This window comes from Salvelinus namaycush, chromosome 4 (assembly GCF_016432855.1).
Source record: "Salvelinus namaycush isolate Seneca chromosome 4, SaNama_1.0, whole genome shotgun sequence".
NCBI classification, from domain to species: domain Eukaryota; kingdom Metazoa; phylum Chordata; class Actinopteri; order Salmoniformes; family Salmonidae; genus Salvelinus; species Salvelinus namaycush.
Window position 1 is genome coordinate 22,545,068 of NC_052310.1, and position 64,228 is coordinate 22,609,295.

General features: G+C 44.0%; 1 protein-coding gene across 1 annotated transcript; it reads right to left on the reverse strand.

Annotated features, from left to right (window-relative positions):
• Window positions 1-4,459: 4,459 nt before the first annotated feature.
• Window positions 4,460-43,293, reverse strand: LOC120045535 (phospholipid phosphatase-related protein type 5-like). Its single transcript, XM_038990438.1, has 6 exons — window positions 43,090-43,293; window positions 16,806-16,926; window positions 11,078-11,328; window positions 10,751-10,927; window positions 5,353-5,480; window positions 4,460-4,568 (listed from the first exon to the last, which is right to left on the reverse strand). Exons 1-6 carry the CDS (start codon window positions 43,291-43,293, stop codon window positions 4,460-4,462), a joined length of 990 nt encoding a protein of 329 aa, XP_038846366.1.
• Window positions 43,294-64,228: the final 20,935 nt, after the last annotated feature.

The window sequence follows — 64,228 nt, forward strand, 5'->3', positions numbered from 1 at the left end:
ACCGTTAGGCTAAGAACATAAAATACAGTGTTTCCTTGTTCAGTAACTTGCATGTCTGCTAGTTTTTAGACATTACTGGGAGTAATTAACAACATTGTACTGAGGTAATAAGGACATTTTAAAACGTCTTAGGGCTAAGCCCCTTTTTTCTCAATTTCTGCCTGAATGACGTGCCCAAAGTAAACTTCCTGTAGCTCAGGCCCTGAAGCCAGGACATGCATAGGATTTATACAATTGGAAAGAAAACACTTTGAAGTTTGTAGAAATGTTAAAATAATGTAGGACAATATAACACAATAGATATGGTAGGAGAATACCCAAAGAAAAACCAACCAGAATTTGTTTGGGAGAGAGGCCATGAACATAGAAATGGAAGAGAAAGGTCATATTGTAAAATAGCTCCCTGGATGCGATTCCTATGGCTTCCACAGGGCGTCAGCAGTCTATGTTCAAGATTTCAGGCTCACGAATAAGAAATAGCAGTTTTTGTAAGAGGACAGTCTTGGAAATCTGTGTTTTTGCGCTCCATGACGAAGTTGCGCACCTGCTAAAATTGGTTTCCTATTGAACATACTTCTTTCCTAAATAAATATTATAGTTTGATTACATTTTAGGGTGTCTGAGGAGTAAATAGAAACGTATTTTGACTTGTTGAAACAAAGTTTAGGGGTAGATTTTCAGATTTCTTTCTCTGCAAGTTGAATGAGTGGATTACTTAAATCGATGGCGTCAACTAAACAGACTTTTTGGGATATAAAAAATTATTTTATCTAACAAAACGACACTACATGTTATAGCTGGGACCCTTTGGATGACAAATCAGAGGAAGATTTTCAAAAGGTAAGTGAATATTTAATCTTCCAAAACAACTTGTATATTCACAGAGGTTAGAGAGTTATCAGCTCAGACTTTGCAGCTCTGCATTGACTAATAAAATAAATTATTTACATGTAATGCGTATCTCTCACCAGCAGGCGGCAGTAACCCTACTATTATGTTCTTCTCAAACCTTTAGAGATTGTTGCTAAGGCAGAAGTGCATATTATGTCCAATAGAGAAAATAAAAAGAGAACATTGATTAAAAAGTATAAGACATTCCTATTGGCTATGATCCACACCCTGGGCCACGTTTGAGCAACAATCAGCACTGTGATTGGTCAAAGGATAAAATCAATGACAGTAAAACAGAATGTGTCCTGCCCTCATAAAAGGCAAGAGCAAACACTCAACATCCTTTTTATTGCAATATCCATTTATTGTTCTCATCAGACAAATCTTTACAAAACAGAAGGTACGTTGTAACAAGATGAAATGAAGTGTTAAAACTCAGAACACTTTCCTTTGTTCCTGCATTATTTATCGTCTTATTTTTTTTAAAAATAGAACTAAATCAAACTGCAGATGTATTGTATGTGCACCAAGGAACACACAATCTGACCCAAACATAATCAAGCCATCTGTGTAGTATTTTGTAGCTGCTGTCAGTTTTGGCCTAGCAGTTAAGAGCGCTGGGCCAGTAACTGAAAGGTCACTGGTTCGAATCCCCGAGATGACAAGGTGCCCTTGAGCAAGGCACTTAATCATAATTGCTTCTGTAAGTCGCTCTGGATAAAAGCGTCAGCTAAATTACTTAAATGTAAAAGCAACAGACCCCTCAAGATTGTGATAGTAGTATACAGTGCACTTTGTCCTAACTCACTGACTTTGGTGTATAGGGAAAGGGGGATACATAGTCAGCTGTACTGCTGAATGCATTCACAGGGGGATACCTAGTCAGCTGTACAACTGAATGCATTCAACCCAACCCCTCTGAATCAGAGAGGCACGGGGGGCTGCCTTAATCGATGTCATCGTTGCCCGGGGAAGAGTGGGTTAACTGCCTTGCTCAGGGGCAGAACCACAGATTTTTACTTTGTCAGCTCGGGGATTCGATTCAGCAACCTTTTGGTTACTGGCCCAATATGGGCTGGCAGGTGAACTATTACAAGAGAAACTAAACCATGAGGGGATTCTATTGTTAGCATAAAACCACGAGTCATCTTTGGTTGACTCCAACCTTGGTCCGGGAGGGCACCTGGTTTGATGCAGAATGGCTGCCAGTTTGGGACAAGGAGAGGTCCAATCCAGGCCTGATTTAGAGTGGACCAGGACCTTTACATACACTCTTGTCTTCAGTAATAAAGTTGATACAATTAATGTTCCCATTTCTCCATAACAACTTAATGTAAGGAGAGCAGTGGGGTGTCTGTGTAAAAATCACATTCTCATTACAAAAAATAACTATTTACAAAACCATACGAATAGGTTTAAGTGTAAGAAAGTGGAAAAGAGGGGAGGTATAGGCTAGAGATTAGGAGAGGTATGTGAGTGTGTGTGTTTGTTTGTTTCGTTGGGTGAGTATGTGTATGTACATCCAAAAGTGTGTGTATTTTGGTAAGTTTGTCAATATTAAATGTATGTTTTCTTATGAGCGTTTTTGTGTGTGTGTGTTGTCCAGCAGAGGGAAACATTACACAGCACAGTGACGGTATAGTCAGGATACAACACAAAGAAGAAAAAAAAAACATTTGCCAGTGGGAGGGAGTGGAGGGTGAGATATGAGCACACTTGAGTAAAAGTAAAGATACCTTAATAGAAAATGACTCAAGTAAAAGTGAAAGTCACCCAGTAAAATACTACTTGAGTAAAAGTCTAAAAGTATTTGGTTTTAAATATACTTAAGTATCAAAAGTAAATGTAATTGCTAAAATATACTTAGTTAAACGTAAAAGTATAAATCATTTCAAATTTCTTATATTAAGCAAATCTTTTTAATTTACGGATAGCCAGGGGCACACTACAACACTCACATAATTTACAAACAAAGCATTTGTGTCTCGTGACTCCTCCAGATCAGAGGCAGTAGGGATGACCTGGGATGTTCTCTTGATTAGTGCATGAATTGGACCATTTTCCTGTCCTGCTAAGCATAAAAAATGATTTGGGTGTCAGGGAAAAAGTATGGAGTAAAAAGTACATCATTTTCTTCAGAAATGCAGTCAAGTAAAAGTAAAAGTTGGCAAAAATATAATTAGTAAAGTACAGTACAGATACCCCAAAAAACGACTTAAGTAGTACTTTAAAGTATTTTTACTTAAGTACTTTACACCACTGGATATGAGTGAGGGCTGTGCAAATCAAAATTAAACTGTTTGTGGCAACCACACCATATATACACATCAACTAAATACATCTATGATTAATCTCCTCATAAATAAATCACATTATCACATGAATAGGCAAAGTCCAATAATATCTCTCTACAGCCCAGAGACAGGGAATCTTGGTTTTCCAGTGTGGCGTTCCGTTCCATGCCGATGTGATCCGTTCCATTCCAGGCAAAAGGGATGTGTAAGTAAACAAGTATTTTAGTGACATCACAATGACAAAGCTTTGGTAACCAAGGTTCCCTGTCCAGATACATTGAGAGTAAAATAAAATGTTTTGTACTGTACAAAGCTCATGTCCTGTCACTTGTGATGTATTTCAAAATGTGTCTCATCCAGTCTTACCAAATCTGTATCTATTTCATGCTGACTTGCGGCAGCTGCAACCAATCGAAAGCGGAGAAAAATAAACCGTCTGCAGTTTCATCCTGTTTGTTCTTGTATTGTCTTCTCCTCAGTGATATGAACAGAATCCTTTGATCTGGGTAAAGTCATGCAGAGCTGAAGAGAGGTCTGATCTATGTGTGTTGTCTCTATGCTGTATTTGGAAGATACAGTAATTAAGTACCAAAGTTGCTACAGAAAGTGATTGGTCCGTAAACATTTGAGTTTGTTGACTCTTGCAGATATTTGATGATTGGCTCATTCTAGGATACTGAAAATGAGCCCTAAAGCCAGCAGAGAGCGTTCATTGAGCGGTTGTTTGGATTCATCTTAAAATTGCACAGAGACACAAATGACTGACGGGTTTCAGGATGACTGGCTGCACTGCCTGTGAGGACATCTCCAACAGACAGTTGAAAACACAAAAAAACACAGTTCTCAAATTGATTCTGACAGTTTCTCCTTACAAGCACGTAGAAGATGAAACATCACCTGGTGAAATGTGTACTTCACACAATGAAGCACATTCATAAAAAGTCTGCAAAACAAAAAAGAAGCCTCTGAAAACAACTAAATGAAAGAGGCATACCTGTACCTGACACTGTACTGAATGTTCAGCTGGACAGCTGTTAAGTCTTTGTGAGTCTCACTTTATGAGCTCACCTCTCGGTTCCCCCAGGGGTTTGGGCTTGGACAAGGTTAGGGGGAGGTTTGTAGAGGTCTGAGTATGCTGTGTGTGTTGTGTTTGTGTGCGTGTGTTTTGAAAGTCTAGACCTGCGTGGAGTAGGATCTGTAGAGGGTGGAGTAGCGGCCTGCCGGGTGGGCTGCGCAGTGGTGTTCGTGTGAGTGTTCATGTTCGTGTGGCTGGTCTAGACTTCGCTGGAAATGGAGCGAGACGGAATGAGGACATCTGGGGTGGCGGGGAACCGATACGGCTGATGGTCATGTGATCTCTGTGAAAGGAGATCCCCTCGGAGTCTGCAGGAGAGAGAGAGGAGTGAAAAAGAGAGAGGGAGGGACAGGAGAAGAGATGGAGGAAGAAGGAGAGAGAGAGGGGATGAAAGAGACAGAGAGAGAAAGATTGGGTGGAAAGAGTGATGAACAAAATAAAAACGAGTGAGGAGCAAGAGAAAAAGATCCAAAGTTGGTCAGAATGGGTGGTGAACGTAGGGATGGTAGGGAGGGCAGGAGGAGGAGAGTGCAGGATGCTGGTGACATAGATAGAAGGATAGAGATCAAGTGAGGGATAAGGGAAAAGAGCAAGGTGGGAGACAGGGGAGAGGAGGTCAGGTGAGGGTTAGTGTAGGTGACAGACAAGAGGAGACACAAGCAATCTCAAAGCTGCTCCCTTGAATCACACTTCCAACAGGTTGTCCTTTCCCAGTGCCTTCTGCTCTCCCTTATCTAAAGAGCTCACAGTGCACTTCTCATTCACTTCAAAGTTCTAAGAGGTCTTCAAAGCTTCAACCACCGAGGGATGGTGAATGAATGCTGAGGAAGAGACTACTGCAAACGGCTCCCTCTAAAGAGCCACACATTTTCAGAGTAAAGGGCTACTGGCTCAAAGACAAGGTTTGGTGTTCTTGTGCTTTGGTCGGGGTTGAGGGTTAGGGGGTGGTGCTGGGGCATGCGCTGTGAGGGGACATCTACTTTTGGGATTGGGGGTACGACAGAAGGGGAGAGAAGGGGTGCATGTCTACCCCCCTGTGTGTGCAGCCCTGCCGTTCACCCACCCCCACCCCTTACCTGAGTTCCACTTAACTTTTCGAGTGGACTCTCCACACAGGGCAGAGCCACCATGGGCATGCCTAGCACCGACTCAGGGCGCTGGGGCCGCGGGGGAAGGGGAGGGGGCCTCGTCTGCTGGAAGTTGTTGATCACACACGTCACCTGGAGAGAGAGGAGTGAGAAAGAGAGAGAGAACGGAAGAGAGAGAGAGAGAGAGAGAGAGAGAGAGAGAGAGAGAGAGAGAGAGAGAGAGAGAGAGAGCGAGAGAGCGAGAGAGAGCGAGAGAGAGCGAGAGAGCGAGAGAGCGAGAGAGAGCGAGAGAGAGAGAGAGAGAGAGAGAGAGAACGGGAGAGAGAGAGAGAGAACGGGAGAGAGAGAGAGAGAGAGAGAGAGAGAGAGAGAGAGAGAGAGAGAGAACGGAAGAGAGAGAGAGAGAGAGAGAGAGAGAGAGAGAGAGAGAGAGAGAGAGAACGGAAGAGAGAGAGAGAGAGAGAGAGAGAGAGAGAGAGAGAGAGAGAGAACAGAAGAGAGAGAGAGAGAGAGAGAGAGAGAGAGAGAGAACAGAAGAGAGAGAGAGAGAGAGAGAGAGAGAGAACAGAAGAGAGAGAGAGAGAGAGAGAGAGAGAGAGAGAGAGAGAGAACGGAAGAGAGAGAGAGAGAGAGAGAGACAGGGAAAAACTGAGTTAATAAGAAAATAAAAGGTAATGCCAAAAGTATTGGGACAGTGATAATTATGTTGTTTTTTGGCTCTGTACCCCAGAACTTTGGATTTGAAATGATACAATGACTATGAGTGTAGACTGTCAGCTTTAATTTGAGGGTATTTTCAACAATACTGGATGAACCATTTGTAAATTACAGAACTTATTGTATATAGTCCCACCATTTTAGGGGACCAAATGTATTGGGACAAATTCAAATTCAAATTCACTTATCAAATTGTATTGGTCACATGTGCCGAATACAACAGGTGTAGACTTTACAGTGAAATGCTTACTTACGAGCCCATTCCCAACATTGCAGAGCTAAATAGTAAGACAATAAAAACAATAACATGGATACATACAGTTGAAGTCGGAAGTTTACATACGCCTTAGCCAAATACATTTAAACTCAGCTTTTCACAATTCCTGACATTTAATCCTAGTAAAAATTCCTTGTCTTAGTTCAGTTCGGATCACCACTTTATTTTAAGAATGTGAAATGTCAGAATAATAGTAGAGAGAATGATTTATTTCAGCTTTTATTTCTTTCATCACATTCCCAGTGGGTCAGAAGTTTACATACACTCAATTAGATTTTTGGTAGAATTGCCTTTTAAATGGTTTAACATGGGTCAAACGTTTCAGGCAGCCTTCCACAAGCTTCCCACAATAAGTTGGGTGAATTGTGGCCCATTCCTCTTCACAGAGCTGGTGTAACTGAGTCGTGTTTGTAGGCCTCCTTGATCGCACACGCTTTTTCAGTTCTGCCCACAAATGTTCTATAGGCTTGAGGTCAGGGCTTTGTGATGGCCAATCCAATTCCTTGACTTTGTTGTCCTTAAGCCATTTTGCCACAACTTTGGAAGTATGCTTGGGGTAATTGTCAATTTGAAAGACCCATTTGCGACCAAGCTTGAACTTCCTGACTGATGTCTTGAGATGTTGCTTCAATATATCCACATAATTTTCCTTCCTCATGAAGCCATCTATTTTCTGAAGTGTACCAGTCCCTCCTGAAGTGCACCAGTCCCTCCATCATGCTGCCACCCCCGTGCTTCACGGTTGGGATGGTGTTTTTTGGCTTGCAAGCCTCCCCCTTTTTCCTGCAAACATAACGATGGTCATTATGGCCAAACAGTTCTATTTTTGTTTCATCAGACCAGAGGACATTTCTCCAAAAAGTACGATCTTTGTCCCCGTGTGCAGTTGCAAACCGTAGTTTGGCTTTTTTATGGCTGTTTTGGAGCAGTGGCTTCTTCCTTGCTGAGCGGCCTTTCAGGTTATGTCAATATAGGACTCGTTTTACTGTGGATATAGATACTTTTATACCGGCTTCCTCCAGCATCTTCACAAGGTCCTTTGCTGTTGTTCTGGGATTGATTTGCACTTTTCACACCAAAGTACGTTCATCTCTAGGAGACGTGTCTCCTTCCTGAGCGGTATGACAGCTGCGTGGTTCCATGGTGTTTATACTTGCGTACTATTGTTTGTTACAGATGAACGTGGTACCTTCAGGCGTTTGGAAATTGCTCCCAAAACGGAACCAGACTTGTGGAGATCTACAATGTTTTTTCTAAGGTCTTGGCTGATTTCTTTTGATTTTCCCATGATGTCAAGCAAAGAGGCACTGAGTTTGAAGGTAGGCCTTGAAATACATCCACAGGTACACCTCCAATTGACTCAAATTATGTCAATTAGCCTGTCAAGCTTCTAAAGCTATGACATAATTTTCTGGAATTTTACAAGCTGTTTAAAGGCACAGTCAACTTAGTGTATGTTAACTTATGACCCCTTGGAATTGTAATACAGTGAATTATAAGTGAAATAATCTGTCTGTAAACAATTGTTGGAAAAATTACTGGTGTCATGCACAAAGTAGATGTCCTAACCGACTTGCCAAAACTATAGTTTGTTAACAAGAAATGTGTGGAGTGGTTGAAAAACAGGTTTTAATGACTCCAACCTAAGTGTATGTAAACTTCCGACTTCAACTGTATGTATACAAGGAGTACCAGTACTGAGTCAATGTGCAGGGGTACGAGGTAGTTGGGGTAATTGGTTTAGACATTTTTGCTAAAAAATAAAAACCTGAAATAACACATTTACATACAGTTGAAGTCGGAAGTTATTAAAACTTGTTTTTCAACCACTCCATAAATTGCTCAGTTTGGTCCCAGACTTGGCACTCCCGTATGACTTGCAGTGCGGTAGCAGAGAGGACAGTCTATGACTTGGGTGACTGGAGTCTTTGACAGTTTTTAAGGCCTTCCTCTGATACCGCCTGGTGTATTAACCTCTTTGGGCTGCAGGGGCAGTATTGAGTAGCCTGGATAAAAGGTGGCCATTTCAAACGGCCTCGTACTCAATTCTTGCTCGTACAATATGCATATTATTGTTACTATTGGATAGAAAACACTCTCTAGTTTCTAAAACCGTTTGAATTATATCTGTGAGTAAAACAGAACTCATTTTGCAGCAAACTTCCTGACAGGAAGTGGAAAATCTGAAATCGATGCTCTGTTCTAGGGCCTGCCTATAAATGTCCTTGATATTTATTAGTATACATGCACTTCATACGTCTTCCACTAGATGTCGACAGGCAGTGAGAGAAGAAATGGAGTGTAACATGATCTGAGGTCGAATAAAAGCTCTTGGCATGACGTGACCCCAATTTCCTGTTTTCTGGAACGCGCGAGAAGTGACCTGGTATTGCCTTCTGTAAAGCTGTCGTTATAGACGACTAATATCTCCGGCTTTGATTTTATTTGATACATGTGACAATATCATCGTAAAGTATGTTTTTTCAATATAGTTTTATTAGATTATTGAAATTTTTCGGGACGTTAGGCGTGTTGCTTTGTCTGCGTATGTTCAGGAAAGGGAAGCTTCGCGCCACTTTGCTAGCGTTCCGTGCTAATTGACTGGAGAAGAGGACATTCTAAATCCAAACAACGATTGTTCTGGACAAAGGACCCCTTGTACAACATTCTGATGGAAGATCATCAAAAGTAGGACCCATTTTATGATGCTATTTCATATATCTGTCGAACATGTGAACTAGTAGTTTGCGCCCAGATTTTGGGCACGCTCTCGCCATAACGTAAACTGCATATCGTAATGAAGTTATTTTTAGAATTCTAACACGGCGATTGCATTAAGAACTAGTGTATCTATCATTTCATATACAACATGTATTTTTTAGTAATGTTTATGAATAGTTATTTGGTCAGAATATGTGAGTGTCAGAAAAATATCCGGACGTTGTGGGAAAAAGATGCTACGTTAGCACAATGTATAACCACTGATTTCAGCTCTAAATATGCACATTTTCGAACAAAACATAAGTGTATGTATAACCTGATGTTATAGGACTGTCATCTGATGAAGCTTATCAAGGTTAGTCAAAAATTATATATCTTTTGCTGGTTTGTTACGATCGCTAACTTTTGCTGCTGGTAAATGGCTTGTGTTTCTGGCTATTGTGGTAAGCTAATATAATGCTATATTGTGTTTTCGCTGTAAAACACTTAAGAAATCGGAAATATTGGCTGGAATCACAAGATGCCTGTCTTTCATTTGCTGTACACCATGTATTTTTCAGAAATGTTTTATGATGAGTATTTAGGTATTTGACGTTGGTGTCTGTAATTACTCTGGCTGCTTCGGTGCTATTTCTGACGGTAGCTGTGATGGTAGCTGCAATGTAAAACTGATTTATAGCTCAAATATGCACATTTTTCGAACAAAACATAGATTTATTGAATAACATGTTATAAGACTGTCATCTGATGAAGTTGTTTCTTGGTTAGTTTGGTTGGTTCTTGGTTAGTTTAGTTAGTTTTGTGCATGCTACCTGTGCTGTGAAAAATGTCTGTCCTTTTTTGTATTTGGTGGTGAGCTAACATAAATATACGTGGTGTTTTTCGCTGTAAAACATTTTAAAAATCGGACATGTTGGCTGGATTCACAAGATGTTTATCTTTCAAATGCTGTATTGGACTTGTTAATGTGTGAAAGTTAAATATTTCTAAAAAATATATTTTGAATTTCGCGCCCTGCACTTGAGCTGGCTGTTGTCATAAGTGTACCGACGTCGGGCTTGCAGCCCAAAGAAGTTAAAGTAGTCAAAAGTTTAGTATTTGGTCCCATATTCCTAACACACAATGATTACGTCAAGCTTGTGACTCTACAAACTTGTTGGATGCATTTACTGTTTGTTTTGCCTGTGTTTTAGATTATTTTGTGTCCTGTAGAAACAAATGGTAAATAATGTATTGTGTCATTTTGGAGTCAGTATTATTGTAAATAAGAATAGAATATGTTCTAAACACGTCTACATTAATGTGGATGCTACCATGATTAAAGATAGTCAAGAATGAATCATGAATAACCTCTTACCACTACAATAACAGGGAAGGTTAGCATTTTGTTTGGGGGGGGGGGTATGAAATTCCGGCCTCTACATTTCTCACTCCTCATTATTATACTTTTGGAGCTCACTGTAAGTGAAATGAGAGTGACATTTCTCATCCCATGGTGAGAAGTACCAGGATTAACAGCCCCTGTGTTTATGAACTTAGATATCAACGTAAAATGTCATCAATATACATCACTGTTACATTCTATCACCCTCATCTCATCTCCCGGAATAATGACTTCCCTAACCACCCTCTTCTGCCTCACCATTCCCTCAGCAGCTCCCTCCCTCCATCCTCCCCTCCCTCTCACCAGAAACACAGCAATGGCTCCTCCAGTGAAGAAGCCGGCCAGGACGTCGGCCCAGTGGTTGCGGTATTCTGCCACCTTGACCACTCCCACCAGCATGGCCAGGCATAGCAGGGTCAGGCTGACCGTAGGCTTGGTCAGCCGAGTGCCTTTGGTCCGGAATACCAGCGTCACATACATCTGAGACAGACAGAGGTAGGGGGAGGAGACCAGGAGGACTGTCAGGAATTGTAATACTGTAGGCTGGGTATCAACTCTATACTGTAGGGTGGTATACCATAACATGTGTATCAAACTGTCCAAACTCCTACTCCCCAGACCAGAACCTACCACCGTGTAGACTGCAGAGTAGACACTGAGCGCTGCGTCCTTGGAGGGGAAGGATTTGCGTGCAGACGCCACTACCAGGGGGTTTCCAGTGCAGGCACGGGGCTGGGTGATGTACTGCATGTTGGATGTGCACCCCAGGGCCGTGTAGTTAGGCCGGCAGGCAGACAGGAAGTGAGGCGTCTGGTTTCCTGTCACCACCTGACCCGCGTTGGCAAAGATGGTGGTGGTGAACAGGCCGAAGGAGAACACCCCTGAGGGAGAGAAAGAGAGAGCAATGACAGCCAACTAAAATAGGAGGAGTTTAGTTATCCCCAGCCTCCCTCAGATCCGCTGTTATCAGCTGAGGTGTGAAATTGCAAAAGCCTTCATGATCACCTGAAGTGATGAACATGCAAATCTGTCTGAAATTCTTCACACCAGTTTTAGCCATCATCATCACAAATTTCTGAGGCATGTCTCTTCCTGTTTCATTGTTGTGTTACTTGCATTCTCGTGTTTCTTCAAATGTAGCATGTTCAATCAGGAAGGCTGGTCTGAATGCTTGTTTATCTTCATCAAGCCGCAAAACCTAATTCACTCTGTTTCCTATTATACAGGCATAGTGGGAATGAATACAAACTTTCATCACCATAGCGTCTAGTTCTTATCCTCTATCCTATTAGTCATGTGCAGAATGTCATTCACCTATTTACCTTTAGCCTATAAGCACGGCACAATAATGCACATTCTGCAGGCTTACTGTTTAACCTATCACTTTCCTCTCTTTCAACCAATGGGTGTCAACCTTAGAATGTATACATCCTATGTCAACTTACCCATGTTCTCTCACTTGCTGTTTTTCAGCAGCAGTTTTCGACAACCATCGACCTTCCCACAACCAGCAGCTATAATAACCTTAAGGCCTGTCATTGGAACTCCGCTCCGCTAGCCGGGGGGGTTGATGCCAGCTGTCCAGCAAAGGGCTACCTGTCTGGCTCCGAGGAACATTCCTCGGAGGGGAGGCCATACTCCAAATTATTTAATACAATTTCACATTGCACATTTCACTCTGTTCATTCAGTTACGCCTCTACTCAAACTTATATCGTACTTCTTGTGTTTTTTAAATTCTATTTTCTATTATGACCTATATTATTATTTATTTGATCTGTATTATGATTATTATTATCAATATTATGATTATTATTATTTATATTATTAATATCTATATTATTATTATTTTCTATATTATTATTATCAACAGTATTATTATCTATATTATTATTTTCAATATTATTAGTTATATAATTATTATCATCATCTATATTATTATTATCTTTATTATTTATATTACTATTATTATCTATATTATGATTAATATTTATATCTATATTATTATCTTCAATATTATTTATATTATTATTTTCTATATTATTATTATCTACATTATTATTATCTATATTATTATTATTATTATTATTATTTATATTATTATTTATATTATTATTATCTACATTATTATTATCTATATTATTATTTATATTATTATTATTATTTTCTATATTATTATTATCTATATTATTATTATTTATAGCTATATTATTTTTTATTATCTATCTATATTATTATTATTATACATATTATTAATATTATTGTCACGTTCTGACCTTAGTTCTTTTGTATTTTCTTTGTTTTAGTATGGTCAGGGCGTGAGTTGGGTGGGTTATCTATGTTTGAGTTTCTATGTTGGGTTTTTCGTTTGGCCTGATATAGTTCTCAATCAGAGGCAGGTGTTAGTCATTGTCTCTGATTGGGAACCATATTTAGGTAGCCTGGTTTCTGTTGTGTTTTGTGGGTGGTTGTCTTCCGTGTCTGTGTGTTCCACACGGAACTGTTTCGGTTTTCAGTAGTTCACTTTATTGTTTTGTATCTCAGTGTTCAGTTTGTTCTATTAAAAGATTAATCATGAACACTTACCACGCTGCGCTTTGGTCCTCCTCTCTTTCTCCCAACGAAGATCGTTACAGAACAACCCACCACCAAAGGACCAAGCAGCGTGGTATCGGGCAGCAGCGAGATCTGGACTATACAACTTGGGACGAAATAGAAAGGTGGTCGGTCGACCCAGGGAGAGTGCCGGAGCCCACCTGGGATTCTCTGAAGCAGTGCGAGGAGGGTTACAGGAGAATGGAGTTGGCGGCACGCACACGGCAGCGCAACAGGCACGAGAGGCAGCCCCAAAAATGTATTGGGGGTGGCACACGGGGAGTGTAGCTAAGTCAGGTAGGAGACCTGAGCCAGCTCCCCGTGCTTACCGTGGAGAGCGAGCGTACGGGCAGACACCGTGTTACGCGGAAGAGCGCATGGTGTCTCCAGTACGTGTGCATAGCCCGGTGCGGTACATAGCAGCGCCTCGTATCGGCCGGGCTAGAGTGGGCATCGAGCCAGGTGCCATGAAGCCGGCTCTACGCATCTGGTCTCCAGTGCGTCTCCTCGGGTCGGGGTACATGGCACCAGCCCTACGCATGGTGTCTCCTGTACGTGTGCATAGCCCAGTGCGGCCTATTCCACCTCGCCGCACTGGCATGGCTACGGTGAGCATTCAGCCAGGTAGGGTTGGGCAGGCTCGGTGCTCAAGACCTGTAGTGCGCCTCCACGGTCCGGTCTATCCGGTGCCTTCTCCACGCACCAGCCCTCCAGTGGCAGCCCCACGCACCAGCCCTCCGGTGCCGGCACCACGTACCAGGCCTCCAGTTCCTGTTCCCCGCACTCGCCCTGATGTGCGTGTTCCCAGCCCGGTACCACCAGTTCCGGCACCACGCACCAGGCCTACTGTGCGCCTCCCGGGTCCAGTATGCCCTGTTCCTGCTCCCTGCACTCGCCCTGAGGTGCGTGTTCCCAGCCCGGTACCACCAGTTCCGGCACCACGCACCAGGCCTATTGTGCGCCTCGGCAGGCCTGAGTCTCCCTCCTGTCCAGCGCCGCCTGAGCCGCCCGTCTGTCCAGAGCCGTCAGAGCCGCCCGTCAGTCCTGAGCCGCCAGAGCCGTCCGTCAGTCAGGAGCCGCCAGAGCCGCCCGTCAGTCAGGAGCCGCCAGAGCCGCCCGTCAGTCAGGAGCCGCCCGTCTGTCCAGCGCCGTCTGAGCCGCCCGTCTGTCCAGAGCCGTCAGAGCCGCCCGTCTGCCCAGAGCCGTCAGAGCCGCCCGTCTGTCCAGAGCCGTCAGAGCCGTCCGTCAGTCAGGAGCCGTCAGGAGCCGCCCGTCAGTCAGGAGCCGCCCGTCAGTCAGGAGCCGCCCGCCAATCAGGAGCCGCCAGAGCCGCCCGCCAGTCAGGAGCCGCCAGAGCCGCCCGCCAGTCAGGAGCCGCCCGTCAGTCAGGAGCCGCCAGAGCCGCCCGCCAGTCAGGAGCCGCCAGAGCCGCCCGCCAGTCAGGAGCCGCCAGAGCCGCCCGCCAGTCAGGAGCCGCCAGAGCCGCCCGTCAGTCAGGAGCCGCCAGAGCCGCCCGGCCAGTCAGGAGCCGCCAGAGCCGCCCGCCAGGAGCCGCCAGAGCCGCCCGTCAGTCAGGAGCCGCCAGAGCCGCCCACCAGTCAGGAGCCGCCAGAGCCGCCCGTCAGTCAGGAGCCGCCAGAGCCGCCCGTCAGTCAGGAGCCGCCCGTCAGTCAGGAGCCGCCAGAGCCGCCCATCAGTCAGGAGCCGCCAGATTCGCCCATCAGTCAGGAGCCGCCAGAGCCGCCCGCCAGTCAGGAGCCGCCAGAGCCGCCCGCCAGTCAGGAGCCGCCAGAGCCGCCCGTCAGTCAGGAGCCGCCAGAGCCGCCCGTCAGTCAGGAGCCGCCAGAGCCGCCCGTCAGTCAGGAGCCGCCCGCCAGTCAGGAGCCGCCAGAGCCGCCCGCCAGTCAGGAGCCGCCAGAGCCGCCCGCCAGTCAGGAGCCGCCAGAGCCGCCAGTCAGGAGCTGCCAGAGCCGTCCTTCAGTCCGGAGCTGCCCTTCAGTCCGGAGCTGCCCCTCAGTTCGGAGCTGCCCCTCAGTCCGGAGCTGCCCCTCAGTCCGGAGCTGCCCCTCAGTCCAGTGGGGCCCTTTATTAGGGTTGCCAGTCCTAGGTCGGCGGCGAGGGTCGCCGCTCTAAAGACGCTACTGAAGCTGACTAAGACTATGGTGGAGTGGGGTCCACGTCCAGCGCCAGAGCCGCCACCGCGGACAGATGCCCACCCAGACCCTCCCCTATAGGTTCAGGTTTTGCGGCCGGAGTCCGCACCTTGGGGGGGGGGGGGGGGGGGGGGGGGGGTACTGTCACGTTCTGACCTTAGTTCTTTTGTATTTTCTCTGTTTTAGTATGGTCAGGGCGTGAGTTGGGTGGGTTATCTATGTTTGTGTTTCTATGTTGGGTTTTTCGTTTGGCCTGATATGGTTCTCAATCAGAGGCAGGTGTTAGTCATTGTCTCTGATTGGGAACCATATTTAGGTAGCCTGGTTTCTGTTGTGTTTTGTGGGTGGTTGTCTTCCGTGTCTGTGTGTTCCACACGGAACTGTTTCGGTTTTCAGTAGTTCACTTTATTGTTTTGTATCTCAGGGTTCAGTTTGTTCTATTAAAGATTCATCATGAACACTTACCAGGCTGCGCTTTGGTCCTCCTCTCTTTCTCCCAACGAAGATCGTTACAATTATTATCTATATTATTATTTATATCTATACTATTATGATTATTATTTATATCTATATTATTATTATCTACAATATTATTTATATCAAAAATTATTATTATTATCATCATTATTATCGATATTATTTATATTATTATCATCTATATTATTATTAATATTATTGTAACGGCTGTCTTCGGGTGAAAGAGAGGAGGACCAAACTGCAGCGTGATGATAATCCATATTTTAATAGGCTACTTAACAACGAACAAAAACAACAAACTGACAGAAAGAACCGAAGACGCTACAGTCCCGAACTAGTGAACACAGACCAAATGAACACACGAACAGGAACAATCACCCACAAAACACACTACAAAACAGGCTACCTAAATATGGTTCCCAATCAGAGACAATGACTAACACCTGCCTCTGATTGAGAACCATATCAGGCCAAACAAGAAACCCCACATAGAAACAGACAACATAGATAATACCCACCCAGCTCACGTCCTGACCAACTAAATAAAGACTAAACAAAGGAAATAAGGTCAGAAACGTGACAATTATGATTATTCATATTATTATCTGTACTATTATTATTATTATTATTATCATCTATATTATTATTATCTGTACTATTATTATTATTATTTATACTATTATTATTATCATCTATATTATTATTATCTGTACTATTCTTATTCTTATTTATACTATTATTATTCTTATTTATACTATTATTATCTATATTATTATTATTCTTATTTATACTATTATTATTATTATTTATACTATTATTATTATTATCATCATCTATATTATTATTATCTGTACTATTCTTATTTATACTATAATTCTTCTTATTATTATTACTGCATTGTTGCGAAAGAGCTCTCACTGTACTGTTTTATACCAGTTATATCCTGTGCACAGTGACAAATCCAATCAACATGTACATTTTCCTTTAAAAAGACATAAAATTCAGGTACCCTTTTGTAGATATTTCCAATTCCAGGTGTGTTTATATCATCTTGTTAGACACACTAATCATTCAAGACTAGTTCAGGCAGGGCTGGGTGGTGTTGATCTAAACTCTAGAGGCTGTAGTGGTTACCTAGGAAGCGGACGATGCGTCGCAGCAGAGGGTTGAAGTAGCAGCAGTCTGCTGTCACTATGGTCTTCTCTTGCGTCCCCTCAGCCTTCAGGAAGAACGCCACCAACTCCCCCACCAAGATCTGTAGAGAGAGAGAGAAAGAGAGAGACAAAGAGAGAGAGAGACAGACAAAGAGAGACAGAGAGAGAGAGAGAGAGAGACAGACAGAGAGAGAGAGAGAGACAGACAGAGACAGAGAGACAGACAAAGAGACACAGAGAGAGAGAGAGAGACACAGAGAGACACAGAGAGAGAGAGACAGACACAGAGAGACACAGAGAGAGAGACACAGAGAGAGAGAGAGACAGAGAGAGAGAGACAGACAAAGAGAGAGACAGAGAGAGACAAAGAGAGACAGAGAGAGACAAAGAGAGACAGAGAGAGATCCAGTTAGCTTTATTGAGGGCCCTGAACTGAGCGAGAGAGCACGTCTTGAAAACGACAAGGTATTTGATTCAATTTAGGCTATGCACAAGTTCTCAGAAAGCCACTTGCCCACACAGACCTCAACTCTCTCACACAACACGTGGCCTAATGTCAGCGCGTGGCTAGTGATCCCCATGTTCACACCCGCACAGTTTCATTTGAAACCCTCATCATCAACATCACATTCGCAGGAGTCCAGCCATTCATTTTTGTTACAAAAAATACCCACCATTGGAGCGAGGAACGTGCCAGGCTCGTGACAGCCGCAGACACCAGATAACTGTAGCTACATTTTACACCCACTGAGTGCATGTGCTGACATGATTGCTTTATTGAGGGCCCTGAACTGTGAAACTCACTCTTTTATGCACGGTACTCAGACAACATCAACTATTTCCCGTTTCCAAAGCGACTTGCCTCAACAAAACATTTGCTTGTTCTTCTGTAGAAAACCATGTTGTTTATTATTCCAACAGCAAGGACTTAAGCTAATAGCCACCCTAACACTAAAGCATAACTGAATCCAAGTTATGTTCTCATGAAATATAAATGTAAAATGCACTCGGGATCCACAATACAGCGCAATAGCAGAGAATAACGTTACCTTCCCTTATTTATAGAAATGAGAGAGAAAGAAAAGTCTCAGGTCTAAGAAAAATTAAGACTGGAGAGTTTGAATGAGCTAACAGCCTCTGAAGCAGAGGCTCTGTGTTTCTATGTGCGTGCCCAATAGCACTCCCCCTCCATTAGGGAAACATACATCATAGCGACTAATGGTTCAATAGCAACATTAAACTAACTCTAATATGAACCATGACATCAAATTGGAAGGAGATGATCAACATAAACTAGAGGTTGCCGAGGGCACCGCTGACCATATGTCCACACAGTAAATCTGTTAGCATGTGTTAGGGAAGTGAGGTAATGGGCTTCATCCCATCCAACTCCTGCATGAATCAGTACCCTGAAACACTGATTCTCAGTCTGCTAAAAGCTGTTCAGCAGTAGGGTGGTGATCCTGTTCGGAAGCATATCACATAGTCAACACTGTACAACCATCCCTCTTTCACCTGTTAATAGCTACATCCTCCAGAATTGGAGCAGATGAAAACACTTTGGAGATACAATCAGTACAGAGGGAGATAGAAGCGCGTGTCGAGATGGAGAGGGAGCGAGTGAAGGGAGAGGGACACAGAAAGAGAGGAACGAGGAAAAGAGAGAGAGCAAACTGTAGCAATGAATTATTCACGGATGCGCCTGGACCCTGTCTGCATGGTGAATCATGTTGCACATTATTTCAACCGACGTCTTTTAAATTATCCCCCTCCATCATGCTGGATCTCGCTCTGCTGCGTGTCTCTATTCTTACTGCTCTCTTAAGGAGTCAAGGTAACATTGCTGGAGTGTTTGTGTTGTAGACAGGACATTGGCTGCTGTACTTAACTTCCTTGACATTAAACACAATCACGTAACATTTCTGTTTCCACACAGCACCAGCTGACTGATGTGAAGCAGGGTACTCTACAGTAAGTGTTTGTTCCCAGTGCTATTAGACCCACTCCACCACACCTCTGAGGAGGAAAGGAGAGAGAGTGGAAAACACACAGGAGGGTTGGGGTCAATTACATTTCAATCCCAGTCAATTCAGGAAGTAAAACAAATTCTAATTCCAATTCCAAACTTCCCTCATTGAAAAGCATTGAATTGAAATTGAAATGTGTATTTCAGTATACCTCCTGAATTGACTGGAATTAAACTAAATGTTTTACCCCAACCTTGGCAGACAGGCATTAGCCCCTCAACAGACTAAGAATAGTATCTGACCAATCACGTGCCTGGGCTGTGACATCAGTCTAATATCCGTTGCGTGGAAACACCGAGCGGACAGGAGAAGAGAAAAGAGAACATGTCCTGCACTTCACCCTCGTCTGCCGCTGAATCAGAGAAAAGAGAACATGTCCTGCACTTCACCCTCGTCTGCCGCTGAATCAGAGAAAAGAGAACATGTCCTGCACTTCACCCTCGTCTGCCGCTGAATCAGAGAAAAGAGAACATGTCCTGCACTTCACCCTCGTCTGCCGCTGAATCAGAGAAAAGAGAACATGTCCTGCACTTCACCCTCGTCTGCCGCTGAATCAGAGAAAAGAGAACATGTCCTGCACTTCACCCTCGTCTGCCGCTGAATCAGAGAAAAGAGAACATGTCCTGCACTTCACCCTCGTCTGCCGCTGAATCAGAGAAAAGCTCTGACAAGTGGGATGAACTGGACCCTGACACTGACCCTGTTGGGGTGTGTGTGTGTGTGTATGTGTATTTTAATGTGTGCATGTGTCTGTGTGTGTAAACATTCCTGCCAGAGTGAGAGCAAGTTGGAGGAGTCAGTTTGTGTTTGTGTGTAAGCAACTGGGTAAATGTCTTTACTGTGCATATCAAAATATGTGTCTTCTCCAAAACAAGTTGGGAATCAGTTCTAATCACGTGGGAAGGAGATATGAAGACAGGGAGAAGAGGTAGAAAGAAGATAAGGAGGAGAAGAAGCAGGAAGATAACAGCCCTAGGTAATCATCTGGGGCTAATTCCAAGAGGCCTGTTAGATCCCAGATAAACACAGACAATAAAACTGAGAGTGACAAGAACAGCAGCAGCCTCCTGACAACAACACAGCACAGGACCATTGTTCCTCAGATAGGGCTTATTAACACACACACACACACACACACACACACACACACACACACACACACACACACACACACACACACACACACACACACACACACACACACAGGGCTACAGATGCTCAGCGAACCGACACACACCGCTCTGGTCCAACAGCTGACTCTGTTAAGATGAGTGTGTGGGGAAATGGCAGGCTGATGATTCCAATCCCATAAACAGATGCATTATGGTACATGGTATACCACCTCTACTGCAATTGTGTTTGTTTGTTTGCTTGTATCTGTCATCACCTACAGTGGAATCTGACCTGAATCACCTCAACATACACTGGGCTTTAGATAGGTCTACCATGTAGGGTACATGTCACAGTGGATTGAGTTGATTATCCTCTGGTGCTGAGAGAATAAGCTACAGCCTACAACACTATGAATGGTACATAAAGGAAGTGTTAAGGGCCTTGGCGACTTGGAGTTAGAGCCCATCTAGTACATACAGTAGTGGCTGGGATTGTATAGTGTATACAGTATCATGTTAATATGAAGAGGATCCAGGCTGTACCACATCTCCACGGAGGGTTGGAACAGCTGGCCAGGCTGGGGATTATTAAAACCATTTGTTCAACATGAACCGTTACAAGAGGGAACAAGCACTATCGCGGTTGAATGAAATCTGTAAACGCGTGTGCACGCACGAACACACACACACACGCCAATTAACTAATGTGCGAATACACTTCATGGACATTGATAGCTATAGCTCTCTGATTTTAAGGGAAAATAACTGTTTTCAATGCACTTATTTCAGTGTAAACAGCTAAACATTTGCTGTTTCTATGGTTGACACGTATGGTTAAATCATTCTGTCTGTTTTCGGTTTACTATGTTCTAATGCTGTGATTTCTATAGTCTTACCAACCATAACCCTTAAGTCTTGTGTTACATCACTCTTGTCTTACCCACTCCTTCCTCCCTCGTGTCTTTTTCTATGTCAGTCAACCTTTATAGATTTTTCCTCCCAGTCCCCAACAGGGAAAGTAGGTTAGGATTTCTCTCTCCCTTTCTCCCTTTGTCCTTCCCCTCCATTCTTGAACTCTTTCATTTCAAGCTCTCTTTTCCCAAAATCTCCTCTGTTAAATCCCTCTAAATTCCCTGTCGCCAGCCAAACAGCTAAGCCACAGCTGCAGATGAGGAACAGAGTCTGTCTTTAGTGTGAAAAGCACAGAGATGCAGGAAGAGAGGCAAAAGAGAGGAGCGAAATGAAGAGGGAGGAATCGAGAAAAGGAGAGCAGAAGCTGAAGAGAGTGAGAATGAGTGAGTAAAACAGAATTGGATGATGCTGGTAACTGGTCTCTGGGGTGTTGAGTGAAGCATGTCCCTCTGCCAGGACCACTGAGGTGTCTCTGCTTTCTGCCTGAGCGTAAAGGGATCAGTCATCCGTGCTGTGGAGCTGTGACTAACAAGTTCACTCTAATCACATTGCACAAGCGGGTGTATGTCTTCAGCTGTCACATACAGTACAACTAGATACTGGAACATAATCTGCTTATATCATACACATACGTACATTATACACACATACAGTATTACTTTACATGCAGGTATATGTAGGCTCTATCCATGGCCAATCAGGTCAGTAAAGAAACCTTCTCAGGAGAACCAGGCTAATGCTAAATGGAGCTGATAGAGGCAAAGCTCTGCCATAAACTATACATAAAATATACCATAAGCTATACAATAAGCGATACCATAAACTATACAATAATCTATACCATAAACTATACATAAACTATACCATAAACTAAGTTATAGCATAAACTATACAATAAACTAAACTATACCGTGAACTAAGCTATACCATAAACTATACCATAAACTAAACTATACCATAAACCATACCATGAACTAAGCTATACCATAAACTATACCATAAACTACACCATAAACTAAGCTATACCATAAACTAAGTTATACCATAAACCATACCATGAACTAAGCTACACCATAAACTATACCATAAACCATACCATGAACTAAGCTATACCATAAACTATACCATAAACTAAACTATACCATAAACCATACCATGAACTAAGCTATACCATAAACTATACCATAAACTATACCATAAAACATACCATGAGCTAAGCTATACCATAAACTATACAATAAACTAAACTATACCATAAACTATACTTAAACAATAAACTATACATAAACTAAACCATAACCTATACTATAACTATACCATAAACTATATATAAACTATAACTATACCATAAACTATATATAAACTATACCATAAACTATAACATAACATAAACTATATATAAACTATACCATAAACTATACTTAAACAATAAACTATACATAAACTAAACCATAACCTATACTATAACTATACCATAAACTATAACTATACCATATACTATACCATATACTATACCATATACTATACCATATACTATACCATATACTATACCATATACTATACCATATACTATACCATATACTATACCATATACTATACCATAAACTATACCATATACTATACCATATACTATAACATAAGCTATACCCTAAACTATAACATAAACTATAACATAAACTATACCATAAACTACACCATAAACTACACCATAAACTATAACATAAACTACACCATAAACTATACCATAAACTACACCATAAACTATACCATAAACTAGAACATAAACTACACCATAAACTAGAACATACACTATAACATAAACTAAGCTATAGCATAAACTATACATAAACTATACCATAAACTATACCATAAGCGATACCATAAACTATACCGTAAACTATACCATAAACTATCCAAACTATACATAAACTAAGCTATACCATAAACTATATATAAACTATACATAAGATATACCATAAACTATATCATAAACTAAACCATAACCTATATCATAAACTAAGCTATACCATAAACTATATCATAAACTAAGCTATACCATAAACTATACATAAACTAAACCATAACCTATACTATAACATAAACTAAATATAAACTAGAACTATACCATAAACTATACATAAACTATACTATAAACTATACCTGTAAGGGTTGCGTGCTGGTGGCAGGGAAGTCAGGCGCAGGAGAACGAACTTGGTATAAACGGAGTTGTTTAATAAATGCTGACAACTCCAAAAACCGAATTGTACAAAATAACAAAAGTGGGTACAAAACCCGTCGCACACCAACACAATACATGCACATCACATACAATCATACAATCTCCGACAAGGACATGAGGGGAAACAGAGGGTTAAATACACAACATGTAATTGACGGGATTGGAACCAGGTGTGAAGGAAGACAAGACAAAACCAATGGAAAATGAAAAATGGATCAGTGATGGTGTCATGACTTCCGCCGAAGTAGGTCCCTCTCCTTGTTCGGGCGGTGTTCGGCGGTCGACGTCACCGACCTTCTAGCCATCATTGATCTATTTTTCATTTTCCATTGGTTTTGTCTAGTCTTCCTACACACCTGGTTCCAATCCCATCAATTACATGTTGTGTATTTAACCCTCTGTTTCCCCTCATGTCCTTGTCGGAGATTGTTTGTTGTATGTAGGTGTTTATTGTTATTTCTGGTGTGCGACGGGTTTTGCACCCTCTATTTGTTATTTTGTATACTTTGGTTTTTGGAGGTTTTGGTGTTTATTAAACAGAGGGTACACCGGCCATTGAGGTGGAGGAGCGCGTCCAGGAGCATGCAGTTATGCTTCACCATCTTGGCGTTGCCATTGATCGCGTTGTCCAGACGATGGACCGCTGGGAGAGACAGGGAGTTGTTCCAGCGCCTCCATCCGCACAAACGGGGTCTCTCTTGAGCGCCTCTTTCCCGCCTGAACCCAGTGGGATTCGTCTCTCCTTGCCCCAGGAGTATGACGGGAGGGCTTCGAACTGCCAGGGGTTTTTACTGCAATTAAACCGTTATTTGGCCACCATCCACCCGGCTCCATCGGATCGTGAGAGGGTGTCCGCCCTCGTCTCGTGTCTCACCGGGAGAGCCCTGGAGTGGGCCAACGCCGTATGGAGAGAGGGAGATGCGGCGTTGGACAAGTTTGAGGAGTTCACCCGCCGTTTCCGGGCAGTCTTCGACCACCCGCCCGAGGGTAGAGCGGCGGGTGAGCGCCTCTACCATCTGAGGCAGGAGACAAGGAGCGCCCAGGAGTTCGCCCTGGAGTTTAGGACTCTGGCTGCCGGTGCGGGATGGAGCGACAGGGCCCTGATCGACCATTATCGTTGCAGTCTGCGCAAGGACGTCCGTCGGGAGCTGCCCTGCAGAGACACCAACCTCACGTTCGACCAGCTGGTGGACCTGTCTATCCGGCTGGACAACCTGCTGGCTACTCGTGGACGTCCAGATCAGGGTCTGGTGGTTCGATCCTCCCGCACCCCCTCTCCAATACCTATGGAGCTGGGAGGGGCGGTGCGCAGGGAGACCGGAGGGGGTTCCCGCTCATGCACCATCTGTGGCCGCAGAGGTCACACTGCCGGTCGGTGCCGGTTTGGTTCCTCTGGGAATCGAGGCAGCAGACAGGTCGCTCTAGCGTCACCCCAGGTGAGCCGGCACCATTCTCTCCCAGAGGCCTCTGTTGCACATATGTAGGTGTCTGTCACTTTTCCTGAGTTTTCTCTGTATTCCTAGCATAAGGCGCTCGACGATTCAGGCGCGGCTGGGAATTTCATTGATAGAGCGTTAGCTCATAGTTTAGGGACCCCCATTTTTTCCCGTGGATGTGCTCTTCCCCGTTCACGCCATAGATAGTCGACCATTAGGGTCAGGGATAATTAGGGAGGTCACCGCGCTGTTGGGTATGGTGATGCAGGGGGTCATACGGAGAGAATTAGTCTCTTCCTCATTGACTCTCCTGCGTTTCCCGTGGTGCTGGGACTACCCTGGTTAGCTTTTCATAACCCCACTGTTTCTTGGCCACAGATGGCTCTCACGGGGTGGTCGCGAGAGTGCTCAGGTAGGTGTTTAGGGGTTTCCGTTGGTGCTACAACGGTGGAGAGTCCAGACCAGGTCTCGCATTCCTCCTGAATATGCCGATTTGGCTCTCGCCTTCTCTAAAAAAGAAGGCGACTCAATTACCACCTCATCAACGGGGCTATTGTGCGATAGACCTCCTGGTAGATGCTGCACTTCCCAGGAGTCACGTGTATCCCCTCTCACAGGCGGAGACGGAGGCTATGGAATAATGTGTCTCCGAATCCCTGCGTCAGGGGTACATTCGGTCCTCCACTTCACCCGCCTCCGCGAGTTTCTTTTTTGTGAAGAAGAAGGATGGGGGTCTGCGCCTGTGTATTGACTATCGGGGTCTGAATCAGATCACGGTGAGGTATAGTTACCCGCTACCGCTCATAGCTACAGCGATAGAGTCAATGCACGGGGCACGCTTCTTCACCAAACTAGATCTCAGGAGCGCTTACAACCTGGTGCGTATCCGAGAGAGAGACGAGTGGAAGACGGCTTTCAGTACCACCTCTGGGCACTATGAGTACCTCATCATGCCGTACAGGTTGATGAATGCGCCCTCAGTCTTCCAAGCCTTTGTAGATGAGATTTTCAGGGACCTGCACGGGCATGGTGTAGTGGTGGATACTGATGACATTTTGATATACTCCGCTACACGCGCTGATCATGTGTCCCTGGTGCGCAGAGTGCTTGGTCGCCTGTTGGAGCATGACCTGTACGTCAAGGCTGAGAAATGCCTGTTCTTCCAACAGTCCGTCTCCTTCCTAGGGTATCGCATTTCCACGTCAAGGGTGGAGATGGAGAGTGACCGCATTGCATTCGTGCGTAATTGGCCGACTCCCACCACGGTAAAGGAGGTGCAGCGGTTCTTAGGGTTTGCCAACTACTACCGGAAGTTTATCCGGGGTTTTGGTCAGGTGGCAGCTCCCATTACCTCACTGCTGAAAGGGGGCCCGGTGCGCTTGCAGTGGTCAGCTGAGGCGGACAGGGCTTTTAGTCACCTGAGGGCTCTGTTTACCTTGGCTCCCGTGCTGGCCCATCCGGATCCCTCTTTGGCATTCATAGTGGAGGTGGACGCGTCCAAGGCTGGGATAGGAGCGGTGCTCGCTCAGCGCTCGGGTACGCCACCGAAGCTCCGCCCCTGTGCCTTCTTCCCGAAGAAGCTCAGCCCGGCGGAGGGAACTATGATGTGGGGGACCGGGAGCTATTGGCTGTCGTCAAGGCCTTGAAGGTGTGGAGACATTGGCTTGAGGGGGCTAAACACCCTTTTCTCATCTGGACTGACCACCGTAATCTGGAGTACATCCGGGCAGCGAAGAGACTGAACCCTCGCCAGGCAAGGTGGGCCATGTTTTTCACCCGTTTTGTATTTACCCTTCCATACAGACCAGGCTCTCAGAACGCTAAGGCAGACACATTGTCCCGGCTGTATGATACAGAAGAGCGGCCCGTGGATCCCACTCCCATACTCCCGGCCACTTGCCTGGTGGCACCGGTAGTGTGGGAGCTGGACGCGGACATTGAGCAGGCGTTGCGTACAGAGCCCGCTCCCCTTCAATGTCCGGCTGGGCGTCTGTACGTTCCGTATGCTGTCCGCGACCTGCTAATCTATTGGGCCCATACGTCACCCTCCTCTGGTCACCCTGGTATCGGTCGGACGGTGGGCTGTCTTAGTGAGAAGTACTGGTGGCCCACTTTAGCTTAGGACGTGAGGGTTTATGTTACCCCCTGCTCGGTGTGCGCCCAGTGCAAGGCTCCTAGACACCTGCCCAGAGGTAATACAACCCTTACCCGTTTCACAACGGCCATGGTTGCACCTGTCAGTGGATTTCCTGACTGATCTTCCTCCTTCACAGGGAAACACCACTATCCTGGTCGTTGTGGATCGTTTCTCTAAGTCCTGCCGTCTCCTTCCTCTGCCCGGTCTCCCTACGGCCCTACAGACTGCGGAGGCCTTGTTTACACACATCTTCCGGCACTACGGGGTGCCTGAGGATATAGTGTCTGATCGAGGTCCCCAGTTCACTTCAAGGGTCTGGAAGGCGTTCATGGAACGTCTGGGGATCTCGGTTAGCCTTACCTCAGGTTTTCACCCCGAGAGTAACGGGCAGGTGGAGAGAGTAAACCAGGATGTAGGTATGTTTCTGTAGTCTTATTGCCAGGACCGGCCGGGGGAGTGGGCAGCGTTCGTGCCCTGGGCAGAGATGGCCCAGAACTCGCTCCGCCACTCCTCCACAAACCTCACCCTCTTCCAGTGTGTATTGGGGTATCAGCCGGTTCTGGCTCCTTGGCATCAGAGTCATACCGAGGCTCCTGCGGTGGACGACTGGTTCCAGCGCGCGGAGGAGACATGGGACGCCACCCATGTCCACCTTCAGCGCACCGTGCTGCCCCAGAAAGTGGGCGCAGACCGTCACCGCAGTGAGGCCCCGGTGTTCGCACCAGGGGATCGGGTCTGGCTCTCGACCCAAAACCTGCCCCTTCGCCTGCCTTGCCGGAAGCTGGGTCCGCGGTTTGTGGGGCCATTTAAAGTCCTGAGGAGAGTGAACGAGGTATGTTATAGGTTACAACTTCCCCCTGATTACCATATGAACCCCTCGTTCCATGTGTCTCTCCTCAGGCCGGTGGTGACCCACTCCAGGAGTCTGGCCCACTCCAGGAGTCTGAGGTGCGGGAGGTTCCTCCGCCCCCCCTGGACATCGAGGGGGCCCCGGCGTACTCCGTTCGTTCCATACTGGATTCAAGACGTCGGACGAGGAGCCTTCAGTACCTCGTGGACTGGGAGGGGTATGGTCCGGAGGAGAGATGCTGGGTTCCGGTGGAGGACGTGTTGGATCCTTCTATGCTGCGAGATTTCCATAGTCTCCATCCGGATCGCCCTGCGCCTCGCCCTCAGGGTCGTCCCCGAGGTCGGTGCCGACGCGCTGCTGGAGCCGTGCGTCGAGGGGGAGTACTGTCACGACTTCCGCCGAAGTCGGTCCCTCTCCTTGTTCGGGTGGTGTTCGGCGGTAGACGTCACCGACCTTCGAGCCATCATTGATCCATTTGTCATTTTCCATTGCTTTTGTCTTGTCTTCCTACACACCTGGTTCCAATCCCATCAATTACATGTTGTGTATTTATCCCTCTGTTTCCCCTCATGTCCTTGTCAGAGATTGTTTGTCGTATGTAGGTGTTTATTGTTATTTCTGGTGTGCAACGGGTTTTGCACCCTCTATTTGTTATTTTGTATACTTTGGTTTTTGGAGGTTTTGATGTTTATTAAACAGCTCCGTTTTTACCATGTTCAATCTCCTGTGCCTGACTTCCCTGCCACCAGCACGCACCATATTACAGATGGCTAGAAGGCCGGTGACATCAACCGCCGAACACCGCCCGAACAAGGAGAGGGACCGACTTCGGCAGAAGTCGTGACAATACCATAAACTATACCATAAACTATACCTATACATAAACTATATATAAACTATACATAAGCTATATACAAACTATACCATAAACTATACCATAAATTAAACCCTAAACTATACCACAAACTACACCCACTCTCAGACAGAAAGTAATGCAAATAAAAAGAGCAAGAGCAAAAGAGAGAGAAACAGAGATATGAGAAAGCAAGAGAACCAGATCAGAAAAGAGATAGAAAGAAGCGATAAAGGGATAGAGTGAATCGTTTGATGGTGCGATCAGTGTATCGGCTCTGATCGAGCTCAGTAAAGTGATTATCATTGCGGTCAGTCAGATAATCGTTGTGATTGTGTTGAGGCTGAGCGGGACTGTGAAGCTGCCTGTAAATTGGCCTGCTGCACGAATACCAAACATATATAGCACCACTCTGAAAGCTGGGTATTACCATGGTAACCACTTCACAGTGGTTAAACTAGACACTGTCATTCTCCTTACAATAATAGGCGACAACCTCTCTTTTTCTTAATGGTGTGTACTATGTACCTTCACTTCAACCCCTCTCTACTAGATCTATTGTGTTTTTCTCGTAGGGAGGTAAAGGAAACTCCTACTCTCCCATCATCTCTTTCTGTGCCTCCACACTCAATCTTTCTCTATCCACTCCCTGTATTTCATCATCTGATACTCTTCTCACCTTTATCAATTTGTCATTTTACCCTTGGCACTCCTCCTTTACCCCCTCCCCCTCTGCACCCCTCCCTTACCTCCTCCTCCTCTGCACCCCTCCCTTACCCCCTCTTCCTCCTCTGCACCCCTCCCTTACCTTCTCCTCCTCTGCACCCCTCCCTTACCTTCTCCTCCTCTGCACCCCTCCCTTACCTTCTCCTCCTCTGCACCCCTCCCTTACCTTCTCCTCCTCTGCACCCCTCCCTTAACCCCTCCTCCCCATCGGCACCCCTCCTTCACCCTGTCCTTCCCTGAAGAGGTCCACAGCGGCCCAGCGACAACAGTGACTCTTTCTAGACACATATGGTCCCATGGCAGAGAAGAGACACAGCCAACACGGCCCCCTGGAGCCCACCCTGCCATCTGCATCTGTGTGTGTGTGTGTGTGTGTGTGCGTGCGCTCATTTGCACTCCAGATGTCCTTCATTTGATCCTTCCTTCCATCTTACCTTCTGGACCCAAAATTCAAATTTCAGTATGTATCCCTATGATTAAAAAGGTAGTCAAATAATTCTTATAGAATTACTCTTATAGACTTTCCACGTTGGTGAGGATATTGGACATTTTATTTACATTTTATTGGATAACACCTTGTTTTTAACCAGTACATAATAATTTATAACTTACTTTTTCTGACATAATATAGGCACAGCAGATCCCCTTATTGTATGTGATACTTTTAAATGTGCATTTAGAGGTCATGTAATTCAATACTTATCTTTAAAACAAAAGCAATTTAGGTCAAAATAACTCATTATCAAAGGAAATAGAGGGACAAACAGTACAGATAGCAATAAAAACTGTACCATAGAGGCACAGAATATGTTAGAGGAAAAACTAAAAGAAACGGAGGAACTTATTCAAGAAAGATCAAGTGTAATATATGACAAACAATAAAGTGAACTGGATGGAATATGGGGAAAAATGCACCACATTATTTTTTCATCTTCAACATAGAAATGCAACCAAAAATAATTTATTGAAACTTACAAATGACGGAGTCACCCATGATTCACCAAACAAGATTTTGGAAGAGGGAGCAAAGTTGTCATGCCTGCTCCTGCTCTCTCTCTCTGGCGCTCAAGGGCATCAGGCTGCACACACCTTCATTACGCACACCTGTCACCATCATTACGCGCATCAGCGCTCATTGGACTCACCTGGACTCCTTCACTTTGTTGATTGCCTTCCCTATTTTTGTCTGCTCCCTCATTTGTTCCTTCTGTCAGCATTATTGTCATGTGTTCATGTCCAGATGCTGTCCTGTCCTGTTCCATGTCCGTTGATATTAAATGTTCACTCCCTGTACCTGCTTCTCGTCTCTACCAGCGTCGATCCTTACAAAAATACTCGTTTCAGTCTCCTCCATCCAACTTCTTGATGCAATTAAAGCCTTTAAGTCCGGGAAAAATCAGGGCTGGATGGCATAACAGTTGAGGTATACCAAACCTTTTTTGATGTACTTTGAGGACCGTTATTTGCATGTTTTAACCACTCCTATAAAAATGGTAGATTATCAGATACTCAACAAGAAGGTCTGATTTCATTATTACTTAAACAGGACCCACGTGGTAAATATAAAAATCCAGTCCAGTAAAAAAATTGGAGGCCCCTTACACTTCAGTGTTGTGATGTAAAGATTCTAGAAAAATTCATGGTGCATAGGATTATGAAGTTGAGCCCCCCTGGTGGCGCAGTGGCCTAAGGCAGTGCTAGCTGTGCCACCAGAGACTCTGGGTTCGAGCCCAGGCTCTGTCGCAGCCGGCCGAGACCGGGAGGCCCATGGGGCGGCGCACAATTGGCCCAGCGTCGTCTGGGTTGGGGAGGGTTTGGCCGGCAGGGATATCCTTGTCTCATCGCGCACTAGCGACTCCTGTGGCGGGCCGGGTGCAGTGCACGTTGACCAGGTCGCCAGGTGTACGGTGTTTCCTCTGACGCATTGGTGCGGCTGGCTTCCCGGTTGGATGTGCATTGTGTCAAGAAGCAGTGCGGCTTGGTTGGGTTGTGTTTCGGAGGACACATGGCTCTCGACCTTCCGAGCCCGTACGGGAGTTTCAGCGAAGAGACAAGACTGTAACTACTACCAATTGGATACCACGAAATTGGGGAGAAAAAAAGGGGTAAAAAACTATTTTTTTAAAAGAATTCTGAAGTTGTTGTTGGATATTATTCATCCTAATCAGACAGGTTTTTTACATGGACCATACATTGGAGATAATATAAGACAAGTACTGGAAACAATAGAACACCATGAAAAATCTGGGAAACCAGGCCTGGTATTCATAGCTGACTTTGAAAAGTATTTTGATAAAGTACGACTGGAATTTATATATAAATGCCTGGAATATTTACATTTTGTAAAATCTCTTATACAATGGGTTCAAGTTATGTATAGTAAGTCTCGGTGTAAAATAGTAAATAATGGCTACTTTTCAGAAAGTAAACTGTCAAGAGTAAAACAAGGTTGCACACTATTGGCATATCTATTTATTATGGCCATCGAAATGTTATCTATTAAAATCGGATCCAACAATAATATCAAGGGGCTAGAAATCCAGGGATTAAAAAGCCACCCCCTATACCCGGACTTTGAACTACCCCCCTCTGGGCGCAGGTATAGGGCACCCCTCAGCAGGAAAAACAGAACTAGACAATAATTTGTGCCAGGTGTGATATCCCTCCTAAATAGCTCAGGCTAATGTTCCTATTGACTCAGTAAGGCCAGCAGGCTAATCTTTTTCAAAAACATTTTTTATTTGTATGTAACGGTTATGAAAGTTGTATTGTCAATTTTGTTTTGTATTTAAACGCCACTTTAAACGTGTACATGACATTGCAACAAAATTTCCCCATGGGGACAATAAAGTCAGTAAGTATTGTACGCTGAGGATTCATGTTCTTTTAAATCCACTATTTGGATCCCTCCACAGCCTCATAGATGATCTAGATCAGTGGTCACCAGCCTTTTCTGAGTCAAGATCACTTTCGCAGTCAAAAAGCAAGCTGAGATCTACTGCTCAGATGATTATTATTTTTTTACATTAACCTCACACAAACAGTTTTGTAGGAATGAGGTTTGGGCAGTAGGCCTAATACATTATCACAGCATATTGGCTATATGATTGGCCTGCCAATATTGTTAATCAGACCATATTATATTTCAAAACTCGAGCTTTGATAACAAAATAGATCAGTTGGTTTAGCACTTGTGAGGCACTGTGGAGCATGAATTGAAATAATTAGCTTTTTTATTTTACTGGACTGATGGTACCTGCATCTGATGGTCAACGAGGTCAAATCACCACGTCAGTGGTCTTCAGGTCGAAAAGTCGGAGCTCTTGAAAGATGCGGAGTTTCCGACTTGGAATTCCGAGTTGACCGTTCAAAACGATCCTTCCTTTCCTCCGGTGAGACTGACCAGAGAGAGGGGACACCGTCTTCCACCAAATGGCGAAACTCGAGTCGCAACGCATCTGCCTCATGCACAAATTCATTTTGTTCCTATGACCAGAGAAAGTTAAATATTCCTTAATATTAAAATCGACACGACGAGCTGCTAATAATAAAATGCAGGGCTATCGATAATTGGCTACTCATTCATTGCAGCCGCAGCCCGAGCGGAAGTACGGAGAAGCACGTTTTGTAATAGTGTTGAATATAAACTTAAACATGAACTCACTCATAAAAACTGCAGATCTTTGCTGTATTCGTTGACAGTATTTCTATGGTCATGGTTTTAAATGTTATTAAATCTTACGTAGGTTAGTAGACTTTAAATTTGGCTGTGGCCAGGGTCATGGAAGCTCTGTAACCACGGTGATTTGAGCTATCCGATTGGGCAGCACAGTAGATGCACTCGATTTAGTCACAGATTCGCCGGGTAGGCGGAGTTTGTCTCACGGGAACATTTTGCTTACCCGTTGCGCAGGACTTTTGAATCAAGTGCACCTACCGGCAACAGCTCAACACAATTTTTTTTTAAAGGAGCGCAAGCCTTCATCTTTCGTTGGCTTTTCTACAGAAATATTTGGTGATCGACTAGGAATGTCTTGAAGATCGACCGGTTGGCGACCACTGATATAGATAATTTTTCTAACCTCTCTGGATTAAAACCAAATTATGATAAATATACCATATTACGTAGCTCTGCAAATTTTGCTGCGAAGAGACAGAATTATTAGATAAATTGTTTTGGTACTGTCCATTTGTAGCTTGTTTTTGGTTGCAGGTTCAGAAATGGCTGATGAATTGCAATATTTACCTGGAGCCAACTCTGCAAATAGTGCTGCTGGGTGATTTAAAAGTCATAGTCAATCGATCAATATAGTAATTCTCTCAGCAAAAATGTGTATCTTTAATTTACTATCTGTAGAAACTATGAGATTAGAAAGGTTCAGAACTTTTGTGAAACAGCCAGTGGAAAAATATGTGGCAAATAGTTGTTTGTTTTTAGTCCCATCCTTCCGCTATCCCTCCATCTATCTCTGAAAACAGTTCTGTATGGTGTTCAGAGATAGATGGAGGGATAGCTGAAGGATGGGACTAAAAACAAACAAAAGACAACTATTGTAAAATATACTGTCTGTAAAATGCATATACAGTGCCTTCGGAAAGTTTTCTGACCCCTTCACTTTTCCACATTTTGTTACGTACCAGCTTTATTCTAAAATGGATCAAATTGCTTGATACCCCATTATTCCAAAGCAAAAGCAGGTTTAGACATTTTTGTTAATGTATGATTAAGTTTTTTACAACTACTTACACACGTTTTCAAAACTGTCTCCTTTTTTCAAAACTCTACACACAATTCCAAAAACTGCACACACATTTGCATCAAATGGCAAACACTGCTTTCATAATATTACATTTTTGGATATACCATGTAAACACTGTTCTAAATCTAAAGCTCTTTGGTCTTTCATAGGCTTATATCTACATTTCAATACAATGTTCTACAGTGAAAGTAATCTGCTGAGAGGTGTAACAAGTACACTGTAAACACCAATGCAATGTAGAAACAGAAAATATTTATTAGGCCAATATTACTGTTGTATACAGTAGCATACAACAAAACCATAAACATATGTAAACCAAAAGTATATTCTTTAGAATACAGTAAAGAACACAATTGTGTGTGTGGGGTCCCGGGGGGGGGGGGGGGGGGGCAGTCACCAGTGCTAAGCTACGCTTCATCTCTTCTCCGGCCTGGGTCTGGCCACAATACTTCGTCCACATCACAAGATACGTTTTCTCTTGCCAAACATCGAGGGAAGTATCTCCTAGCATGGCGTATCCAACCTTGGACAGAGGCAACCTCTATGTCCCCACATGCGTCCTCCATTGCCTGGAGAAGCGGCATGCGGGCATAGGGTTGGCGATCATACACTTTCCAGCGCCAGGCTGAGAAGAATTCCTCTATGGGATTTAGAAAAGGTGAATATGGGGGTAGGTACAAAACTACAAATTGTGGATGGGTGGCAAACCAGTTTTGGACCAGAACAGCCCGGTGAAAACTAACACTGTCCCATAAAACCACAAATCTAGCAGGCTCCTGATCTGGATTAGGGACAAGCATTGTGTAAATTGCATCCAGAAAAGTGAGCATATGGCCGGTGTTGTACGGCCCCAGTGTGGCATTGTGATGGAGGACCCCATTTTGAGTGATGGCAGCACAGATAGTTATATTACCCCCACGTTGTCCAGGGACATTGGTAATTGCCCTCTGTCCTATTACATTTCTTCCGCGGCGCCTGGTTTTGGTGAGGTTGAAGCCAACCTCATCCACATAAATTCATGGCGAATTACATGGGCATCCAGCTCCAATACTCTCTGTAACAGACAAAAGGATATACAGATGAGTAAATATGGTATGTCTGAAGTACTGGAAGTAGGGTTGCATACATACCTCTACAAAGTCATGTCGCATATTCTTGACTGTCAGAGTTTCTCTCAAATGGCACCTTGTAAAGTTGTTTCATCGTCACTCGGTGCCGTTGGAGGATGCGTTGTATGGTCGACAGGCTTACAGCATTGATGTTGTTAAATATGGTGTCATTATTCAAGATATGCTCTCTTATCTCTCGAATCCTAATTGCATTGTTGGCCAAAACCATATTTATAATTGCAGTCTCTTGTACATCTGTAAACAAGCGTCATCGTCCTCCATGATGTCTTTGCCTTTCCACTCTGTACAGAATTCAAACACAGTATGTGTTCAGCATAGGAACTGTAAACAGATGTACAAAAAAAGGTAGTACAGCATGATAACCAACCTCATTCATTCAATGCAGTGCAGTAAATGGATGGCTTAGAGTTACAAATGTTTATGCAATACTATGCAGTCATACGTATTTTACAGTACATTACTGTAATGCTAAAATAGTCATTAGATAGTTGCATACCTGTTCTCATTTCTGAAGGTTCGAATTATGGACGCCACTGTAAATCGACTCAAGTTGGGCTGGACTCTTAGTCCTTAGTCCAGCCTCTCTCATGGCCAAACCGTGGTGGATCACATGATCAACAAGTGTTGCCCTAATCTCATCAGAGATCGCTCTCCTTCCTTCTCTTCTTTGCCCTCGTCCTCTTCTTCCTCTTCCTCTCCCTCCTACTCCTCTTGCTCTCTGTCCATTGTTGGCATCCATTGTTCAAAACAGGTAATCTGACCTTTGACCTATTTATAGGCCTATACTACAGTAAAGCAGTGATTGGTTAGTGATCAGTTAAGCTATTAGTGTTTGCACATGTGAGGAGTGTGTGTGACCTGGTGAATAAGTGTAGCATTTTGATTGGTTGTGTTTGGAAAAGGAAAGCAAGTCACTTCCTGTTAGATTTCTGTGTTTTAGGTAGAGAATTGTGTGTAGTGTTTTGAAAAAAGTGTTTTATGCAATTGACAACTGAGTCAAAGGCTGAGAAATAGCTTATGGTTTTGGATATTTGGTGTGTAGTTTTGCACTTTGAGTGAGAGGTTTCAAAAAACGTGTGACATGAAAAGATTTTGTGTGTAAGCAGTTGGAAAAAACTGTAAGACCTTTTACTCAGTACTTTGTTGAAACACCTTTGGCAGTGATTACAGCATCGAGTCTTCTATGGTGTGACTCTACAAGCTTAGCACACCTGTATGTGGGGAGTTTCTCCCATTCTTCTCTGCAGATCCTCTCAAGCTCTGTCAGGTTGGATGGGGAGAGTTGCTTCACAGCTATTTTCAGGACTCTCCAGAGATGTTCGATCGGGTTCAAGTCCGGGCTCTAGCTGGGCCACTCAAGGACATTCAGAGACTTGTCCCGAAGCCACTCCTGTGTTGTCTTGGCTGTGTGCTTAGGATCTTTGTCCTGTTGGAAGGTGAACCTTCATCCCCAGTCTGAGGTCCTGAGTGCTCTGGAACAGGTTTTCATCAAGGATCTCTCTGTACTTTACTCTGTTCATCTTTGCCTCGATCCTGACTAGTCTCCCAGTTCCTGCCGTTGAAAAACATCCCCACAGCATGATGCTGTAACCACCATGCTTCACCGTATGGATGGTGCTAGGTTTCCTCCAGACGTGACGCTTGGCATTTAGGCCAAAGATACTTGTTCCTCATGTTCTGAGAGTCTTTAAGTGCCTGTTGGCAAACAAGCGGGCTGTCATGTGTATTTTACTGAGGAGTGGCTTCCGTCTGGCCACTCTACCATAAAGGCCTAATTGGTGGAGTGCTGCAGAGATGGTTGTCCTTCTGGAAGGTTCTCCCATCTCCACAAAGGGACACTAGAGCTCTGTCAGATTGACCATCAGGTTCTTGGTCACCTCCCTGACCAAGGCCCTTCTCCCCCGATTGCTCAGTTTGGCCGGGCAGCCAGCTCTAGGAAGAGTTGGTGGTTCCAAATTTCTTCCATTTAAGAATGATGGAGGCCACTGTGTTCTTGGGGACCTTCAATGCTGCAGACATTTTTTTGGTATCCTTCCCTAGATCTGTACTTCGACACAATCCTGTCTCGGCGCTCTACGGACAATACCTTCGACCTCGGGGCTTGGTTTTGGCTCTGACATGAACTGTCAACTGTGGGACCTTATATAGACAGGTGTGTGCCTTTCCAAATCATGCCCAATCAATTGAATTTACCACAGGTGGACTCCAATCAAGTTGTAGAAATATCTCAAGGATGATCAATGCAAACAGGATGCACCTGAGCTCTGAGCTCAATTTCGAGTCTCATAGCAAAGGGTCTGAATAAGGTATTTCTGTTTTTTGCTTTTAATATATTTGGAAAATTTTCTAAAAATCAAATTTGTCATTATGGGGTATTGTGTGTAGATTGCTGAGGATTTTTTTTTATTTAATCCATTTTAGAATAAGGCTATAACGTAACACAATGTGGAAAAACACCAGTCTCAACGTCAACAGCGAAGAGGCGACTCCGGGATGCTGGCCTTCTAGGCAGAGTTCCTCTGTCCAGTGTCTGTGTTCTTTTGCCCATCTTAATATTTTATTTTTATTGGCCAGTCTGAGATATGGCTTTTTCTTTGCAACTCTGCCTAGAAGGCCAGCATCCCGGAGTCGCCTCTTCATTGTTGACATTGAGACTGGTGTTTTGCGGCTACTATTTAATGAAGCTGCCAGTTGAGGACTTGTGAGGCAGCTGTTTCTCAAACTAGACACTCTAATGTACTTGTCCTTTTGCTCAGTTGTACATCGGGGCCTCCCACTCCTCTTTCTATTCTGGTTAGAGCCAGTTTGCGCTGTTCTGTGAAGGGAGTAGTACACAGCATTGTACGAGATCTTCAGTCTCTTGGCAATTTCTCGCATGGAATAGCCTTCATTTCTTAGAACAAGAATAGACTGAAGAGTTTCAGAAGAAAGTTATTTGTTTCTGGCCATTTTGAGCCTGTAATCGAACCCTCAAATGCTGATGCTTCAGATACTCAACAAGTCTAAAGAAGGCCAGTATTATTGCTTCTTTAATCAGCACAACAGGTTTCAGCTGTGCTAACATAATTGCAAAAGGGTTTTCTAATGAACAATTAGCCTTTTAAAATGATAAATTTGGATTAGCTAACACAACATGCCATTGGAACACAGGAGTGATTGTTGCTGATAATGGGCCTCTGTACACCTATGTAGATATTACATAATAAAATCAGCCGTTTCCAGCTACAATAGTCATTTACAACATTAACAATGTCTACACTGTTATTCTGATCAATTTGATGTTATTTTAATGGACAAAAAATATGTGCTTTTCTTTCAAAAACAAGGACATTTCTAAGTGACCCCAAACTTTTAAACAGTAGTGTATATATTTACAAAAAATATATATGGGGGATTGGAAATGATGCAGACAATTACATTGATGGAAGCCACAATCTTTCTGCAATATTAAAGCTGATCTAACCCCCCCCCCCCCCCCCCCCCAGCCTCTGAGCAGCAGCGAGACACAGGAGAGAGAACATCTTCTCTGGGTTAAATTGCCATCCTCTGCGTGGTAATTAGAATGCTCGCTTACGAGCAAAGACTCCCGTCAGCTCCGAGACGAAAGGTGTTAATTGGGAGGCGAGACATGGAGGGTGAGGAGGGGTGAGGAAGGGTGAGGAGAGCAAAGTCAGCTGACAGGGTATGAGACACCTAAAACGTTTCTGTCTGCCAGTTGGATTATGTGCATGAGATCTCACTTCGACTTGGCCTGATGGAACTGTACTGAACAAGCAGTTCTAGAGCTCACCCATAGAGCTAGCATCTAACCCCATTTCTAAAGGCTAACTGTTAAGAGACCCTAATCTTAGATGACATCTTACTTACACGATCCCTTATTACTTTGATGTCACTAAAGTAAGGGTATAGATAAGAAATGACATGGTAATGGTAACTGGTAACTCTTATCCAGGTTTCCCCAACTAGCAAGCCTGTGCGAAAAAAAGTATGTTTTTTAAAATTAAATTTGTATTATTTTAATTTTCGTTGTTGGACATATAATACTGTACAAACACTAGGAAATCAGCTCCAAGTGATTTTAATTTCAGAAATCTCTTCCAAGTATTCCCAAGCATAACAGAGAGGCACGTGATCATATACAAATGTAAGTAAGGTTTGAAATTATGTTTTAGTCAAATATTAATTCTGTTTGTGCTTCTTGCAGTTAATTTGCAGTCTACAAATTATTTGTTATTATGTCCCGATCCCACGACCGTCCACTCAAAAAAAAAACATTGCCCATGGCTGAATCTAGTTGACGATCCCTGCTCTAGTCTATTTTAAACACAGACGGAGGAGTCCCAAAACTCATGTTTCTCTTCCATTAGGGCTACCTGTCATCCCCATTACCCTTTCCTGATATGAAGTGACTGGATGGGCAGACGTGCAATGGTATGAGCCTATTTGCTAGCAAAACCAAGGACTGCTAGTGTGAATTCCTCAGGTTCCTGTTAGATTCAGCCTCTCCTCAATGAGACACACATAATGGGCACTAACCAGATCGTTTCCATCTGTTCTGTCCTCTCAGATAACTGTTGGAGTAGAAGAGGATGATTTGCCACGGTAGAGTATTGGGATTCACCCCAGATGCAGTATTTCTCTCATAGGCCTACAATACAGTAAATGCCGGAAAAGTATTCTCTGGTAAGCAGGTTTGATAGGCCAAATGGTAGTCCATTTAAGACTGAAGTGAGAGGGCAGGTTAAGCAGAGGATCCACCCGCTTTATATAGGCAGAGATCTTGATGGGGGGAATTAATAAAGGACTCTTGGGGATGATGCGTCAGATCTCACTACATCTCTGCATGACAATGTAGACACACACTCATCAACTGTCAGATAGAATCTACTATAAGACATGTTCTCTCAGGTCAGCCCGCTCGTCCGCACACGCCACTGGCTTCCAGTCGAAGCTCGCATCCCCTACAAGACCATGGTGCTTACCTACGGTCTAGCACGAGGAACTGCCCCTCCCTACCTTCAGGCTATGCTCAAACCCTACACCCCAACACAAGCACTTCTGCCACCTCAGGTTTCTTGGCCCTCCCACCCCTACGGGAGGCAGCTCCCGCTCAGCCCAGTCCAAGCTCTTCTCTGTTCTGGCACCCCAATGGTGGAACCAGCTTCCCCATGAAGCTAGGACAGCAGAGTCCCTGCCCATCTATCAAAAACATTCGAAACCCTACCTCTTCAAACATTATCTTAAATAATCATCCTCCTCACCTCGACCCCGCACCCCCCCAAAATTAAATACATTTAAAAGAAAACATAACCAGCACTTGACCCCGCCTTTCTAGCTCTGACTCTACTGATAGCTACGTTATGGAGGAAAGTGTTTATTTTTATGCCTGAGATATGTGATTGTCCCACCTATCTATCTTAAGATGAATGCACTAACTGTAAGTTGCTAAATGACTAAAATGTGAAATGTAAAATGTAATTAAGCCTCAGACCTACTTCTAAGATGCCCTACAAATGAACCAAACTCAAGTGTGTGTGCATGCGCTTGCTTGCATGTGTGTGATGATCTGCGTGTGGAGCAGGGGCCACAGTAACTGCAAATGCAGCAACAGCCTTGGGGTAAAAGCCCACAGTATCCTACTGGATGGAATGCATTAATATATAAATAAATGCAGCTGTCTTTTTAAAGTTCACTTGTTTTTCTGGAATAATTCAGTTGACGTGCACACACACACACACACACACACACACACACACACACACACACACACACACACACACACACACACACACACACACACACACACACACACACACACACACACACACACAAGCAGTGTTTTTGAGATAACATTGAATCAAAAGCCAGCATCAGAATGACATCACTCCAGCTGAATGTAAACTCCATGGGGTCTGGCTCCCTGCAGGGTTTCAGCTCTGCTTCTGTGTAAAGCAGAGTTTCCCAACCCTGGTCCTCCGGTACCCCCAACAGTACACATTTATATTGTAACCCTGGACAAGCATACCTGATTCAACTTGTCAACTAATCATCAAGCCCTAGATGAATTGAATGAGATGTGTTTGTCCAAGGGCTACAGCAAAAGGGTGTACTGTTGGAGTTGGAAAACACTGCTGTAGAGGATACTGTCATCTTGAGTGGCGCAGTGGTCTAAGGCACTGCACCTCAGTGCTAGAGGTGTCACTACAGACCCTGGTTCGATCCCGGGCTGTATCACAACTGGCTGTCATCGGGAATCCCATAGAGCGGCGCGCAATTGGCCCAGTGTCGTCCGGGTTAGGGGAAGGTTTGGCCAGGATAGGCTGTCATTGTAAAATAAGAATTTGTTCTTAACTGACTTGCCTAGTTAAATCAAATAAAAATGACCTCAGCGTGATAACACTGGGGTAGAGGATCCTGTCGTTACCTCAGCGTGATAACACTGGTGTAGAGGATCCTGTCGTTACCTCAGTGTGATATCACCTGCTGCCCATTCATCATCCACCCTCACAATTCTTTTTTAACCCTTTTTTCTAGATCACTCACAACACCTTTCTAGTAGAGCCCACTGGATACTGACACTACATCATCACGATGTCATTTCTACAAATACTAGGTCTATCCACTGGACTGGTGACCACCACAGACACTCGGGACAACGTTCCAGCATGGTGTCACAGGGCCATCATACAGTAGTACTTCATACATAATGCAGCATTCTGAGAAATGTCAATTATCAACAAGCACCCACTGAAAATCACAGACGAGGCGTGAAAGTGGCCAAACAAAGTTCCCTCTTTGGTTTGTGTGGATACTGTTGGCCTCTAAGCAGGGGAATGGCAGCTAATGAAGAGCTGAGACGTCAAAGGATGACTGACTACTTTAATTAGGAAAGAGGGGACCCTGGGAAGATGAGTGAGGAGGATAGTGCCAACTACTAGCCCTGGAGGACTGGCACTGACCCAAATACACTGGCCAACAAGCAAAGGTAAAGGACTGACTGGTGTACTGTACTGTAGCTGTTGGGAAAAGGGATCAAATGCCTCTAGACTAGAGTCAACAACAAAATGACAGAGGTACTATAGGCAGGAGGTGTCATGAATATGCCTGCCCACTGGTTACGTGTTTGGCCCCTGTCAGTTAAGGTTAGGTCAGGTTTTGGCTGTGCTCTGATGCAGTGAAATGAGGCTTGACCCAGGTCAAATCTTGGTTAATGTACTTTAAAGCTGTTGTGCTCTTTTATTGTGTAGACTGAGGTGGTTTTCAGCTAAGGCCGGAATGGTTTGTTGTCTGAAACAAGGAAGCAGGTTTGGCCTGTGTTGTTCAGTGCCAGGTGCTCCATGTTTTACGCCCACTGAATCTCTCACACTGACAGCTCCACAACATTGGTACCCTTCCATCCACATTACCATCTCTTTTCTATCCACCATCTCTGTGGTTCTTTGTCTCTCTTTATTGTCTCTCATCTTCATTCAATTGGCCTTTCTGTCTATTTCAAATAAAACCCACTGACCTTATCACCCTCACAGCCTCTAAAACGTTGCTGTTTCCATGTTCTGTTTTCTCACTCTCTCGCCAATCGTTTCTCCGACTCTGTTTGTTTCCATTACATCTTTACGTGGTGTGACTACCTTCACTCAATCTCTATTTATGTCTGTCCATACACAGCTTTCTCCACAAGCCTGAGCTCTCCTCCCGGGCTGACCACACACACACACACACACACACACACACACACACACACACACACACACACACACACACACACACACACACACACACACACACACACACACACACACACACACACACACACACACACACACACACACACACACACACACACACACACACACACACACACACACACACCTTTCTGTGACAGGCTCTGAAATGGACGGAGGGGGCTCCACGTGGCTCACCAATCTGTTCATCATGTCTGTCATAAAGCAGAGACGCATTGGAGATGCTTTGACTCACCAAATGACAGACAGGATCCAAAATTCAGACAAATTATGAATGGTAATATACAGAACCAGAGCCCCCCCCCCACACACACACACAGGATTAACCACATGGTCTTACCGTGAAGCAGGGGATGCCTGTAACCAGTGAGTAGACCAGCAGTGGGGGTATCTTGCTGGTTTCATCCGGGCCGGGGTAGGGCTTGGAGAAAGTCTTGTCGTAGCAGAAGAAGCCCTGGATGTGCACGGGGAACGTGTCTGTGTACTCAAAGTAGTACGCCAGGAGAACCGTCCCTGCCATGATCACCAGCTGGAAATAGAACATGATCCCCGCGTTAGGCAAGAAGAGGAGGAGGAGGTGGCGGAGGAGAGGAAGGAGGGAGAGTCAAGTCCCGGTTCCCCTCATCCACGGAGAGAGGCATAAGAGTGATGGGAGCGAGAGAGAGGTCCGGTGAAGAGATCAATAGAGGGAGAGAGCACCTACTGTAAGCCTGACCAGGGCAGCGGGAGACAGAGAGGAGTGCGAGAGAGAGAGAGAGAGAAAGCTGGAGGAAGAGAGAGCGAGAGAAGGGAGCATCTACAGGGGAGAGGAGGAAGATGGAATAAAGACAGGAAAAATAGAATTCTACTGCAACATGAAGAGAGAAAACAAAGAATATCAGAGAGCGAAAGAGAGACTGGGAGTGAGGAGGGTCAAAAGAGTGTGAGATAGAGGGAGAGGGAACTGCTTGCATTGGTATCGATGCCTGCGCGCCTGAGTCTACTACGGAGGAGCAGTGAGTGTATTTTTGGATGCTGTGTGTGAAGAGTAGTGTGAATGTGATCATAACCATCCTCCCAACCAGTTATATGAGCTGACATCCCCTGTGACATGTCTGATTCCAGGGTTTTTCTTATATAGGCAGATCCATGGATATCAGAGATAATAATACACTACTGAGATATCAACTCAATTGCAAGTCGTCCTACAGTTAAAAAAATATATATGAAAATGGTGTCTACATGTAATATTTCCCCCCATCTTGAATAGACCAAAATATACTTTTCCATTACTTTTTGTATCTCATGGAATGTACACTGTACAGTAGTATGGTGGAATGGAGCTGCATCTGACTTTTTAACTCATATACACAAAACAAATCCTAGCTGTATGGCCTGGTTTATCATGGAAGTGAAGGGATAGTAATAGCCCCCTTCCTTCCACTTAGCTAGGAACATGGTGCTGGGTGAGGGGACATGTTTCAGCTTCACACTCCCTTAGGATATTATCTGTGCTCCATTGTCCTCTGACCATAGACACTGCAGACATCTGCAACACACACACACACACACACACACACACACACACACACACACACACACACACACACACACACCAGGGTACTCAGATATTTATATATTTTTTGATTTGTTCAGAATCGTCTTCACTCTCTCTACCCTCCCTTGAGAGAGAGACATGTTATGCCATGTGCGGTTGTCATGGTGAAGAATATAACGGTAGAGATGAGTTCACAATATTGTGTAATTTAATTTCCTCTCAGCATGATTTATGATTGCATAAAGTGTGGAGGTATAGTATATTTAGGTTAGCGTGATCTTGTCCTCATTCAGAATGATTCAAGGGAGAACATTGTAAGAGTAATGAAGACCAGGAGCATCACTGAAAGATACATAAGAGCTAAACATAACCTCATATACTTTATAATTGGTGTTATATTAAATTATACTGTTTATTAACTGTATTTTCTATCCTAACAATTAGTATGCGGAGTAGGTTTATGTTTAAGTAACACATCTGCAATAGTGTAGCCTATTCCAGATACAACATTATCTTATCAACAATGATACCCAAAGCCCCTGATTTATCACATCCCAAGCCAATGTTATTCTCTCATTGTGTATCTTTATCCCCAACAGCCTGGAGAGAAACAGAGATATTTTGAAGTAGGAGTGAGTCATATCATTTTCCCGTACCATTATTTTACATATGATCTGGGAGGGATCTGGGTTGGATTTTAATCATTTCATTCTGAGAACTGTCCATCTCACAGTAATACATTTTAAAGACATATGAGAAAATGTATGGCATTGTGTCATTAGCAGTACATACAGTAGATCAATAAGACCCAGTAACAGTAGTGAGGACATTATGCCCATTCAGGTGCCCTCTTGTCCAAATCCAGTTGTGGGTTTGTTGTTTTTTGTGCCAGTCTCACTTTCATCTGACTTGTTGGACCGGTGATGTTCAGACACATTATTTACACCCTGACACCTCCTCAACCTCCCTCTGCTGCTCTCTCTCTGTCTCTCTCTTCCTCCCTCTCTCACACTCAATCACTGTCTACAGTATCTCTCTCTCTCTCTCACACACACCAATCTGCTTGTATCTGACTGGTCCAGCTGTGCTGCTGTCAGAACTCATGTCAACCAATCCCTGGTCAGTCATAATTCGTAACCTGTGATTGGATGGTCACAATGGGAAACATGGTAGTACTGTTTACAATGTGGGCCGGTCCCATTTAATATCAGCCAGTATGAAAAAAATCCTTTAAAAGGGGCAGAATTGTTAAAAAATATCAATTTTCTTACACTCTATGAGGTCAAAATAACACTCTGAAATTGTGAAAATGATAATGCACTTACTGTGTAAGAGCTGTTGAAAACAAAATCATGGAATTTCAGCCTGTTCAGTTGGGATGGTGTTTTTTTGTTTTTTTTCAGGAAATGATGGTTCCTGGAGGAAGATCTTGCCCACTGCAGAGTGACAGGCACCTCTTCTCCTCTATTCTAAGATCATTACGTGTTAATTGACATGGACCTAACTGAGGACCACCCGCAGAGCGCTGCGCCCAACTAGAAAGCTCTTCCTTTATTCTTAGTCACACACTTCTGGGTCGTGGCCAGGGACTATCTAATGTGATGATGAATGTTAAAACAGTTTGTCCTCTTCATTTTCTTCAAGGTAATTGAAGTTATTAAGCATGTTTCATAAGACTGAATAGTTTAACAGATCTACATTTGGAACTATTCTGTTTCCGAGCCTAAGCAAGTGGACATTCGCTCAGGTATCCTGACTGTGGTTATACAGTTATACAACTATGTTCTCCTGATCGGGTGTTTTACAGGGAGCTATTGTGCTAGCTAGTCCCACTTTAGTGTTGTTCTTGTTCTGTTATGTGTTGTTTGTGGTGTAATCGTTTCAAAAGGACCTGCATCCCTTGCAGAGAGATTATTTTCTTGCTTGGGGTCTTTTATTGTTAGCACTCAAACACAGGGGGACATAATTGTCATTACCTTCAATGACCACAGTTTGAGTAGCAGTCATGACACCCACACTGCTGAACACAGTTACCCTGCCGTTCCCCTTTGCAACAAAGGCTGGCATGTCATACACATCCTCACAGCACCAGTATTCAAAATGACACAGACAGGAAGCAATTTAGCCTTTTTCTGAAAATACTGTTCCACCTCCTTGCTTAAGTATGAAGTTAGGAATTTCATATTGTGTGTATATATTTTCCTTTCAACATGTCCAATTTTATGTCCTGTCTTTCTTCATCTGCCTCAAATCTTAACCTTTACTTTCCCCTCTCTCAGCCCCCTGATTCACCTCCTAAAACACTTTCTCCCCTCAGTCTCCCCTCAGGGTTTACTGTTCTCCACGTCTCCTCCACTCGTATTTTCCCAGCTGTTCTCTAACATAGAATGCTTTAACTCTGGTAAATATTTCATAGCTGTACATCTGTGTTCAGGACACAGAAAGACATAAAGTTCTTGAAGACACCATTTAGACTACGCCACTAAACTCAGGTAATACTCCATCACTCTCACCCCAAGCTTCCAGATAAAACATTTATCATTATCCTAACTCCACATCCTAATCCTAATCCTTGGGTGTAATCCTAAATCTTTTATTTTGTCCTTTTCATTAAAAAATGATTGTAATCCATGTTCCCTATAATACTGATACAAGAACTCAGATCTCAGATCAAGACTGGGTTGGTAAGGGCACGCTGTTGACACTGGATGTAAAAAACATTAGTAACACCTTACGAATACTGAGTCGCACCTCCTTTAGCCCTCAGAAAGCCTTGATTCGTTGCGGCATGGACTCTACAAGGTGTCGAAAGGGTTCCACAGGGATACTGGCCCATTTTGACACCAAGTTGTGCTTCCCACAGTTGTGTCAAGTTGGCTGGATGTTATTTGGGTGGTGGACCATTCTGGTACCCACAAGAAACAGTGAAGCGTGAAAAACCCAGCAGCACTGCAGTTCTTGACACACTCAAACCAGTGCGCCTGTCACCTACTACCATACCCAGTTCAAAGCCACTTAAATATTTTGTCTTGCCCATTCACCCTCTGAATGGCACACATACACAATCCATGTCTCAAGGCTTAAAAATCCTTCTTTAGCCTGTCTCCTCCCCTTCATCTACACTGATTTAAAGTGGGTTTAACAAGTGGCATCGATAACGGATCATAGCTTTCACCTGGATTCACCTGGTCAGTCTGCAGTATGTCATGGAAAGAGCAGGTGTTCCTAATGTTTTGTACACTCAGTGTATCTCCCTAAAGAGTACATAATATACTATTCCTGACCTGTGTGCCTGCCATTCATGTGTAAGCAGGCCTGTAAACAACCTATGTCATGTATGTTATATGATGTTTTATGAATGTTATGGGGGATTACAGATGTAGGATCTTAATTTGAGCCAGTTTTCTGCAGCAGGAAAATAATCCTGCAGCAACAGAACATTTGAATCCTTTTTGTAGGGGTTGATACATTTTTCATTAGAGAAAATCAATTCTGACATTTTTAAGTGGAAATGACAAACTTTAGAAGCCTTTTTAAGACTCAAATACACTTTGCAAGTTTGTATTTCCTGCAGGGCAGAAAAATTCTCAGCATCAAAAGAATGAGGAAATTAAGATCCTGCATCTGTAGAGATGCAGTTTGCTTTTCAAAGTGCTTTTCTCTGCCTCCATGTATGATGCATTCTCTCCCTCCGTCTTACAGTACACGGTCTAACCTTACTCCATCACCCCAAGTTCTACTGACAGACCTCACCCCCCACTGAGAGGACAACTTTGCAGATGGACTCCCATGCTGAGTGGACAAGACTGTGTAGCGTGATGCTCACTACCACTGACCACCATACTCTAACACAGGGTCAGCTGAAATATTTGTACATAGTTTTGTCTCAACGTACAGTCTGTTTTTCTCAGGAGGAACAGCCATGTCCCTTGGTGCTGCTAAAGCAGTGTGCTCTGAAAGAGCAGTTTTGTGTTTTGCTGGGTGGGGTGTGCGGGTTCAGATGGAGAGCTGGGCACGTCAAACACACGCTGTCCATTAAGAGCCCCCAACAGCCTTCCACTCTACTGCCATCACACACGCTACACTGAACCGCCCAGACATGACAGGAGACAAGGGGAGAGAGGAGGGGGAATGCAGGGAACAGGTGCAGGACTGGGGGTGGTGGTGGTAGCAGCAGAAGTCCCCTCTCTCCCCCCTCCACAGTCACAAAAATAACATTCACTGAGGACCAGGTCCAACGGTGAGGGTAGAGGGCACAAAAACAGATGATTTTATGATTCATTAAGTGTGTAGATTAAAGAAAATTCCCTTCAACTTGCTTCCCTTACCCTAAGTGTTTGTGTGTGTGTTGGTGTGTGCTGAATCGCATGTTGAGCTGGGAGGCTCCTCTGTAACTGACTGTAAAGTGGGCTGGGAGGGGGGTTCAAATGGACGTTGCGTAACCTTTAAAAACACACACCCCTCTCCAGGGTACTGACCAATGCATGTGGAGAAGAGAGATCACTCCTGCCCTCCACACTATAAGACACGATGCAACAACACAGAGACAGTTATCACTGGCATCCTCAGTCTAAGGAGTTGGTGCTGCCCTCATTACATACAACTTACTATACTCTTATTGTGTGTCAACAACCAAATCTCTCCTAGGTAGATGTTGCCATCCATGCAGCTGACAGAAGGTCAGTGTTAATTATAGCTCAGCTACAGACTACAGTAGAGTTGGCAGGGCTGTGGTCTAATCCTGATCTCAGGCCTGTGCCAGACAAACAGGTGAGCTGAATGGGAGATTAGTGAGGCTGGAATGGAGATTGATTGAAGAAAATTATACTCTTAATTTTCTTCAATCCTTTCTCTTCATTTCTTTCATAAAATCCATCTCAACATCTATCAGACTCACATGTTGAATAGCTAGCAACATTAGTGATAGTATTTTTTGCTCATTCTGCCAGCCAGCAGCTGATCATGTGACTATTTGACAGAGCAGATAATAGTCAATAGAAACGTGTGAGTGTGAGTGAGTGTGAGAGAGAGAGACAGACAGAGAGAGAAACAGAGACAGAGACAGAGACAGAGACAGAGAGAGAGAGAGAGAGAGAGAGAGAGAGAGAGAGAGAGAGAGAGAGAGAGAGAGAGCGTGAAAGCATGAGAGAGCAAAATAACGGAGATGGAGGAGGAAAAATAGATGGATGAGGAGGGATGGGAGATTAAATTAACAAGAAGTATGTCTCACTGTGCATTGTTGGGGCTGCACAGATCCCAGTGGTGGGAGGAAGAAAGGAAAGCAGAGGAAGAGGAGGTGTACAAGGATGGAGGGAGGAAAGAGAGGCCGGGATGGCGGGGGAGTGGAGGGGACAGGAAAAGAGAAAGGTTGAGAGGGGGTGAGTGGAGAGAGGGAGGAGAGTGAAACTGGCATATGAGAGGTACTGTAGCATAGAGACGTTGGTAGTTTGGCATGCTTTCAGGGCTGTGTGTGTGTGAAAAAAAGAGAGAGAGAGAGATAGAGGTAGAGAGAGTAATAGCGAGAGAGAGGAGGGGAGAGAAAGAGGAGAGAGATGACCGATCTCTGTGAAAGAGTGGAGGAGGGGGAGAGTAGAATGGGTACAAAAGGGAGAGATGTGAGCTGAGCTTAGATCGTCCTCCAGAAAACATCTCTAGGGCTCCTTCTTGAAATATCTCTTTCTCTCTGTTTCTGCTTTTCAATCTTCACTCCCTCTCCCAACCATTCTTTCTTTTCCATGTAACTCTTATCTTAGCCTCTGATTTCCCCCTCTTGTCATGAAATCCCTCTCGCCCTATTTTCAGTATAGCTCTTCTTTTGTCCCAGTGATGTCTCTGTCGTATACTATGTGAGGATGGGTGGGGCTGTAAACTGGGTTATAATGGCTGGTAAACAGACCCACAGACCAACACACAGGGGGGCCTGAATCACTGGGTGTAAATATTCAGTCAGATCCACACCCCTGCATAGTGTGGAACCAGGGAGGAGACCCTGTACCCACATTACACTGATTACACTGCAAAAACACATCCATTACTGCTACAGCACATATCACAGTACCTACTTCTTACGAGTGTAGACACACTCACCTGCAAAGGATGTGAATATAGGCTTATAAAATCTTTACATTGCATGTCCTTTATAAATATGTAATTACACTGGAATAGCAGTAAAAGCTGCAGTCTACGGTATTGGGTTCTAAATTGATATATTGAAATATCCTGAGACATATTAACCATACTAGAACTGGGTGTATGGACATCTACTGAGTGAGAAAGGGGAGTGAAGGAAGTTATGCAGCCAACTGCTTAAGGTGTTTCCACATATTCTATGTTTTGAAACACATTTAATCCCAACTGAGGTATTATAAATGAAACACTAAAAGGATGGGGAACTTTGACAAAGTGGTACTAAGAGACCACATTCACAGAAGATTTATTGACAGCTGGCTACAGCGACAACAATCACCCACTTCTCTTTCATATCGTCTGAGATCCCTAAAGATTGGAAAGCTGCCGTGGTCATCCCTCTCTTCAAACGGGGAGACACTCTAGACCTAAACTGTTAGACCTATATCTATCCTGCCCTGCCTTTTTAAAGTCTTCGAAAGCCAAGCTAACAAACAGATCACCGAACATTTCGAATCCCATCGTACCTTCTCCGCTATGCAATCTGGTTTCCGAGCTTGTCATGGGTGCACCTCAGCCACGCTCAAGGTACTAAACGATATAATAACTGCCACCGATAAAAGACAGTACTGTGCAGCCGTATTCATTGACCTGGCCAAGGCTTTCGACTCTGTCAATCACCGCATTCTTTTCGGCAGACTCAACAGCCTTGATTTCTCAAATGACTGCCTCGTCTGGTTCACCAACTACTTCTCAGATAGAGTTCAGTGTGTCAAATCGGAGGGCCTGTTGTCCGGACCTCTGGCAGTCTCTATGGGGGTGCCACAGGGTTCAATTCTCGGGCCGACTCTTTTCTCTGTATGTATCAACGATGTCGCTCTTGCTGCTGGTGATTCTCTGATCCACCTCTACGCAGACGACACCATTCTGTATACCTCTGGCCCTTCTTTGGACACTGTGTAACAAACCTCCAGACGAGCTTCAATGCCATACAACACTCCTTCCGTGGCCTCCAACTGCTCTTAAATGCTAGTAAAACTAAATGCATGCTCTTCAATCGATCGTTGCCTGCACCCGCCTGCCCGACTAGCATCACTCCTCTGGACGGTTCTGACTTATGTGGACAACTACAAATACCTAGGTGTCTGGTTAGACTATAAACTCTCCTTCCAGACTCACATTAAGCGTCTCTAATCCAAAATTAAATCTATAATCGGCTTCCTATTTCGCAACAAAGCCTCCTTCACTCATGCTGCCAAACATACCCTCGTAAAATTGACTATCCTACCGATCCTTGACTTCGGCGATGTCATTTACAAAATAGCCTCCAACACTCTACTCAGCAAATTGGATGTAGTTTATCACAGTGGCATCCGTTTTGTCACCAAAGCCCCATATACTACCCACCACTGCGACCTGTATGCTCTCGTAGGCCCTCGCTTCATACTCGTCGCCAAACCCACTGCCTCCAGATCATCTATAAGTCTTTGCTAGGTAAAGCCATGCCTTATCTCAGCTCACTGGTCACCATAGCAGCACCCACCTGTAGCACACACTCCAGCAGGTATATTTCACTGGTCATCGCCAAAGCCAACTCCTATTGGCTGCCTTTCCTTTCAGTTCTCTGTTGCCAATGACTGGAACGAATTGCAAAAATCACTGAAGCTGGAGACTTAGATCTCCCTCACTAACTTTAAGCATCAGCTGTCAGAGCAGCTTACCGATCACTGCACCTGTACACAGCCCATCTGAAAATAGCCCACCCAACTACCTCATTCCCATACTGTTATTTATTTTTGCTCTTTTGCACCCCAGTATCTCTACTTGCACATTGTCATCTGCACATCTATCACTCTAGTGTTTAATTGCTAAATTGTAATTATTTCGCCACTATGGCCTATTTATTGCCTTACTACATTTGCACACGCTGTATATAGATTTTTCTATTTTGTTATTGACTGTACGTTTGTTTATCCCATGTGAAACTCTGTGTTGTTGTTTATGTTGCACTGCTATTGTCACGCCCTGACCTTAGAGAGCCTTTTTTATGTCTCTTTTTGGTTTGGTCAGGGTGTGATTTGGGTGGGCATTCTATGTTCTTTATTTCTATGTTTGTGTTTCTATGTTTTGGCCTGGTATGGTTCTCAATCAGGGACAGCTGTCTATCGTTGTCTCTGATTGGGAATCATACTTAGGCAGCCTTTTTTCCTTTGGTGTTTGTGGGTAGTTAACTTTGTTAGTGGCACTATAGCCCTGTTAAGCTTCATGGTCGTGTCTTTGTTTTGTTGGTGACATTTACTAAAATAAAATAAAATGTACGCTCACGACGCTGCACCTTGGTCTCCTTCCAACGACGGCCGTGACAGCTATGCTTTATCTTGTCCAGGTCGCAGTTGTAAATGAGAATTTGTTCTCAACTGGCCTACCTGGTTAAATAAAAGGTGAAATAAAAAAAATGAATAAAAAACTTCCTGAATGCAAAATGGTGGAATGCTCCAATCAGGAATGCTTTAGAGCCTCTTTGATAACACAAACTAGGTCCAGGAGAGATACTTGTGTAGTGTAAAGAGACGGATCTACATTCTAATCAAATCATCAAATACAATTTTATTCGTCACTTCGTAAACAGGTGCAGACTAACAGTGAAATGATTACTTACGTACCATTCCCAACAATGCAGAGAGAAAGAAAATAGAGACACAATAGAAAAGTAAAACACGTAATAATAAAAGTAATAGTAAATTCACAATGAGTAACGATAACTTGGCTATATATACGGGGTACAATTACTGAGTCGATGTGCAGGGGTACGAGGTAATTGAGGTAGATATGTACATATAACTAGTAATAAAGTGATATGATGATAGATAAAAGTAGCAGCAGTGTATGAGATGAGTCAAAAAAAGTTAGTGCAAAAAGGGTTGATGCAGATAGTTAAATAGTTAACCAAATAGCTAGCCAGACTAACTAGTTAGTTGTCTCATGGCTTGGGGGTAGAAGCTGTTCATGGTCTTTTGATTCCAGACTTGGTGCATCGCTACTGCTAGCCATGCGATAGCAGAGAGAACAGTCTATGACTTGGGTGACTGGAGTCTTTGACATTATTTAGGACCTTCCTCTGAAACCGGCTGGTATAGAGGTCCTGGTTGGCAGGGAGCCCGGCCCCAGTGATGTACTGGGCCGTACACACTATCCTCTGTTGCGCCTTGCCGTCGCATATCAAGCAGTTGCCATACCAAGCGGTGATGCAGCTCGTCAACATGCTCTCAATTTAAATCTCTCTTTAAGAGATGTCTCCCACACTACCTCCAGAGGTAGTGCGGAAGAAATCTACACCACATACCGCCCTCTGAGTGGTACAGTGTAAAGACAACAGCTCTCCCACACCACATGTCCATGCAAGAATTACCTTAATTACCCTAATACCAGTAGGCAGCATTCTTGCCTTGTTAGCCAAATTCGTGAATCATTGCATTAATCAAGTCTGCAACACTATGTGCAATATGGTTTAGATGAGAAGCTCCTGTATAGTTTGAATTGCTATCCTCATTTTGTTTGTCCATATACTATGACATTAACAGTATGCTAATAGCTACACTCACACATGAAGCAGGAATGTGGCTTTGGTCACACCACATCAAAGGCTAGTGTAAATAGAAAAGTTGCTAATCTGATAGATCTCACTAGACATATTTTACTAATGTAAATCCACCTTTAATATACGCTCCCCTATGCATTTATTCATATTTATTTGGACAGTGAAGCTAGAACGTTTAATTTGGCTCTATGCTCCGGCATTTTGGATTTGAAATAAAATGTTTCATACAAGGCAACAGTACAGAATGTCACCTTTACTAAGAATTAAAGGCAAACCTAACCAGCATGGCTACCACAGCATTCTGCAGCGATACGCCATACCATCTGGTTTGCACTTAGTGGGTCTATCATTTGTTTTTCAACAGGACAATGATCCAAAACACACCTCCAGGCTGTGTAAGGGCTATTTGACCAAGAAGGAGAGTGTTGGAGTGCAGCATCAGATGACCTGGCCTCCACAATCACCCGACCTCAACCCAATTGAGATGGTTTGGATGAGTTGGACCGCAGAGTGAAGGAAAACCAGCCAAGAAGTGCTAAGAATATGTGGGAACTCCTTCAAGACTGTTGGAAAAGCATTCCAGGTGACTACCTCATGAGGCTGGTTGAGAGAATGCCAAGAGTGTGCAAATCTGTCATCAAGGCAAAGGGTGGCTACTTTGAAGAATCTAAAATATATTTTTATTTGTTTAACACTTTTTTGGTTACTACATGATTCCATATGTGTTATTTCATAGTTTTGATGTCTTCACTATTATTCTACAATGTAGAAAATACTAAAAATAAAGACAAACCCTTGAATGAGTAGGTGTCCAAACCTTTGGACTGGTACTGTATATGTTTTACCTTTTATAAATAAAAGCACTTCATGCATCTAAACTCCCACCACACCCAAGTAGCGCAGCGGTCTAAGGCACTGCATCTCAGTGCAAGAGCATCACTACAGTCCCTGGTTCTAATCCAGGCTGTATCACATCTGGCCGTGATTGGGAGTCCCATAGGGTGGCGCACAATTGGCCCAGCGTAGTCCGGGTTTGGCCGGGGTAGGCTGTCATTGTAAATAAGAATTTGTTATTAACTGACTTGCCTAGTTAAATAAAGCTAAAATAAAAATTTGAAGGCGTCATAAGTATTTTGACAAATTCACTTACAGTACATTCGGAAAGTATTTAGACCGCTTGACTTTTTCCAAATTGTTACATTACAGTCTTATTCTAAAATTGATTAAATAGTTTTTTCCCCTTCAATCTACACACAATACCCCATAATGACAGCAAAAACAGTTTTTTTGAATTTTTTGGGCAAATTTATTAGAAATAAATTGGCACACCTATTTGAGGAGTTTCTCCCATTCTTCTCTGCAGATCCACTGCACAGCTATTTTCAGATCTCTCCAGAGATGTTCGATCAGGTTCAAGTCCGGGCTCTGGCTGGGTCACTCAAGGACATTCAGAGACTTGTCCCGAAGCCACTCTTGGCTATGTGCTTAGGGTCATTGTCCTGTTAGAAGGTGAACCTTCGCTCTGGAGCAGGTTTTAATCAAGGATCTCTCTGTACTTTGCTCCGTTCATCTTTCCCTCAATCCTGACTAGTCTCCCAGTCCCTGTTGCTGAAAAACATCCCTACAGCATGATGCTGCCACCACCATTCTTCACCGTAGGGATGGTGCCAGGTTTCCTCCAGACGTGACGCTTGGCATTAAGGCCAAAGAGTTCAATCTTGGTTTCATCAGACCAGAGAATCTTGCTTCTCACGGTCTTAGAGTCCTTTAAGTGCCTTTTGGCAAACTCCAAGTGGGCTATTATGTGCCTTTTACTGAAGAATGGCTTCTGTCTGGCCACTCTACCATAAAGGCCTGATTGGTGGAGTGCTGCAGAGATGGTTGTCCTTCTGGAAGTTTCTCCCATCTCCACAGGGGATCTCTGGAACTCTGTCAGAATGACCATTGAGTTCTTGGTCACCTCCCTGACAAAGGCCCTTCTCTCAAGATTGCTCAGTTTGGCTGGGCGGCCAGCTCTAGGAAGAGTCTTGGTGGTTCCAAACTTGTGTGATGGAGGCCACTGTGTTCTTGGGGACCTTCAATGCTGCAGACATTTTTTGGTACCCTTACCCCGATCTGTGCCTCGACACAATCCTGTCTCAGAGTTCTACGGACAATTCCTTTGACCTCATGGCTTGGTTTTTGCTCTGACATGCACTGTCAACTGTGGGACCTTATATAGACAGGTGTGTGCCTTTCCAAATCATGTCCAATTAATTTAATTTACCACAGGTGGACTCCAATCAAGTTGTAGAAACATCTCAAGGACGTTCAATGGAAACAGGATGCACCCAAGCTCAATTTCGAGTCTCATAGCAAAGGGTCTGAATACTTATGTAAATAAGGTATGTGTTTTTAATTTGTAATAAATTAGCAAAAAAATTTAAACCTGTTTTCACTTTGTTATTATGGGGTATTGTGTGTTGATTGATGAGGGGAAAAACTAATTGAATCAATTTTAAAATAAGGCTGTAACGTAACAAAATGTGGAAAAAGTTAAGGAGTCTGAATACTTGACCAATGCACTATATATGTGTATTAAGGTAGTCAAAAGTTTTGTGTTTGGTCCTATATTCCTAGCAAGCAATGATTACATCAAGCTTGTTACTACACACTTGTTGGATGCATTTGCTGTTTGTTTTGGTTGGGTTTCAGATAATTTTCTGCACAATAACAATTCATGGTAAATAATGTATTGTGCCAATTTGGAGTCACTTTTATTCTAAATAACAATATAATATGTTTTTCCGACCACATCTACATTAATGTGGATGCTACCATGATTACGGATAATCCTAAATGAATCATGTGTGTGAAAGAAAGTTACAGAGGCACAAAGACCACACCCCCAATACATAGTTTTTGGAGGGTATGATATTTATGCCTCTGTACCTTTCTCACTCATCATTATTCAGAATTAATTCCATGAAACATTCACTTCTATTGGGTACAACATAATCTGAAACATAAGCAAAACAAACAATGAATTTGTCCAAATACTTCTGAAATAGGGACTTGCGAATCTCAGTCTTTTCACCTCTCATTATTTAACTTGAACAACTACTTTCCCTTCCACAGTGCAGAGCTGCTGAAAACACTGTGCTGTAGCTACCTCAAGCTGGGCTGGCTGGCTGGCTGAGTGCTGAGTGCATTCTCCCTGCTTTGATTCAGAGGCCAAAACATAAAGCAGGGGCGGCTCTTTAATGGACATTTACCAGATGGCAACCAAGGAAAAGTCTGTTTTTCTTTGTGTCTTAGGGCTCCAGCTGATCACAGCACTCTAAAAAAATGTGTGTGTGTGTGTGTGTGTTCTTTGTGCACTTCACTTGAAAGACTCTCTCCGACAGGTGTGATCACACAAGTGTTACCCACCATCACACACCGGGGTTATTTTTAGAGACGGAGGAAGCAAAAGAGAAGGAAAGATGTTCTTTCACCTATTTAAAGTGTTAATGAGGCTGTGTGTTTGTGTGTGTGTGTGTGTGTGTGTGTGTGTGTGTGTGTGTGTTCTTCTGAACATTAATTACAATTCTATGAAAATCAAGGCAACTCGTTTTCAAATTGACAGATGTGGAATATTCATTACTGTAAATTGTCACCATTACCATTCCTTGTCCTTACTGTGAATAAACCAACACAACAAACTGAGCTTCATTGGCTAAATACAACATTAGCAGAATATAAAGACAAATTGACTCTGGTTAGACACACAACACCACAATGAAACAGTGTTACTGAGCTTCCAAAAGCAGCTCTGAAAGCCTTAACAGTACATCAACAGTGCCCTCTGGTGGGTATAGAGTCCTTGCATGAAACGCCAAGGGGAATGGTCCATCACACTGCATGTGGTGAGAGATAGATGATGCCCACACAAACACAAATGAGTACTGCTCATTATGAGTACTGCTCATGCCAAAGACATTAAACACCCCTGCAGTCACGGAAATCTCCAACATCACAATGATTCTGACTCATAACCATTCAGTCCATAACAGTGGCTGAGAAAAGTGGGACATGTTCAATAAGAGGGGAAAGCACATAATGTATAACAGAACGGGTCATTTTAACGTCCAAATAAAGCATTTGAAACATTGAGAGTAAATCAGTTATCGTTGCTTTTTAAATGTCAGAGTAGAGTGTGTGTAGAGCATATTATTTGACTATTTCTTTATGGTTTAAGTTTTTGTTCATTGAAGGTGATGTTTCCAGCTATTCGGCTAGGTTATTCCTGCTTCCATATTGCAGCTGCAGCCATTATACAAAACACATTCCCACACTTCATAAACGGAATCTGTAACAACCCATACATGGTCCTGTGTGGACAGGACACATCAATATTAGGTTACAAGACACCGGCTGTCCAATAGCAGTACTGTACATCCAAAGCTATCAGAGGGGCATGGAGGGGGACTTTGTATTTCCTCCTCCATTGGTCTGGATAACTGTTTATGTTAATGTGGCCTTTACAACCCCAAAGCTGAGTTCTCTGCTACACCTGATTACTTATACACACAGTGGATTATTTCCTAAAAGCATGTCTGTGTTTTGACAATGCCATTTCCATGCATCTTTTGTATCAACCCAGTGCTGAGAGAAACTGACCTGTATAAGCGCTATTGAAATTCACATTCAGATAGAAGAGACGAAAGGAGGTATCTATATCTAACAAATATCTATGCCTTTCAGGGAGAGAGAGAGAGAGAGAGAGAGAGAGAGAGAGAGAGAGAGAGAGAGAGAGAGAGAGAGAGAGAGAGAGAGAGAATTAATCCAGATGATTGGTTTCCATGGAAACGGGCTGATGAGGTGTGAGTCTAAATAAAAGAGCAGGTCCTGGCTCAGTCTAAATCACTGTCTGTCTGTGACACACCGCTGGGGAGGGGAGGGGGACGGGGAGAGGGTCAGGGGAGAGGGACACTGGAGGGGGACGGGGAGAGGGTCAGGGGAGAGGGACAGGGGAGAGGGACAGGGGAGGGGGACGGGGAGAGGGTCAGGGGAGAGGGACAGGGGAGAGGGACAGGGGAGATGGTCAGGAGAGAGGGACAGGGGAGAGGGACAGGGGAGAGGGACAGGGGAGGGGGACGGGGAGAGGGTCAGGGGAGAGGGTCAGGAGAGAGGGACAGGGGAGAGGGACAGGGGAGAGGGTCAGGGGAGAGGGTCAGGGGAGAGGGTCAGGGGAGAGGGTCAGGGGAGAGGGACAGGGGAGAGGGGAGCTAAAATGGTTGGGTCTCAGTCAGACCACACTGTCACATCTTCTGCACTCACTCATTGCTACCTCACATATTACACATTATGATTCCACAAATCCCACATATCACTGCAACTGTACTGAATATCACAAGGTATATAGCACTTCATTCCTCATACAATTCTTTTCACCTTACATGTCATACATCACACCTCACATATACTCCTCCATATTTCACATGACACAGAACACCTTGTACCTCAAATATCACCTATTGCACCTCACATTAAATATGTGTGAGGGATGGCACAGTGGACTATGGGAGTGCTTTTATTGTGGACCATAATCTAGCAGCATAGAGACCTTCAATACCCTCTGAGTAATGTAGCTCCCACAGCAATACGGGACACGCCTACGGGAGAGACCCTGTCCTGTGTGTGCGTGTGTGCGCCTGTAGTCTGTATGTGAGTCTGTGTGTGTGTGTGTGTGTGCCTGACAGTGTGTGCAGAGCATCCAGTACCTATACAAAACACAGTTAGCTGTGATATCGCTAAATACTTCAATGGATCAGATGCAAAGACTCATATAAACAGGAAGCAGAGATCACATATTGTAGCAGTGTGAAGACAGGAAGCGCCATCTGAACAGATTACATACTATAACAACTATTTTATACCCACTTTATCCACGTTATTCAGTCTCAGCAGAGAGACCGTGGCAGTGTGGTGGATGTGTGTTGAGCTGACAATATTTACAACATTTTCCACTGAAGCTAAATATGAGAAAGTGTTCCCTGGCTGCTGGACAGCAGACAACAGCCAATTGAGGTCAAGTAGTAGAATGAATGGAGCTCATTGAGCTCTGAGAGGAGCGGAGGGGGGTGAGAATCTGAATATGGGGAAGGTTAAGGGATACGGAAATTCCCCATAAAGAGATATCATCAAACAGCATGAAGAGGCCCTACTGGACCCATGAGGAGCCAGAGGGTATTTCATCAGCTCCTCCCAGTAGTGTCATTTTAGCCAATCAGGAAAAGGAAGACATGGCAACTCACCTCAACAAACAAGAAGCAGGGAACGATGGAGCTGCTGCTCTTCAAACCCGGCTTCTCCTCCTCCGCCGCCATCATTCTCTCGTTCTCTCTCTCCTGCCTTCTCTCGTTCTCTCTCTCCAGCACTCTCTCTCCTCACACCTGTGAAGGAAAGAGCGTTCCAGGTCAGTAAGAGTTGTCTTGATCTAAAGGTCAGCTTGAGGCCAAGCTTAAAGTATAACATAAAGTTTTATCCCATGACAAGAATGTAGCGTTGGATGGAACAATGGGTCTTGATGTTCTTATACAGAATAACAATTTTGTTTACATGTTACCTCTGTGGCCATGAGACAAAGTGCAAAGACCCCCCCCCCCCCCCCCCACACACACACACACACACTCCCTCCCACTCTCCCCGACACACACAAAGAAACAACTAAATAGTATCAAATAAGCCTATCAGTGTGCAGCAATGAGCCTCTCCCTCAGTCCTGATGAGTCAGTGCTGAAATGAAAATACAGATTGTGTCTAACACTGAATGCCACTATAATGAATGGAACCTTTATGAGCTAGAATAAACATAAATCCAGCCAATACACAACATGGAAATAGCATATCTTAATGATGCATGCTACAAAGTAGTCTTAGATGAGAAATATGCTATTGACATTTGCATAATCACATTTATGTTCACATCTATACTGAATTAGATTATATTCCAACCATGGCACAACCCTCTGTCTGCATGTCTCATTCAATGTCATGTCTACACGCTTTACACGGCAGGTAAGGGTGCTCTCGAGCGGCTAGATGTGCTTTACCAATCGGACATCAGATTTGCCACCAATGCTACTTATAGGACACATCACTGCACTCTAACTCCTCTGTAAACTGGTCATCTCTGTATACCCGTCGCAAGACCCACTGGTTGATGCTTATTTATAAAACCCTCTTAGGCCTCACTCCCCCCTATCGGAGATATCTACTGCAGCCCTCCACATACAACACCCATTCTGCCGGTCACATTCTGTTAAAGGTCCCCAAAGCACACACATCCCTGGGTAGATCCTCTTTTCAGTTCACTGCAGCTAGCGACTGGAACGAGCTGCAACAAACACTCAAACTGGACAGTTTTATCTCCATCTCTTCATTCAAAGACTCAATCATGGACACTCTTACTGACAGTTGTGGCTGCTTTGAGTGATGTATTGTTGTCTCTACCTTCTTGCCCTGTGTGCTGTTGTCTGTGCCTAATAATGTTTGTACCATGTTTTGTGCTGCTACCATGTTGTGTTGCTACCATGTTCTTGTCATGTTGTGTTGCTACCATGGTGTGTTGTCATGTGTTGCTGTCTTGCTATGTTATTGTCTTAGGTATCGCTTTATGTAGTATTGTGTTGTCTCTCTTGTCTTTATGTGTGTTTTGTCTTATAGTTATATATTTTTTATTTTTTACATGTTTTATCCCAGCCCCCGTCCCTGCAGGAGGCCTTTTGCCTTTTGGTAGAATAATAATATGTTCTTAACTGACTTGCCTAGTTAAATAAAGGTGAAGTCAAATAAAAATACACTGTATCCCCAGCAGAATTACCTTGAGGGGAAGAATACAACACGCTAGCCTTATCGGTTCAAGGCAAGGCTAAGGGACAGACAGGAACAATGCAAACTGAACATGGTGCTCAGTCAGTGAGGAGTCTCCTGAGCTGGGACCTGAGGTTTTCCCTGACTACAGGAAAAACTACAGGCCCTAGTCATAGGCTATTGCTAGTCAGGTGGTCAGGTGAAACGCAGGAACCTTCTTACGACCATCCAACCTCTGTGTACCAGAACTCATCCTGAAGAGATCATATAGCTTGGTTCTGGTCTGTGAGAGTTCCCATTTCCTGGGCATTGTCAGGATTGACCTCTATTCTGAGGAAATTAGTGTTGTGTGCCCCCCCCCACTGACAGTCAGTCTGGCAGGATGTCAGAGAATAGGCTGTGAGGATGAATAAGGAATGGACTGGGCTCTTAGCAGCAGAGAGAACAAAGCGAAGCAGGGCTGCTTTTAGAAATATCTCTCTCTCTCAAACATCTTGTAGCTGTGACTGAACAAGCTGAGGCCCCAGGTAAGGGAAAATCTCCCAGGGTATTTTGGTGATCCTGCTCTACTGATCCCAGCAGCAGATGGGCAGTGTAATGCAGCCTGAGTGGACGGCCAGGTATCTAACGTCCCTAAGATCAGGATGTCAGGAGGAGGGATGGGAGCAGGTCAGAACACAGGTGTTGCTATTTGAGATGGAACAGTGTCTGTCAAAGAGAAAGCCTTTGTGTCCACATGTGCTACATACCGAACAGACAAGATGTAGTATTTTGTAGAAACCTTATGGGTGGGCAGGGAGAGGGAGGAGAGGGAGGAGAGGGAGATTTGTTGAGGAAGATAAAAGTAGGACACCAGGGGCAATTTACCCAGAGATAGGAGAGAGAGTGTTGCTTGTTAGCATATGCCTGCCTGCGCATGCGTGTGCGTGTGCGTGTGTGTGTGAGTCCAGCTGGATTTGATCTGAAAGGGAGGCAGGGTGACAGGAGTCCTGATCTTGTTGGCTTGCCACCCGTCAGAGAGCCCAGCCAGCCTGTCATCACTGAGACACTGCAGCCCACAGACACAAACACAAAAGTGAGAGAAATTGAGGGAAGAGAAGAAAATACCAGGGAAAGAGAGAGGGAGGAAAAAGAAAAAGAATGAGAGAAGGGGGTTAGGAGGAAAGGACATGTGAAGGGAATGAAAGGATGAGGATGAGGTTGTTAATATGAATAGACAAGCGACTAGTTAGCTGACATGGAGGAGGAGGAGGAGAACTATACAATATCCTGCTGGTCTGAATCCACAGTCTTAGGAGAGGAGCCCAGGAAACCATATGTCCACTCTCCTCCCTCAGACACACACATGAACATGCACGCGTGCGACACACACGCACAGGCACATGTACAGACACACACCGCCCGGGGACACAAAGGCTAATTGGACACTACAATCTGGATCACGGCTGCTTTCACGTCCAGCTATTTCTACCACATACTGAGAGATACTACACACAGATATTACAACTGCGCAGATATTTAATCTACACAGATGTATATTGTAATATTCTATATGAACATAAAAGGGCAAAGTACAATGTACAGTGCCTTCAGAAAGTATTCATACCCCTTGACTTATTCCACATTTTGTTGTTACAGCCTGAATTCAAAATGGATTCAATATTTTTTTCTTACCTATCTACACAATACCCCATAATGACAAAGTGAAAACATTTTAGCAAATTTACTGAAAATGAAAAATCTAATTTACATCAGTATTCACACCCCTGAGTCAATACATTTTCGAATCACCTTTTGGCAGTGATTATAGCGGTGAGTCTTTCTGGGTAAGTCTAAGAGCTTTGCACACCTGGATTGTACAATATTTGCATATTACTCTTTTTAAAATTCTTCAAGCTCTGTCAAGTTGGTTGTTGTTCATTGCTAGACAGCCCCTTTCCAGTCTTGTCATAGACTTTCAAGCCTATTTAAGTCAAGACTGTAACTAGGCTACTCAGGAACATTCAATGTGGTCTTGGTAAGCAACTCCAGCGAATATTTGGCCTTGTGTTTTAGGTTATTGTCCAGCTGAATGGTGAATTTGTCTCCCAGTGTCTCAGTAGTCTATCAGCAGAATGAACCAGGTTTTCCTCTAGGATCTATTCCATTACTTTTTATCCTAAAAAACTCCCTAGTTCTTGCTATTGACAAGCATACCCATAATATGATGCAGTCACCACCATGCTTGGAAATATGAAGTGAACTGTTGTGCTGAATTTGCCCCAAGCATAATGCTTCGTATTCTCGATATAATGTTTTTATTTTTTATTTAGCAGTTTTACTTTAGTACCTTATTGCAAAACTGTTTTAAAGTCACCATTTGCCTCATGGTGAAATCCCTGA

Bases quoted from the DNA above. Each gene is read 5' to 3' on its own strand.
- LOC120045535 (XM_038990438.1), bottom strand. From the start codon at position 43,293: ATGTTCTATTTCCAGCTGGTGATCATGGCAGGGACGGTTCTCCTGGCG. The intron at 5,481-10,750 runs GTGAGAGGGAGG...CTCTCTCTCCAG, and splicing joins GAGCCATTGCTGTGTTTCTG to GTGACGTGTGTGATCAACAA. The intron at 4,569-5,352 runs GTTAAGTGGAAC...TCTCTCCTGCAG, and splicing joins GTGGAGAGTCCACTCGAAAA to ACTCCGAGGGGATCTCCTTT.